Source organism: Aythya fuligula, chromosome 21 (genome assembly GCF_009819795.1).
Source record: "Aythya fuligula isolate bAytFul2 chromosome 21, bAytFul2.pri, whole genome shotgun sequence".
NCBI lineage: Eukaryota > Metazoa > Chordata > Aves > Anseriformes > Anatidae > Aythya > Aythya fuligula.
The window spans coordinates 3018355-3088686 of NC_045579.1; the positions used below are offsets into that span (position 1 = coordinate 3018355).

General features: G+C 42.9%; 5 protein-coding genes across 5 annotated transcripts; 2 read left to right on the forward strand and 3 right to left on the reverse strand.

Annotated features, from left to right (window-relative positions):
- Positions 1-2246: 2246 nt before the first annotated feature.
- Positions 2247-8790, reverse strand: MIIP (migration and invasion inhibitory protein). The gene is given in 11 exon segments (XM_032201708.1): positions 2247-2415; positions 2417-2508; positions 2770-2877; positions 3736-3832; positions 4184-4313; positions 4777-4841; positions 5046-5157; positions 5627-5729; positions 5960-6430; positions 6971-7158; positions 8746-8790. Coding segments are annotated over 10 exon segments (1398 nt in total). The 5' UTR covers positions 7142-7158; positions 8746-8790; the 3' UTR covers positions 2247-2366.
- Positions 8791-9405: 615 nt separating this feature from the next.
- MFN2 (mitofusin 2) lies at positions 9406-22164 on the reverse strand. The gene is made up of 19 exons (XM_032201333.1): positions 22116-22164; positions 21816-21963; positions 21368-21546; positions 20526-20661; positions 20010-20172; positions 19340-19464; positions 18932-19040; positions 18731-18838; positions 18232-18385; positions 17925-17992; positions 17665-17786; positions 17209-17335; positions 16443-16547; positions 15740-15842; positions 14952-15172; positions 14639-14788; positions 13750-13946; positions 13230-13364; positions 9406-12396 (listed from the first exon to the last, which is right to left on the reverse strand). Exons 3-19 carry the CDS (start codon positions 21540-21542, stop codon positions 12327-12329), a joined length of 2268 nt encoding a protein of 755 aa, XP_032057224.1. The 5' UTR covers positions 21543-21546; positions 21816-21963; positions 22116-22164; the 3' UTR covers positions 9406-12326.
- Positions 22165-22332: 168 nt separating this feature from the next.
- Positions 22333-40292, reverse strand: PLOD1 (procollagen-lysine,2-oxoglutarate 5-dioxygenase 1). The gene is made up of 19 exons (XM_032201407.1): positions 40064-40292; positions 35567-35658; positions 34885-35021; positions 33497-33660; positions 32898-33010; positions 31286-31349; positions 30419-30516; positions 29979-30080; positions 29746-29877; positions 29352-29473; positions 28484-28588; positions 27931-28056; positions 26998-27139; positions 26351-26464; positions 26016-26081; positions 25560-25664; positions 25020-25166; positions 24582-24707; positions 22333-24310 (listed from the first exon to the last, which is right to left on the reverse strand). Exons 1-19 carry the CDS (start codon positions 40143-40145, stop codon positions 24155-24157), a joined length of 2193 nt encoding a protein of 730 aa, XP_032057298.1. The 5' UTR covers positions 40146-40292; the 3' UTR covers positions 22333-24154.
- A 2921-nt stretch (positions 40293-43213) lies between these two features.
- Positions 43214-46785, forward strand: KIAA2013 (KIAA2013 ortholog). The gene is made up of 2 exons (XM_032201633.1): positions 43214-44294; positions 45058-46785. Exons 1-2 carry the CDS (start codon positions 43292-43294, stop codon positions 45915-45917), a joined length of 1863 nt encoding a protein of 620 aa, XP_032057524.1. The 5' UTR covers positions 43214-43291; the 3' UTR covers positions 45918-46785.
- A 6747-nt stretch (positions 46786-53532) lies between these two features.
- LOC116497749 (chymotrypsin-like elastase family member 2A) lies at positions 53533-58697 on the forward strand. The gene is made up of 8 exons (XM_032201679.1): positions 53533-53575; positions 54140-54228; positions 54797-54894; positions 55930-56058; positions 56840-56976; positions 57595-57740; positions 57874-58026; positions 58680-58697. Exons 1-8 carry the CDS (start codon positions 53533-53535, stop codon positions 58695-58697), a joined length of 813 nt encoding a protein of 270 aa, XP_032057570.1.
- The last annotated feature ends 11635 nt before the right edge of the window (positions 58698-70332 follow it).

The window sequence follows — 70332 nt, forward strand, 5'->3', positions numbered from 1 at the left end:
AAGACAATGCTGCACAGACTGAGCAAGCATGTTCCAAGTGCTATGAAAAAAAATATATATATATCTATATAAAAAATCAGATGAAGACAAGAATGGTCTCACTGTGTCTATCCCAGCTTCTAGAAGTGTGAGCAACACCGTAGCTTCCAGTTTTGCCAAATGCTTACATTATTCTCCAAGCAAATTCTTCCACTGCTATCACACAGAGTGGAGGATCCCTGCCTTCTACCTAATGGATCTTTTATGCCTGTTGCAGGAGACATTTAGGAATAGATTGCTACCTTTCTATGGGCATATTTGAGCTCTTCAAATCAGTTACAGATCCTTCCTTACCAACCGTGGTGGAGAATTCTGTCTCCTTGTGAATTACTGTGCACCTCCGACATGTGGGGTTGCCCCTTTCTTGTTTACCATATGAGGGCAAATCTCCTTAAATCTTGGCCAGAGGCCACACAATAAGCAAGACTGCCTCTAGGAATGGGAGACAAGCTATCCCAGAACCCTGTGCCTGCACAACAGTTTAGTATTTGCATTATTTTGTGCATAAGGACATGATCCTGGAACTACTGGTGCACTATCGTGAACTCTATTGCTTACCATATCATGTTGATCTGCAGATCTGCAAAGGTCTCCCCCCATCCCGTATCTTACATTCCTGCTTTCCCAATCCAGCCCCCATCTCCACACTGCCAGTATTTCACAACCTCTGCATCCTACCACCCTTCCTACCACTCTGGCTTCCTACCATATATTCCCATAGTCTCGGCTCTGCTTAGCCTTCTCTCCAGAAATCCCTGGCCTCTCAACCTCCCATTTTCCTAACCCCAAACCCCAGCATCCCAAGCACACTACTCCCACCCTCTGCTCTCCTGCTGAAGTGCAGATTCCAGCACTGATTTCATCACAGTTCAGGCTACTGCAGAGTCCATGATCGAAGTAGAGAAGCTGCTTTAACACTGAATGAAATAAATACAAATTTTCAGCCTGCAGATAGATGTACTCCTTTACAACCACCCTCAGGTGCCATCTCAGCCACCTTCCTTCATGAAAGGGTATAGTATCTTGGAATGCAGGACAAAGCCACTGGATGAAACCTTCTTACTACACTATAATTCATTAATGTATTCACACCCAAACTACTCATAGCACATTTCCATTTTATTTTAAAATTAATACTTTTTAAAAACTAAAAGAATGTGACCAATTCTATTTGTTTTGCCCTACACATACAACCCAAAGCTAAACTGATCAGTCACACTGTTCACGTTCCATTCCAACAGTCTCACATTGTTTTCATAAACTTGCAAAATTCCTTCCTTGCTTAAAAAAGTCTAATCACACATTTAATTTATAAATAAAGTATTGAACGTATAAGTAAATAACACTGAATAGCAAGAAGCCAAAAACATCACTGGTGTAAACCCAAGAACTTCTGTCATGTTAGCTCCCAGAAATAAATTTAAACCAAGGCTTCTGAATGCAATTACTAGTAAAGTTTTCACAGTAACTCACATAATTCTTAAGGCAGGAATTTCTGTTTCAGGCTTATTGAAGACAAAATAAGACACCCATCTAATCATTTTTAGATAAGGAAAGTCAGATCATTTTGTGAAGTTCAAACAAATCATACCACGTCATACACTTTGTTTTGGTATAGTTTTTAAAACTCCACAAAGTTTTTTGGCTGATCTCCAAAAAACTTGCAAAAACAGAGGTAAGCAGAATTTGCAAACATCTTAAGGCATCTTCTGGCTTTCTGAGTAATAAAATCTTTTATTTTCGTGTCATTTTTCAGGTATATTTCACTGATGTGATACACCCTCCTACAGCTATAGAGATTGAACTGAAAATTGACTGGATTTTTTTATTTTAACTAAATTGTTGAGTAACTCAAGTCTAAGGCACTAGGAAATTGTGTGCCATGTTTCAAGTGTTTGGAAATAAACATATTTGTATGCATCCCACTGAACCAGGCCATTCATAGACTAATTCCTTGCATTCAAAGCTAAACTTACATTTCTGGTTTACTTAATCGAGGTGGCAGGTGAACTCTATACATATCTGTTGCTATTGCTCTCCTAGTTTTCCTGTTCTCAGCTCTCTATGCAGCCCCAGGGAGGAAAGCTCACACATCTGCTTAGAAGTAGCTGCAAAATTCACAAAAAGAAAAGTGAAAAGACATATATGAGGGTTTGTACATTGAGATATGTGTATTGGATGCTCACAGAGACACGGGACTATGAAAATTAGAAAAAAAAAATCTCTCGCTCAAGATTTATTTTTAACCAAATTAAGTTGTCCACTCCCCACCTCCACCTCTTCCCCAAGGCAAACAAGTCAGTGGTTCACAGTTGAGGTAGTTGTATTTAAATTTGGAGCCACTCTGTAGTGTCCAGATTTGTTTTGCTCCCTCTGCTGAGAAGCCTTGCTAAATCTGAAGAGTGTTGAACGGGTCAGGTTTAGAAGCTGGTCAGTTCTGGTTCCTCCTGACACTCTGGACACCAAGTTCTGGAATCCAAATGAAGACGTCATTAATCAAAGAATGCCAGTGTGTTCCCATTTTGCTGAAGACCGGGGAGCAGAAGAGGTTTCTGCCTATGTGCTGCTGTTACTCAGTTCCGTTTTCTTTTTTGTTTTTCTTTTTTTTCTTCCAGACATTTTCTTTTGCTCAGCCGTCAATGATTATCATACTCCTGAGAGAGATGGAACTGCAGTCACCACCTGTATGATTCACAATGTCTCCATGGAGTGTTTAAAAGCTATTCTTACCACACGGGGATGGTGAGAAGACTTCTCTTCCAGTGAAGCTCGCAGATCCAAATTGCTGAGCATGGAGTTACTGGAAGGGATGATGTTTTCCCAGCCAACCAGGCAATGCTGTGAGAAGAGAGAGGAATGTTATATGGCAGTACTTTTTAGATAAATACTCCACAGGGAGGCACTGGCAAGCTAATTAATTAATTTTTGAAGAGTTTTGTATCACTAAAGAAAGAGAAGAAATACCTTCTACGCAAAACTGCATAGTTATCCCCTCTTCCATCTTCCGCTGGCTAAATTATTTCTAAACCGATCTCCTGCTTTGTGAACTCAAACACCTGACCTCTCTGAACTTGTCTCAACTGACTCATCCAGTGCCTCAAACCTCAAGCTAGGCTTTTTCCTACTTCTTATCTGTAGCTCTGCAGGGCAGTGCTGGGTCTGATAAGTAACACTGCCTGCAGCATTATTTAGTGGCTGGTATACAGGACCAACTCTGCAAAAACAGTTTTAGATCCAACCTTGCCACTATCGGTTATTCCTGAGCTCTACACCATGTGGATACTTCACATAAGCTTGTCTTTTTGACTCTTTAATGCCTTTTAACAGAGATGGGTGCTCTGAGGTATGGTTCTTCTAGTTGAAAGGTCGATACCTGAAATTGAGCAGCTGAATTATGTCCCAGCAGTATACAGCTTTACATGGCACTTTCTTTTCCTCAGCATAAAGCATTCACAGTTGTACCAGTTACATGAAGGTATGAACTCAGGAGCATGGGCAAATGGCTTTTCTTGGTACGTCAGCAACCCAGATCAGAACTTTACTCACCACCACACACAGTCCAGTGACCATTCAATTCAGAAATTTTAGTACAAACTATGAGAGGGAGGAGAGAGTCCTTAATTCTTTCCTTCTTGTATCGCAACAATGCTCAACCTGGGCTGTGCAATCAGTACCAGAAAGATGACAGTGACTTACCGAGGGTAATGCTAGACTGTCTGCTGGTTCAAAGCTTTTCCTGCGATGAGCTTTGTGTTTGTAGGCAGGCAGAAGAGTAGACCTGGGAATTCTGACCCTGCAACCACATACACAAAGTAATTGCCTACACCTTCCACAAGGCAGAGGAAATCTGCATGCTTTCTCCACTCAAAATCCAAAGTTAATCAAAAGAAGAATAAAGGCAAGCAGTTTTGGATTCAGGCATTTCTCACCAGCTTCATAAACATGCATTTCTCACCAGCTTCACAACTATTTCTGCTTGTGGAAAAGACTTGTAGGGAGTTTTTAAGCAAGAGATTTCTCTGCCTCGAGAACAGCATCCTTCTGTGGAGCTATTTTGATGCTCTTTTCTCCCTCACATGATCAGCTTTTTCTTCCCATTGTCTCCTTGAGTCCTGCACGTTACAAAAAAATGATGTTCATCTACCTGACATAGGCTGGCTCTTCCAGTGTCTCTGGGGGCTGGTGGGCACGTGGCATCTTACACACGGGACAGGCAGATTCTGAATCCACAGGGACAGTGAAGAGGCGCTGGTTTAATCGATAACAGTAAACACCTGCCACACAGAATAATGAAACCATCATAGCATTTCTAGTTTGTCAGAAGGTTCCTCAACACTTACAATATAAAGCGGTGTTTTACCGCAGTGCTACACGTGCATGCTATAGAAACAGAGCTGCTTTTCCTAAAATACCATTTACATTTCCTGTCCCCCAAATAAGTTCCTAAAAAGCAAAACCAAAACTCAACCCCCTCAAACAAAAAATAGAACTGGAGTCAATTACAATAAACCCTGACAAAGTAAGATGACACTGATTGAGAGAGGATGCTTAGAAGTCTCTTCAGAGGAGGAAGTCAAGTCTGGATTAGAAATTACAGGGAAAAACAACACATTTTTCCTTGTCTCACATGATGTGGGGCTTACTCAGAGTAACAGGTAAAGAATGCTTAGTTGTTTGTTCAAAGAAATTGGATTAGGAAGAAACCTGATCTTACACTTATGAGAAATCTGATCTTACACTTATGGGAACTGGTTATCAAATCTTGTTCTTGTTCAGGAATTATGTAATCCAGAGCCTTGGGCCTAAAGAAACACACAAACACATCAGTTAGTGACAGGGGTGTAGGCCCTCTGAACAGCCCCCATCCTTTCCAAGCATACATTCATGACTGGGAGTTAGAGGCCTGCAGAGCCACCCTTACAACTTCCCACTGCAGTTAGACCATACTTCTCATTACTCTGAGGGGATTCATAGCTGCTTTAGCCCTTCCCCTTGTACCCACTTACTCCAGGGGCTGCTCATGGATACATGCTTCTTTGTTGGCCTGTCGGAACTCATGCAGCTCAGCAAAATATTGATCGGATTTTTCTGCTACTGAAGAGTCTGTATCTAGGAGCCCTGAGAATGTGAAGGAAAGAAAAAAGTTCGAGGCTTTACTGATTTTGAGAAAGCACCAAAGCAAGCATTGAGCAAAATGATCAAGTCAGCCAAAGGTCTGGAGCATGGAAGTGGATAATGAGAAGAGCACCCCGTCATGTCACGTCAGACATTTCTGGTGTGATTTGGGTTCCTTGTTACGTTCACTCATTTTGGTTACTTGCTGTCTCCTCTGACCCCACTGAGCTTTGTCATTTGCTGCCTGGATTCTCGTACCATTGCCACTTCACCATTCTAGGGAAGCAGATATCACGTCTGTCACAGTGCAGCAACAGCTACTGACCAAACCACAGCTCCTCTGCTGAGACTGGCTCCATGGGCTTTATGTCTGTAGCTATGTCACACCAAAACTTAAAGGAAGGATAACCTGCGTTTTAACTCTTGATATTACACATCATGCCAAGTGCTTTGCTTCAGGTTTAAGATTCACCTGCAATCCAGTCATAGCCCAGGAATGGACGCACAGACCAGCTACTCACAGGCAGGGCATATTCTTCAGGCTCAGACTGAAAAGTCACATGAGCAGCTTCCTTCTGGGAAGAAAAACAATTCGTAAAGACCTCTTACACATCTAGCAGGACATTCAAAGGCACAGCTTGGTAGATAACTGGGAGGTATTTACATGGGACAACTGTGGTTTAGTTTACAGCTAGATCTATAGCTCTACTAGTAATCTGCTCAGAGTAAGCAGTATTCTCCCGACCCTTCCCCACATCCTTCTACTGATTTATGAAAAGGAGCAAGTATTGGTTTCACCATTTACCTTCCACTCTTTGGACTGAGATGTCAGCAGGATTGATTTAGGGGTTATGGGCCCCTTGCTGGTCTCTTCACTTTGTTTTTTGTTCAGTGGTAGGTCCAAGTGAGCCTTCAGTTGTTTTTTCTCATTGAGACCATGTGGAAGAGCGGACTGGTTTTTGTTCTCTCCATGTCCCAGAAGCGAAGTTTCATTCTCTGCACTTTCTTGATCATGGCCATACCTATCCACTCTGCAGGTTTCTCTACCACATGCAGTAATTGTGGACACAGGCATAACATTCTTCTCTTTATCAGGAAAGCTGGAATCCAAACTTCCTAATTCCTGCACCTTCATTTGTTGCTGCACTGCTCTGTCATTGCTGCTGCATTTGAGTGAAGAACAGAGGGCTGCTCTGGCTGCATAAGCTCTGGGTTCCGCAGACACCAACATTGCAGGATCATGTTGAGTAGACACAGCACCAACTTGATTTTCCTTCTGTATGAACATCACATGGCATCAGATTACAAACACTTTTTTTATGAGCACAGTGTACTCAACAAGAAAAATCAGCTTCTCAATCCAGCCTGTTCATCCCTTTAAATACCCAAGGGAAAAAACATAAAGTCTTAATATCATTCATGAGACATCTATCAAGTGTTTGAAGAAGAAAATAAAAGGATTGTTTACAGCTGGCTTACAGCTAAATGCAGCTTCTTCCCAAGCTGAGAAGCTACTAAACTTTCAGGCTTTATGCTTAGAAGAAACTAAAGGATTATGTCTCATGATAATCCTTCCTATCTTACATTAAGAAACCTACATTTATTAGGTGGCAGCTGATCTTTGAAGACTGCAACGAGAACATATTTGAGAGCACAGGATAAACAAAACCCAGAAGTCTAGCTACTTTTCCAACGAGCTCTATATTCCATGTTCTACCAGCTGTTCCATGTTCACACTGCTCTATAAGCAGAGCTACTGCCTACCAAACAAGGCCCATTTGCTTCCCAGCACTTTTAGCACAGACCCAGCACATACTCCTCTCTTGGGCAAGGGGACAGATCCTTCTGTAGTTGCTACATTATGAAGAGATGCTGGAATAAATGGCTTGCTGGGAAGATGTTTTCTCATCTCTTCCTGCTTCATTCTTAGCTTTTGTAGAAGGTCTTTGTTGGCCTGACGCAGCCTACTCAGGTGCTCTAACTCCATCCTATGGATGTGTTTTCCTGTAAAGCCAGAGAAGAGTGAACCACATGAATGGAAGCATTAAGCAAAGAACCAGGTACAGGAAAAAAAAAAATCAACAGGTAATTGTGCTTTCAGAAGACTTTTCATAAAAATCCCTTACAGGTGTTGGAATACTAGGAGTTTGCTCCTGAGAAATCAGCCAATGTTCAAAGATAAGTCTCAAAACTCTTTACGCTAGGAACAAGCATCACTGCATACCTCTCCAACCCTTGCGTGTAATGTCAAGTGTTTTCTACCCAGAAACCAGTAGCTGACTGAATAGAGGCAGGAAATTCTTACGGGGGAAACAGTAAACATGAAAAAGTCACTTCAAAAAGCCAAATAAGAGATATCTGATTCAGAGGCGGATATTTAGGACAACCATATATAAATCTCCTTTCATCATCTTCTTAAGCATCAAAATTCATATGAATGTGCAGTTAGTATCAATCACAACAACTTCACCATATGAATAGCAAATATGAATTTATTTACTACAGCCAAAAGAAATATTAAATCAAGTGTTTTCCACACTCCTCAGGCAGGAAGACTTCAAAAGGCTCAGTGATGACACAGTACTGGGGCTCTTACAATTCCAGTCCCACACACTAATCACTAAGGGTTATTGCCCTTTTATTGGAAGAGGCGTAAAAAAATGACTTTAAAACAAAACAAATAGAACTTATTTTGGTTGTTCCGTCATGCTGTTCAAGATGTTTACAATGTCATAAAGTCCTCTAAATTTGCAGAAAGTCTCTTACTAAAAAAATAAAAGAGACAGGGTCTTTGTCTAACATAATCAATTATGTTCTAAATTAGAACCACGTGTCTCTCTATGACCTTCTCTACGACCAAAGGATCCCTAAGTCTTCTAAAAGCTTGTCTGATTTGTTTTTGCATCTGCTTCCTTAGCAACTGAGCATAAGGAATCAAAAGCATCTACCATACAACAGTGCTGGGAGGAGCAACGAGCAGTGCTACCAACCAAACCCACCCACAACACAACTCTAAGTTACAAGAAAGGTGCACAACTGGACATAAAATAGAAATATCAGTCTCGAGGCACTGAATTTATTTGAGAGCATTTAAACAGAACAGTTCTCACAGCACTGACAGGGCAAAGCTAATGGCACCCTCTCACCATTGCTCACCAGAAATCGAATACTCAGAAATTAACATTAGTCAAGGGACTTTCTGGGAGGGTTTTACCAGATGAGATCCACTCTTAGCATAATCGACAAGAAGCTCTCGTTCGCTTTTTATGCTCTACCCCGAGGGCTCGAGCTTATGAAATTGCCTGAGCGAGATTCCTTTGCGAAAGGGAGCTCAGTTTGTCTAGGTAAAACACCAACAGATCCCTCGGGAACTAAGTAGCCGCATCTTGGAGACGTCCAACACCTCTGCAGAGCTTCCCAGGCCAGCTCCGGAGCAGGCTCGGCTCTCCCAGACCCACCGGGAGCGACAGAGGCAGCCCCGGGCGTTACAAACTCCCCTCCCGCCTCCCAGAGTCGAGGCGGGCACCGAAGCAGGGCCGGTCACTTCTCCCTGCTCCCCCCCCACAACCAGCTCCGCGTTTCGGGGCCCACCTGTGCCGCCTCTCGGGGGCGATCCCGCGGCCGGGGGATCCCCGGGCCCGGCTCCAGCCGCCGCCGGGCTTCCCCCGGGCAGCCCTGGCCCGGCCGTTCCCGCAGCCCCGCGGCCGCCACACGGGGCCGGGCCCAGCGCCTCAGCTCCCGGCATGCGCGGGGAGCTCGGCCCCGCCCCGGCCCCGGAGAGGGCCCTGAGGGCGCTCCCTGCGCACGGGGAGGCAGCCCCAGCCCTGCTCCTCTCGGATTCACGGCTCGGTGCCTGGGCAGCCCAACTCTTCCACGTCCCAGGGAAGATAGGAGGCAAAGCCTAGCGCTGGAAGCGGCTTTTTCAGTCTTAGCACAACCTAGCAGCTGAGAGTACTCACTCAGCACCGCCCTTTCACTCTATTCATGCAGTAGTTGCTGGCCACTACATCCTACGATATTCTCAGGAACTTAAGATTCAGTTTTGACATTTTTATATAACTTAGGGATCTCACAAGCTTTCTGTCAGCTCTTTCAGTACCATCCCTCTCAACTTCTCACAGTATGAATGCAAATAAAAGGCCGCTATCGAACACACAATTTACTACAACACAGTAGCACATCATCATCAGAACGTATCATACTTACACTTGAAGACTTTGTATCAAGTTATGCAGAACACAGCAGAAGAAATATTTTTCCAATTCATTTTTTATTTTGGTTTCCATTGCTTACAGCATTGATACAGGAATAATTCATGCAAATTTATCACCTTAAATACAGCAAAGAGAAAACTCACTGGTAAGAGTATTTTCCAAGAGCTCCATCAACATAACACAATCAGAAGATAAGTAGCAGCAATAAGATAAAGTGCATTTAGCTGACGTTCTTTAATAAGAGCTTGGGGGAAGAGTGCTTTTGGAATTACCTCTTCTAAAAATTAGTTTATCATTCCTTACGACAAGCAGAAGATAATCTCCTTGCTAATAGTGTTCTTTCATCCACCAACCTGAATTAAAGAAGTACAGCTGCATTTTGTTTAAGAGGAAACTAACTCATACGTCTTTCTGTTAAAAGTTTGATTCTTGATCATTCAGCTTCTAGTGTCAAGGGTTATGCACATACTTAAAAAATACTTCCCTCCCCTGTTAGCAGTTTTGCTTCTTAAAAAATTCAAGTGGTTCTTTCCCCGTTCTATAGGTTAGGTTTCACCCCTGCAGTGAGAATGCCTACATCACCAAAATCCGAACAGTGTCAGAAACACACTCATGGGCAGGACACCAGATTCTAAGAACCCATCAATCTCTTTCCGTTTACAAATCTGACCCTGGCTTTGAAGATCAGATCACTTATCAGATTTCCTCTAAAGGCCTGCTGTAGAGATAGTAGCAGCACATCTTCAAAGGCAAGATCAGCACTTCAGGTAGTCTAGAGCTGCTGAGTAGTTCTACCCTCTACCTCAAATTGACAATTTCCTGTTGTATCAGAGATCTGCTTAATGTTTTAACTCAAAAGCACGGTACATTGCCTATTAGAAATGCATATATAATAGCTTGGGAGACTAAAGATCTGAATTTATTCACCTAATACCTACAGCAGAATAACAGTGGATGATTCCACTTACTCTGGCATACATCACCTCAAGCCTAGAGAACACATTTCCAATGGCTAGGACTCAAATTTCTCTTCCCCATTCTCAGTTCTGATATTTGTGTACTGGCAGCTGCCCGAGGAAACTGAACAAGGCCAATAAGGAGCCCTCTGATGAAAACAGCTTTTCAGTTTGGGTTGCATTCAAAGCTGTCCCCAGGAAGTGAAAGGTTTGTTTGCCGTCTGCACTCCAGGGAACTAAGCAGAGTCTCACTGCCAGCTCCTACATAACCAAGATACTTCAAGTCTTACTGCTAATCTTTAAACAGCCTGAAGTACTTACTGACACTCTGCTATTTTTTCTCCCTCTAGTATCAGGCAGCTTCTTCTCTGGACCTTCACACGAAGTGGTGAACTTGTCACAGGCACATACATTCACACCTGAGCACAAATGAGAAGTCCTAAGGCTAGCTGATACCATTTTCAATTGAATAGTCTTACTTTCAATACAGCAATGACAACAAAAAACACTTTAATAGTTCTGAATTGAGCTGTGACCTGCTCACAGATAATTCATATTCTCTAATGTTTGATACTGAACGGATTTTGGTTGACCCTAACCTCAGAATTAATTACAGGATCTGATTCTGGATTCCTGAGGGACATTTTGTGGGGAATATACAGGTCATACCCAATACATGGTAAAATACAGATCCACCAAGTGGAGAAGAAGCTTTGCAACATAGGAGCCTGATCCTGGTACTAGTGAAATCAGTGGGAATGTCTCCTCTACCAATTTCAACACAAAGAGAATCACGTCCTTATAATTCTCAAATTTTATACTCAAAATTAATTTGCTTCAGGGCAGAACTCAATAATCAATTTGATCTGTTTGCAAATAAAAAATGTCTTAAAAAACTTAACCCATTCTTACCCTGGCATTAAATAGGAAGGACAGGTCTCCCACCTTCAGACTTTTAACAGAAGAGAAACAACGAATCATATTACTGCAAGGACTGTAACATCATATGGGAACTCTACATGAAGTATAATCTCTTACAGCTTGTAATCCCCATGCTGCCCTCATGGCCAAATAATGGTAATGGAATTCCAAAGGCCTGCTTCCAGAAACACAGCTGTGCAATGCCAAAAAACCCCCACATTCATCAACTTATTTCATAAAGCAGTTATTTACATTCTGTAAAGTGGCTCATTTTTTCATTCCTAATTTTCTTCCTCAACAAAATGCCAAATTATCAACACTAACTCCTTCCCAGGAGCTAGCTATGATGTTGCAAACTATTTACCTATGATGTGAAATGGGTCAGACTGCATTATTAAATAGCTTTGAAGAGGAAGAAAGTAACTCCAAAGACAATAAACGTACCAAAACAAAATCTTGGTCAGTCTTGCTCTGGAAGAGAACTAGGTTTTGTTCACAGGTTTAAACATGCTGACAGCAATAAACCTTTCTATGAAGAGAAACAGTGCAGCGGTTCTTTGCCATGTTCTACAATAACGGAAGGTTTACCTAGGAGATAGGCTTCCAGGGGCTATAAAAGTATTGTGAAATTGCTATTACTTGTGTGCATGAGATCACTGTTTAGAAAAACAGCTGCTTGTCACATACATAAACTTGGGGCTTTGAAGTCAAAAGCTCTTAGTGTAATAAAACGAATGACTCCATAAAGAATAACATTTAACCTGATAAACATTTGTTTTTAAACTTGACTGTTACTGTACCTCATTTTGATTTTAGCAGCCCCCTGTAAATGTATGAAGCACACATTGCTTCTGAAGTAGCCTGGTCTCCCAAGCAGGAAAAGGGAGTTATAAACAGCTAGTGTTTAGAGGTGGGACACAAAACAAGGATGCAGAATCCTACTGTTCACACAGCAACTGGAAACATAGCGACAGACTTCTGCTCACTCCCTTTAGGGATTCCATCACCCACCACGTTCTCTGCAGTAACTGAAAGAGCACTGAAGGGAAGAAATGGTGTTGTTTTTCCTCTTCTTCCCACACTATCTGCTTTGCTGCAAGTACTGATGTGTGAACATGTTAAGTTCACTGTCAAGCCAACCCGCTTTATTCCTGTGAAGACAAAAAATCTCTATTAGGCAAGTAAAGTTCTTCTCAAGCCAATCTGAAAGAAGCATGACTAAGATTAGTCAACAGCAAGGGGTGGAGAGGAGTGCCAAGGAGGTCCATTCCAAAATGCTACTAGCATTGCTCATCTCTTTCAGGTCAGGAACGCTAGCCAGCTAATAATCCCCAGTTTTGAGGTTCATAGTGATATCTTGGCCACAACTTCAAATTGATCTTAATATTTGTGTAGGTATGGTATGGTTGAAAAATTCTTCCAAACAGCTTTTGAAGGGTGAAGTCAAACGTCAGACTCAATTGTGTACAATGGTGAGGGAGAGACTTTACATGATTTTCATAACCTGAAGAGTTTGTAGAAGTAGAGGGCTGTATGGTCTGGTTAACAGAAAGGAATTTTAATTCCATACAAACCAGACGAAAGAAGGAGAAGGTGCTTTTGAGATAAAAGATTTAAATGACTGTTGACAGTACCTGAGCTTAGCATCTTTCCTTCTTCTATCAGGCAAAACAAAAAGCACTGCTCACCAATACCTCAAGAATATCCTCTCTCACCGAAGAATCTAAGTGACTTTCTATTTAGAGGCTGCAGAATATTGTTTTGATATCTCTGCCAGACATTTTAATATATTGTAGCAATTTTTTTAAATATAATACTAAAAGGGAACAACTTGTTATGGAAAGATGTTGATGTCTGCACATCAAAACCTATGACAGAAGAAGAACTACGCTCAGAGACACGTCCTAATCTGAACATCATGGGACAATCACGGGAAAATCAGCTGTATGCAGATGTCTGTATACATGTAATAAGAATATCTCACCTGAGCAGTTTTGCTTTGCTCTGCAGTGAATCCAGAACTTCAATTTTTTTATTCAGAGCAGAAATTTCCTGCTCAAGATTCTCCCGTGTGACATCCACTTGCTGACATAAATGAGCAAATGTTCCAGCAAGCTCTCTGTGAAACAGAAATAGTTGGACAGTGAAAAGTAAGATCAAGCACTGAATTTAAGGAATAAGCCCCTCTGATGGACAGTAATGACACTGACTCAGATGAAAACATCTTTCCGCTTTTGCACAAGAATACATTAGTCAGAGCCCTAACGTTTGAGAGACTGAAGTACATTAAGACTAAAGGTTAATATAGCACCCACATAATACATCAGGTTATTCAAAAAAAAACCACACCCCATAATGTTCTTTTAGAACATATCATACGTTTTTAGATTGAGTTCAATATGCAGACTTATCTTACTTTCAGAAGGAATATAATCCTACAAAAGCAAACAAACAAACCAACAAAAATGCAACAGAATTTAGTTAGGTGAATATAGGGAACTCACTGTTGGACTTGGTGGCTGCAGTTAGAACCTGTATAGCTGACAATGAGCTGCAATTTCTCTCCAGCATACTCCACAAACTGCCGTTTGAAAGCTCTCTCCTTTGCTTTTGTAGTCCAGGTGAGACGCTCATATACATAAAGAAGCCCATAAAGGCCAAAAGAGAGAGCAATCAGTCTCCAACCCACAGCCTTCCAGACCTAAAACAAGCACAGGGAAAAGCAAGTAACACAATCATTATCTAGGAATGGTGCTGCCTCCTAACAATGGTGCACAGAATACTGCACTTGTATTTTAGGCACATGAAAATAAGCCAGAAATCTCCAGAGACAACCCTGACTCGCAAGTAGTTTCATTGGTCAGATAGCTTACTACTGATTTCCTATCTACAACGTAAGAATACCAATGGGTTAACTTTTCCAGGACATTTAAATTGCAATTACACATGCAAATGATCTTTGCCTATTTCACAGATCCTTGTTTCTGAAGAAAAAGACATTTTTAGGAAACCATTTTCCCTTTGAGGAATTGTTCATCCCTAGACACTCTGGATTCAAAACATTCTCCCTCCCCCTCAACTTTAACCCCTGTTCCCATTCCTCTGTCAATGGGAAAAATACTAATTCTTCCTTTATTCTCACAGGAATATCAAAGATTATTTAATTTTTATAATTTTTAATTTTTTATAACATACTTGGAAAGCTTTTTATCTTCACAACTATGACTCCCAACAGAACTAATATGCAAAAAAGCTCAATATTTGCACTCAAATGGAAGATAAAGTATTTCATTATCTGTGAACTGGGAATATCTACAAGACTCAGTAGTGCAACTACTTTTCAAGTCAGTGCCAAGGTTATTTATATAAACGCTTCTCAGACTGTCAACCCACCACTCCACCAACCACGATGATCCCCATGGAAGTTCGGGAAGTTAACGAGGCCAGTCCAGTGACCATTGACACCATGAGCTCTTCCTGGGTCATAGAACCCTGAGGCAAAGGAGGCAGGCTAGGATTTGCTGGTGTCAAAGGGCGCTGAACCTAATTTGAAAAGCAAGGACAAAAACAAAATTAAAAAATAAAAGCAAAGTACAGGAAAAAAAGAATGCAAGACACTGCCCTTCCCACTAGAAAGGCAGCAACAACCAACCACTGGAGTTAGGAATATCACAACTACCTCTGATCACCCAGCAAGGTATCTCACCTGGTCATTATAGCCCATCAAGGCCCGACGACCATTCTTTGGTCCCAAAAATCTGTTCACCAGCATCGTCCACCCAAGAGAGAAATGGAATTCTATGTCTTCTTGGAAGTCAGCACAAAGTTTATCACAGTTCAGATCGTAGCTGAGCGTGAAGCACTGTCGAGGAATTAACATGTCTATCTGGCCTCGCAAAGACACTGGGAGAAGGGGTTTTAAGCCATCTGCAAGAACAGAATATAAACACATACAATAAATGGGTGATTGAGTTCACAGTAATTAAAAGGACTTGCATTCCATAATCAGAGCGCTTACTGGTTATTCAATCCTCTGCAGTTATTTTTGTTAGTATTTAAATTTCCGGAAGCCAAGCGCCTTGCAAAGCAAGAGCCACATCACAAAATATCATTCAATTCTTAGTTCTTTAGATCAACTCGGAAGTCCTTCCATGGATGCTTACAAATCCTTACAAGTAACTGCAGTTTACACTTTAGCAATAGCTTGGAAAACAGAATCTGAAGGCCAGTTCCTAAAGTGTTGCTCTCTCAGTCACAATGGATTAAGGTGATTGCTTTAGTAATTAATATAGTCACTGAACAAGTTCAGGCACACTGTGGGAAAAGCAGGAATACCTAGTCCTCTAAATATAACTGTTACTAATCACGTTGGAAACTAAGACAATGCTGCTGCACATCAGCCATCAGAGTAAAAAGAAAACCCGAACATCTACCTAATTATTGTGTATTACAGTAAAAGAAAAAAGAAAGGGAAACATTTCCTGCAGAACTGACCTATCATTTCTTGCTGCATTGTCTGCAGAGAAGCTGTGATTGCATTGGAGCAACGATCTGACATGTTACGGCCCAGACCTTCCTCAATGTGTTTATGTAGCTCCTGACAAACAAAAAAGGGTTACAAAAGTTATTGAGATTAAATAAACATAGGTAAGATGCAAGTTAGAGGCGCTAGAGCTTACCAGTTAAAAAAAAAACACAAAACAAAACAAAACTCAACAAAACTCCCAAAAGAGGAGCATGCATTCTGTCTGCCCAGTCTTCTAGCATCAGGGTTTTTTTTCCCCTCTTTCTTTAGTGAAGGAGAAAAAAAACAAACCATGAAAGCTCACATACTCTGCAGGCTAGGAAAGGTTTGATGTATACAATGCAATACATCATACATGTATTCACTTATCACTTAAGTTAGCTTAAAAAACAAACAACAACAACAAAAAACAACAACAACAACAAAAAACAGAAAAACACCAAAAGATTTCCTTCTTTAAACTTAAAAAAACAGAAAACTGTCCAAGTGCAGAAGAAATGCGAACAAATGACATTTTACAATATGAAAAGCTCAGTTCTTCTCAGTTGGAAGAATGTTAAACATTTCAAAGAGCTGACCTAAGTACTGACTCAGAGCCTGATGAGTAAAAAAAAAAAAAAAAAAAAAAAAAGGCCTGCTTCTTAAAGGTTGCTTAAGCCAACCACCACTTACGTTCTTGTAAACTTTCAGAACTACTTGAGATGGATGGAAATCTGCTTGGTATTCATCTACCAACACGGAAAGCCGTCTGATTTCTTCTGCCATTGCATTTGATACCTGCAGAAACAGCCATATGGGATGTTGTGCCCCAAAGAGAGTCTGAAAACCACCGCTGAATCACACATTTCCAAAAAAGCACTCTTGAACACTAGACACTATGATTTTGCAGCACCACATTGCCATTGTTTGCCAACTGCAATACCAATGACTAGCAAAGAAGATGGTGTAGAATATGCTTTGTGTAACAATTCAGAAAAAAAAGTCAAAATATGATGTGTGAAAAATGAATAGGCTTTTTCTATATATTCATAATTGAGCTAAAATGGTGTGTTATTATTGACAGCAAGAAAATTGACCTTGTTATTCAAGACTGAAATAAAGAAACTTGTCTGGAACGTTTTATCATTTTAGAAAGCATTCAATGCCAAAATGTAGTAGCAATAATTCAAACATTAATCTCACTGTTTGTTTAAAGCATCTTATGAGTCTCTCTGAAAGTTGTCCCCACGTATTATACTTTTCCTTTTATTATCTCTAGGAAAAAAAAGCAAAACAATAAACAAAAAAAATCCCCTTCTTCTGAAAGTATTCTCTCTCTTCCCATCTGTAACTCTCACTTCCATATTATTTCAAACCTTTGTCAGCACTGAGCGTATCTACAACCATGCTGGTGGCTGGTTCAGACCATCTTTTCTCTTCAGCAGTCACTCATCCTTACCTGCCTCTCCACTTCTTCTGTGATCTGTTTTATTTTCCGCTTGTAGTCTTGAGTAAGGAGCTCCAGCTGTTTGTCAATAAAACCTAAACGTTCCTGTCGCTCCTCTCGCATTTCCAGACAGTAAACTCTGATGGCAAGAAGGACACATCAAAAAGCCAGGTAAGTGCATTTCTTATCTGTAGATACCTTTCGAATTCCAGAGACAAAAGACATTCTCCTGCCCAAGAACAAAGTATGCCAGTATCTATAACATATTAGACACACATGGCATACAGGCCAAAAAGGATTTTCCTCTCTCCATACTTTCACAATTCACTAGAAGCAAGACTACTAGTTCACATCCTTCCTGCTCCCAAATCCTCTGTATCCCACTTTGTATTTTAAATGCTCACGTTCCCTTAAATCTCTCCCAGAACACAAGCTTCAGTCATGTATTAAGCATCAGCATCTCCTCACCGCTGTTCCTGGGCAGCGATATGCACAGAATCCATGATGAGACGAACATCTTCGGCAATCTGCTTTGCTCTCACTGTATGCTGCTCAAATTTTGTCTTTACTGCTGACTGGGAGATACATTCCTGTACGTAAGAAGTAGCCGAGATTAGCAGCAAGCAGAAAAAGACTAACACCATTTCTCCTTCTCATGTTTATAACCTCTAGTCCCCAGCCTTTCAGAAAAAAAGCCTAAACAGAAAGTTAGCACATGTAACACTAACCTCAAATCTTCTCTCAAAGTTCTGAAACTCAAACATTCTCACTTGAAACCCATCTGCCAGTGCTCCACCTGAGAGAAGAAAAGTACAAAACAACCACTTACATTTTGAGAAAGCAGTAAGATGTTTGACATCAGTAAATATTCCAGCCTAACCTTGGAGCCAACGCAAAAGAGTTGCTAAGTCATCTCTTTGGTTTTGGCTGCTCTTTTAATAATTTGACCCACCCCCGTTTTGTCTCGTTTTGGGACAAGGAATTCTACATTTCTTCCCTATAAGAAAACTGAAAGTCTCTGTTAGCTATTTTTACCTCCTTCCGGCATCCCTTGAGCCTTTTGAATCCTGGCATTCAGCACTTCTTTTGCAGACACAAAGAAAATTCGATCCCCTGCCTGTGCTCGATCCACCACACCCAGCTCATCTACCAGGAAACTGGTACACCGCTCCATGTGTTGTCGACGTACCTGAGGGATAAACAGGAAAAACTCTACATGCAGTTAAACCCACTCTATACTGCTTCTCCAAAGTTAGATCAGGTACACAGATGCCCTCTGCTGGTCTAAGCTACCAATGTAAAACAGTAATAATAATAACCCTTGCTGTTTATAAAATCCTCCAGAAGTTATCCAGGTCATCTAACATCAAAACGCCCCAGTGAAAGTTCTTTATTTCCTTCTTACAAATCTCAGGAGTCTTGTTCAGACTGCTGTGCTATACTCCCTCTAGTCTGCAAGCTATGGTAGTAAAAACCCAAACTGCAGACCCTATAATGTCCATGCAGCTAGGAGGAATTTAAATACACCACAAACCTCTTCCATGTATTCTGGTTCAGAGGCAGATGCATCCCAGCGGTTATTTAAAATAAATATATTGGGTCGAGACAGACGTTCGTTCACCTTGTGAAAGAATTGTTTCTCCTATGCAAAAAGGAACAAAAACACTTTAATATGTCTAAGCTTTTAAACTTTTAGACAAATTCACTTAAAACTAGCAAGTGGATTTGAACATACAGTTTGCATCAACGTTGATTCTGAATTTGCCACCAGGACAAACACATCAGCATCTAGACAGAACTTGTCAATCCAGCTGTCCAGCTCTGTGGTTACATCAATGCCAGGGCTAGCAGTAAAAAGAGAAGAGATGTTACTATGCTGTAGAAACACTAAACATATAATTTAAAAAGTTCATAAGAAATGTGCTCCAGCTATTCAGGGCATTCATTTCCCATGTCTGAGCTACAGTGTCCAGAGGTGATGCAGACTAATCAAGAGAAATTGTGGCTGTTAATTACAGGAAAGGACTTTGGTCACTGTCACAGAGAACAGGGTCACTTCCATTGATGTTTGCTAAATTTATATTTGAATACATCTATGTAATAAATCTATGATAAAGAGGAAAGGAAAGAAAGACATTCTCACCTGTCCATGAGCACCAGGTCATCCTTTAAGAGAGGGCATTTGGAATTGGGCCACATTACGCTGACTAGACTGCCAGCATTCAGAAGCTCGTCTTGATGAAGGGCGTGAGCCAGCTGATTCACTGTCTACTCGAAACAGGGAAAAAAAAAACGGATGCTAAAACTTTTTAACACAATTATCTTCCTTCAGGGTTGTTCACAATTCAAGATAAAACAATAAAACCCAACTTTGTATCTTTTTTCTCCCTGGGATTTTTTCCACATACAACTTGTTTGAGTCTCCCCAGTCAAAAAACAGCCATCTAATAAGAGTTTATGAGAAAGTTTCCTGTTAAGAAGGGCTGAGGAACTATCAGGAAGGCTGTAACCCTGGTCAGTTATACTGAGCTCAGAAGAATTTCCTGAATCATTTCAGCTCCCTGTTATCACTCACAATTACAGCACGTCATCTATCACATAAAATGTACAAGCCCTGTCTTATAGCTTCCTTCATTCCTCCCTTCCTACATCAAAAATCCTGCTCCTAATCTCTGCTACTTCAATAATTAAAATCCTTAACTGTGAAAAATGTATTCAGTGTGATTTAATTTTCTTGTTCTTTCCATTTTCTGGCACCTCTTAAAATAAGGACAGCGCTCTTCTCCTTTATTTTATGCTTAAGGGAAGTGTACCTTAACATTCTTCTTTTCCTCTGAGCCTTCAGTAAGCAGGAAAGCCTCATGTCCATCTGTCCCTTCTACACGCAGGAAACAATTAGTGGTGTGTCCAATTCCTGAAGGAAGGACTTTGTCCCACAGCATAGCATTTATCACCGTGCTTTTTCCATTGCTTGTCCTGGAGAGAGATCACAGGATGGTGTAGCTGGGCTTCTAAGATTCAGGTATACTCATTTTGATGTAACAAAAACCAATCTTTCTAAACCAAAGCAGTTCCAGAAATAACAATTTAGGTACCATAGGCAACTTACAGAAAAACTTTTCTATTTTTTATTTTAAAAATTCTTCCTAATAGATTACGTTCCACAATATTGGTGTCCAATTCACAAAGTACTAGCACCAGGGACATCTGCTACACGTTGCATGCAGAAGCGCTAGTGCTTCTATAAATATTTTTTACTGGCTTCGATCCCAAAAATGCAAATTGCATTACCAAGTAGGGAGCGTAGGCAACGTAAGCACGTGACTCACCTTCCAAAAAAAGCCACTTTCATGTGTCTCCTTGCCAGCACTTCACTAATGCCACTGACTTTTGACAGATAGCCTTTGACTTCCAGTACCTGCTCTTCTGTGGTGACAGGATCAAGCTCAACATTCTTGTGCGTTTCTAAAATCAAAATATATCATGCCTCTGAATTCCAGAAGTCATCTAAGTACAGGATGAAACATCTCCTCATAATGTAACACACACAACCAAATATTAATGTGTCCCACAGACCACATGGGTAATCTTAAACCATACAATTACACCCTGAGGCAATTTTGCATCAGCTGGTCTCTTTTACGTATCTAATAACCATTCTTATCCTTAGGACTGCCTTGAACAGAACACATCCAACACTTCAAACACCCCAGCACTCTTAAAAAATCTTCTGCATGTGAAGCTGGTAGAGCCAACTACTGGCATAAGTTCCACATGACTAGCAATGACATGTCCAGGCTAGAACACTGTAAAGATTATAGGCACAAAACCAAACAAGCCTTGCAAAGTTCATTAAAACAAACAAAAAAAACAACCCTGCCAAACAACAACAAAAAAGCAGCTTGCTATCTAGCTCAGTTTCATAACAGGTATGAACTACTTATGTCAGGTTTAAAATACGAACCCTGAACACTTCATCCACAGTCAGTAAGTTTTTTTTTTTGTCCTTCATATGAATATTGACATATAAAGAGATAGGCCTTTATAAATAAGAACAAAATCAGGTCTAGCAGAGCCATTTAACCAAATACGGGTTTTTTGGTGAGTGCTTGGGGGAATTATGTGTGGGCAAAAGACCATTACAGACTCGTGGTGGAAGGGTTCAGCTTACCTTCCAGGAACGAGGAGCTCTCATTGATGTATGCAGCCAACTGTTCAAAAATACCATTGATTTTCTTCTTTGCAGTGACAAAATGTTTAAGCGGAGAAGCATTTACCTCAGCCATGTGTCTTTTATCCTTCTTCACTGCAACTATTGACTTGGAACGACTAAACAATAGTGACATTGCGCTATAGGGAAAAAAAATGCAAAAAATAAAAGTAACTCACCCACAACTGACAGCTATGCAAGTGTCCAACATTCATGGAGTAGACACCTGACAAGAACTTGACAGCTAAACGTTTTTAGGACTAAATCTTCTTTTAAAGAAGGATTTTTTCAATTTTCCACAATTATAAATTATTCAAATATCGGGAACAAAAGGAGTCACCTTTCCTCCCTTCCAGCAGAGAGGCCCCAGCCCCCCCTGCAGAGCACCGCTCCTCCTGGCCCCGCTTACTTTCCGGATGAGGGTCCCGCCTCACACGCCAGGCATGGTCAGCTCCAGCCCTCCTGGAACACGAACGAGCGCAGCTCTCCCGCCTTCCCCTCGCCCTGGCCGGCCTCGATCCCGCAGCTCCTCCGGCGACGCGGAGCCCAGCCCGTCCCTGCGGCAGCGGACGAGGAGTTCAGCCCTGAGCAGCCGGGCTCCGCTCCCTGAGGCGACCGCCACCGGCCTCCCCTCAGCGCTGCCGCGGCAGCGGGCGGGAAGCGGCCCCTGACAGGAGGCGCCCCCCCGCAGCCCCGCCCCGCCTCTCACCTTCACCGCCGCTCGGCCGGTGCCGCCATCTTGCCCGCGCAGCCTCAGCCGCCGGGCGCGCCCCGCGCGTCATGGCCGCGACGGGCGGGCCCTGGCCCGGGTCGTGACGGGAGGTGTAGGCTGGAGGCGCGGCTCCCCCCACGGGCCTCGCCTGAGGTGCAGGCGGGCGGGCTCGCTCTGCGTCCCCTGAGGGAATGAAAAGCACGGGGAGACGCCAGCGTGTTGTAATGGTTTAATGCGAGTTCCCCTGGTTGAAATTGTACACCCTGTGTGAAACACCAGAGCGCACAGGCTCCTAATTCGTTCCAATCACAGAACCGGGCAGAGGAAAACGCGATAAAATAAGTGGGGGGAAAAAAAACAACCCTGCTAAATAAATACATACACCTACTCGACATCTCAATGATTGGCCTGTAAAGTCCCTTTATTTGGCAACATTGGGTCATTTGTTACGGATTTCAGTTAGCACATTTTGACCGTTTTACTCTTCAAGGTGATTGTCCGGCGCTTTTTTCTCCCTTCCGCTTGTGTGAGTGTGTAGCACTGAAACAGACATAAACAGCCCATGGAAACTGTGGGAAAGGACCTTTTGTACCTTCTGCAGGTCCACTCAAACTGTAGAGAGTGAGTTCTCTGCCAAAATGTACGTGACTAAAGCTATCCTGCCTGCATCTGTAGGTCCCGTCCTAGATGACATGGCTCTACACCTGAAAATTAGATAGCAGAGGCTGGGGACACACAGAAGATTAGTATTTTTCTAAGGACAATTCTGATGTGAATTTACTGCTTGTGAAACATTCTAGTCTGGCAGACTGAGAGAATATAGGTGTCTAAAAAGCAGAGCAGGTATCTCACGGGTAACAGCAGAAAGGTTTCTCCCTATTTGCTCCTACAACCTATCCTAGGCAGATTTTTACACCTGTTGGTTCACCACACTATCTTAGCACTTTCCAACCACTCATTTCTTTCAGTCTCAGCCCCACTGGAGAAGTGTCTGCAGTGGAGTACTTTGGCTTGGAATCTCAAATTAATAGGAATACTGAATAATGATTTCCTCTACGTACCAGAAAATAGTTCTTTTATAGTGATGGCCCATTCTAGCTAGATGCAAAGAAAATTATCCAAATAATCACTGAGGCCATCAAAGACCAGTGAGGCCTCAGGATTGTTACCCCATGATTAAGAGCTCTTGAAAATCTTAACATGGAATAGAGCTTAGCTAATTCAGCAATGAAGCCCTCCTCGCTGATCTAGTTGTTGCCAGCCTTCCCTTTCTTATATTTAATCTGCACATATTGACATGTTCTGAATTTGTCTGGATATACACGCTCCCTTTAAACTGCAGTAATGCAAGATAAGGAGGCTATTTTTTATGTCTTCAGACTAATCCCAGAGGTAAAGAATCATTAGCGGACCTTCCTTTAGCTAACAGGAAGCACCTATATTGCCACTGCTGCTGCTTTGAACTTTGTGATACGTTTCCCAAGACTGCAAAGAGGTAAGGAATCAGATGAACTTCAGGCTCTTACTACTGAGTTTCATCTGGTATGACATTTAACTGTTTTGACTCTTGGAGCCAGCTCCCTGATTGTTTGTGTTTAGAAAATCATTTCTGGATGCTATTCCAATGTCCAGTCCTGTATATGCTGTAGATAGAAAAGGGCTTCCAACTACTTGGAGAGAGAGAGCTTGTGACTTGCCTCCAAAAAGCTGGATTTCCAGTCCAAGAAAGCATTTCTGTAAAACTAACCAAGCAGTGAAGGTTCAAGTAAATCGCATTTCCAAGAAACAGCGGATGAGGACCAGAATCAGAAATGAAGGCACAAAATCTCCTTCCAATTCTACAGCAACATTCCTAGATATTGCCTGCAGTATCAGAGAGGGAGATCTTCCAGTAGTGGAGTCTTAAAATATCATTAAAAATCAGTATCCACATAGCTTTGATCAATGCCTTAGAGACTCTCAGCAGCGTTCCCTGTTTCCACTCAAAGTCAGCAGTGAGCGGGGCCAGGGAAGGGTCCTTCCTTGGAAGCATGGCTCTAGGGGTCAAGAAAGGACACTGCAATATAACGGGTTCCTTTGGTGGTTGGAAGGCCTTCATGATAGTGGGTCAGGCGTCCTGGATGCATAAGGGTCCACCCTTTCCGTGGAGCTCGAATTGAGCAGTTGTAGCGCAGGAACCGACAGCCTCCTCCCTGAGAGAAACAGACCAAGAAACACGTCAGCTTGGTACAAGCACCTCAGGGAATGGGTCTATTGCCTTCTCTTGGCAACGCTTCTAGAAGTGTGAAAAAGTGGTTGGGGAATCTAATGGTTGTAATGTTCTCAAAAATCTTCTAACCTAACCTAGTCATTAATTGCAATTTTTAGTGTGGAGAAGCCAGATATGGATAAGGAAAGGGTTTTCTTCCGCCTGGATTGCCTGAGAGCCTGTACTTCATTCCTGCCATACTGGCCAACACTTACCTCATAGTCTATTCCAACTCGGTTCAGAGCAATGTTAATGGTAAAGGTGGAAGCGTCGTGATGGGGCATTAGAGAGGGCTGCTCATCGGGTTTGTAGCGGACTACAAAGGCTAGCTCAAACTGAGTCTGCAAGAGAGAAGAACACAGTGCACATCAGGTACAGGGCTATAGCAGTCCATGGCTACTGAGCTGCAGGACAGGTTGCCATTTTTAAATTGCATCTCACTGCTAAGAGGGAAAAACAACATTAAGGCAGGAGAAGGTTATTGGGAAATTGTGTATTTCCTGATACATATAGTCAAGTCACAGACCATGATCAGTTCTCCACACTGGGAAACAGTATGCATGTTGCTAAAGGATTCTTGTAGTCTTTTCACGCAGTTGTGACTGTAGCAGATGCTGAGCTGACTGTGTGTTTCCATGCCAAGGTATACCTACCTTGGTATAGTATCCTGGGTACAGTTTCTCCGTGATGGGTGCAATATAGTCCAGAAGGAACTTGTACCATTCTCTTTCAAAGCCTATTTGGTTCATGTGGATATCAATAGTTGGGACATTTTCATAGCCTCCTTGTATTCTACTGTCCTGAAAATGAATCATGAAAATACCCATGAGGATGGGCACCTTGGACTTCCAAGAATGAAAAGCACTTGTTTCTGATAATTACATACGAGGTTTATTTATTGGGATTTTCAGGATGGAAACCTTATGTCAAACAACAAATAAACCCCAATGTAAACAGCATTACCATCAAAAGGGCAGATAGCTTCAGCAGATAGTAAAACTCAGAAAAAATAATTTACATTTAAGAACATGGGCAAAATCATTAAGTAAATCAGGAGGAAAATAAGAGTGTTGCATCCAGTTTCCTGGCTTAACTGCAGGTCCTAATGTCTTTCTAAACGAGGCACTATTGTCACCAAGTACACATGGAAAATGGTGTCACCTTGAAATCAAAGAGCTCTTTCTTTATCTTACCGTATTGTCACCCGTGGACCACTTGCCATAATGTTCCATTTCTTCCACCAGCTCATCACAGGCAGTGTCAGTGAATATAGGGAACCAGTAAACATCTGGGCAGGGCTGCAGAATGTGGACAGGTGAGAACAGCAGAAAAACAAGGGCAGGTGCTTTAGGCAAAAGGAATGAGACTAAACTGACTGTAGATAGGGTCAGATTAAGTGGAAAGTAACTAAAATATCAAGGATAGAAGTTTGTCTTCTGATTTGTGTGCCCTACTTCCAGTTAGGAGAGCTAGAGATGTACTTCTAGAATAACAATTTTGCTCTAAAAATACTTTCAAGGTCATGTGTCATTTGAAAGACTGCAAGGTCTTGCTGAACTGCTCGTTCCTGAGAATTACAACAGTGGTAATACAAGTGTTATCCTGATGCTAATATCCCATTTTGATGGATAAAAGCAATGTTTTCTTACCATTTCTACCAATTTCCCTTTCAGAGCTGCTGTATAGTTTTCATGGATGTACTTTTCTCTCCAGTCCTGCAATTAAAAGATAAGCAAACCAGTCATTTCTGCAGGGTCTTGTTAGAGATGCAATGAAAAGCAAGGGTACTGCAGTATTTCACACGTTTTGAAAATCCAAATGCTATGAATCAAACAGCCTCTCTTTATATTCTGTGACTAAATTCCTGATCCCAGCTGAGATATTGTATAACAGAGCCTGGACCTTCCTTGTTGGTGAAATTGGTCATCAAACCTTCACACCCCACATAGCCTGCTAAGCCTGCAGAGCATGTAGGTTATCTCACCTCAGGGTTGCTGAATATTTGCCAGAGGTCATTGTGGAGGTGATCTGTTTGATAATTCTCCAAGGACAGTATGTGTCCGAACTGATGTCGATTTGTCAAGTACATAAAGACTCCCTGCAGGACAGAAAGAAACGATCAAACTTTGTTTCCAGGCCTCATATTTCTGTGAGCAACTGTGAAATAAAAGCACTAGACAGCTTTCCAGTGATGATGGCCCTTCCCAAATGGTTCATCTATTCATTCTTTCTCCTGTGGACTTTTACTTTAATTTCTACCCTGGATATCAGAAATTTTGAAGTTATAGCAAGAGCCAGTAATTCTGTGCCTATCATCAGCTGAGGTTGGAAACAGAACAGAACAGCTGCTGTAAGATTAGGTTCTTCCTTCTTACCCAGTTGTACCCTTTTAGAACAGTCCTGAATAGGCCCAAGAACAAATATGTTATCTCCATTTATCGGTCCCTGGCTCTGGGTGGTTTCACAGCAAGACAGAAATCCTACACTGTTCCAAGCCTGCACAGGATTGAGTGATGCCAATTCATCCTGCCTGATACTCCAACAGAGCTGAATGCCTTGAAACCACTTAATCTTGTCACCTCCACGCTGGCATGCAGTTCTCCCCTGCCAGCCTCTCTCTGCTCAACTGACCTGATTCCGGACGTTGTGGCAGAAAGCCATGTCAGCATCCAGCTTGCCACTGTGGAAGAGATCTCCCTGGTCAAGCTCTGATCGCAGAGTGCTAGCTTTAACCATGTAAACACTGCTGATGTAGGGAACATTCCAAAGCCCACTGAAACACAGGGGTAGAAGAGTAAGACTTGAAATAGCAGTAGTACAGAAAATGCTAGACTTGGTGGGATGGCAGGCAGCACTGCTCTATCAGCCAGGCTTGTCTTAAATGAGCCAACTCAGAACAGTAAGGAGAAACCATACCAGCAGGAATTGTCATTCCAGGAAAAATCATTTATATTGCCCAGAGAAGGAATACAAATGCCAGGGCACTGTGAAAGCAATTAATTGATACTGTGTACTTCTGCTAGGGACACAGTTAATGGCTTGAATCTCTTCCCAGAGAGATCAGCTTTTTCTTTTCTACTGATTTTAAAAAAATGAACCAGCCGAAAGGGCATAAGCTGATTTCCAGCATTTACTGCCCCCCAGAAAGGCCACTCAAGAATACGAATAAACCAACAATTATATTTTGTGAGTATTCCATTCCATGGTCACCTGGTGTTTTATGAAGACTATCAGATAAAGATTACACAGCTCCTTATGGGATTTTATGGATCACACCAACTATAATTCATGGGAAAACCTGACACAACTAAGATGAAGTGATTTCAGCATAGTCGGGACTCTCAACAACTTACTCTGATCACAATAAAGTGCCTGAAGTGCATTATGGTCTCTGCTCAGGGAAGAACATAGAGCAACTTCCAACTATGAGAACAGACTTGTTTGCCTTTTCTATACCCAAAGACAACTGCATGCTCTGGTTCTTAGACATTAGTTGCTTTGATGATAATATGCAGCTTTGTATTTGAGGGATTGCATCAATAAGAAACTCTCCTGTGTACTCACACCCTCCGCCTTTGAACAATATCCACATAATCTTCTGAGCGGGCATAGTATCCATCAGGGCTCAGTGCTCCCCAGAAATTTGACCACAGCTTCTCATGTCGACTTACCAGTGGGGCAATCACCAGTCTGTGAGCACAAAAGAAAAGGGATGTTACCACAGGAAGTAAAGGGAAAGATTTACAAAGCAGGCAATCATAAGAGGCAGATTCTCTATCCCTTGCTGCTTCCGTTAACTATGTTGAAATAAAATTCCACATATGCAAGGGCAAATGTGGTTACAATCTCATCCCTAACTGCATCCAGAAGCAGGTCTCTTAGAATCCAGTTTGTTCTAGTGACTATATAAAGGCAAAATTACAGATGATTTACATCCATTGCCTAAAATTCAGGGATTCCAACTACAGTAAAATGGGACCAAATAAGAGGCATTCATGTAACATTCCACCCCCAACAAAGTCCAGCTACTGCCTTACTCATCTCATTGGTAAAAGAGCTCACTATATTCCCTGTGTGAAAGATGGCCAGTAATGACTGCTCAGCCCCGAGAACTTACTTATTCTGTTCAATGAGGATCCTTAGAGTCTCTGTGTTCTTCAGAACTATTTCAGCATCCAGGCTAAAATAATAGTCACAGTCAGGATCCTTTCTGCACAAATCCCTATAGCCAGAGAACAAGAAAAGTCACATCAAAATCCTCCTGGAACAGTTAGACAAGGGACAGAACGGCAGGAATTCATAGAATCATAGAATTGTTTGGATTGGAAGGGACCTTAGATCATCTAATTCCAACCAGCCTGCCATGGACAAGGTCATCTTTCACTACACAAGGTTGAATTCTCTCACCTAGTAGTCTAAGAGTCTTCCGCTGAGTGTTAGAAAAGTTAATTTACTGTAACAATCCACAGGGCTAGCTGAGTAAAGCACATCAGTTTCAGCAGCCAACAGCACATGCTGAGATGTGTGTATCACATGTACTAAACTGTTCCCCCGACACAGACTGAGAAAGTTCCCACTTACAGTTGGCTCAATTCCAGACCTGAGCTCAAACTCACACCTTCTGATCACAGATAACAATTCTGCCACTAACTCTCAGCTTTACTACACTCTTTTTCTTTGGAAATATGGATGTACATTCTTTGTGATGTAGGACTGGGCATACAGACTATTGAGGGTGGGAGGTAGAGGGCTATTATCCTAATGGAGCAAACAATCAGTGAGAATTTGGTTTCTGAAATTGAAGGAATAGGACTGATTTTTTCCCCAATGTATAATGGGCATGGAGAATTAACATTAGGAAAATTGAGAGTGACTGAAGGGAAAAAAAATCCGCTTGACCGTGATGATCATCAGAAAAAAAAAGACTGCCTTAGCTTGGACACAGGCTGACTCTGCTAGCTATCATGTCTGGCCTCTTCACTTACATGCCCAAGTTACGCGCCTCAGCATTCTCCATCTCATCATCTGGTCCGATCACTTTGATGGCGAGATATTCTTTGCCATGCTCCTTAACAAAAGAGTCCACCTGCATCGAGTGATGTTCCTCCTATGCCACAGGAAAAATAAGGAGAAACAGGTGAGCTGAATTCATCCCAGGCCGCTCAGCCTCCTGTTCTTGAGAATGCCAAAACCAGACAAGCAACAGCTCTTGCCACTTCCACATCTTTACAGCTGAATGCAGCTGTTGTATAGGTCCCATTGCAGATGAGTATTGGGATTATAAAGCCTGAAAGCTTTGAGGAGACTGCCAAAGGCAATTAGAGTACAGGAGGAGGTATACATTTTCCCAGCAGATCATCCCAGGCCAACTTTACTTACATGGTTGTGAATGAAGAGTTGGATTCGTTGCTTTGGGTAATGAAGTTTACGAAGCCGTGAGAAAAACTGGGAGAGGAACGGAGTGGGCTGCTCAATGAAAATGCCAATCAGAATCATTGGCAGTGCCTCATCCTATATTCAATGAGAAGAGAAGCATTAGCTCATCAGACACCTAAGATCCCACGGTAACTTTAACACCTGTCTTGAGAGCTTGGAATAGACATCAGCCTTACCTTAATACCTGTTAGGCTTCGCAGACCTTCATCACACACAGTGCAGCCAGTCTCAAATGTCCATATTTGAGGAATGTAGTTTCCCAGGTAGTTCAGCTGCAGCTGCAAAAGGGAACTTGCCACGTTATGCGTTACAGGGCAGAGGACTATCTTTGCCTCTATCACTCCCCAGTGTAAGATCATATTTCAACAGTATTTCATTTATGTTCTCCTTGGACTAATAAATCTGTAAAGCCCTACAGTCTGAGGGTCTAACTACACACTCATCTTTGAACCAGAGCCACCTTGCTGCTATGGACCTGGGACACTTACTGTGTCTCAGTGTAAATGTAGACAGGGAAAGTCAGTATAAGGGAAGGCAATAACCTGATACGTTCAAATCTAAAGGATTACTTTGCAACAAATGTGTATCAACCGTTTCTCTCAGGATGCCCTCTTACCTTGGTGGGTCCATTTCCATGAATCACCACAGGCAGAGTGTCATATAACAAGTTCCTTGCTCTCACTCGTGCGTTTTCAAACTTCAGAACCACCTCATCTGGAAATGACATTGCCATCATGTTATCAGAGGAAGGCCACTACTACAAATTAGCAGCACATTGCCCCATTTCTACTGAACAATTGTTGAAAGACAAATGCATGGATCTGGATAATCCTTTGGAAAACAGAGTAGTACAGATCCAAGCTCCAGTCTTTCATTGTTATAAAGAGCATAGGAACAAAAAAGCTACATCACCATTTTCAATTTTTACCTGACTGAAACAAAGATGGACTGGTGCAAGACTGAAAACATCAGGCACTAATATCAGGAGTAAGTGAATCAATTTAGCAAGGAAAAATCAATCAATCAGCTGGTCAGAAGCCTGGTATGGGTCAGCGAGTGCTCCAGGCAGTGTCTGGCTGCATCTCACCTCCTATGGCATTCCAGACACTGTTCTGAAGCGGAAAGACAAGGCAAGCCCTAGGCAGTGTTATGTGTTATTACTTGCAGTGAAGTGCCTCCCAGTTTCAATCCCTAAGGCTAATACAATCTGACATGCTTGGAGATCAAAGTGGCAAGGAGATGTAAGATGGAAAACCTGACCTGCATTCCCCCAAGTGAAAAGGGAATTGCAATGTGAACCTAGTTGGTCACAGTGGAATTGCAAACAAATCCCAGAACTCTGGCAGAGGCTTTTTGCTGGAGCTTGTTCTACAAGGACAGGAATTTCTGAAATTTAATCCCTTCAGCCACAGCACAACTTTATTTCTGGTGTGAGCATGCTGTTGCATTCCAAGGAGAAACTGGCTTCCTTCTGCCATCTCACCTAATGCTCCATTTAGGTTTTGGAAGATCCGGCTTCTATGATCTAGACTGATGTTGATATTTTCCTTTAAAAGAATGAAATAAATAATCTTAATTAGAATACAAGCAAGCATCCATTCTTCGCATGTGAAAGACTCTATGCTGAATAAAGATATATCATATTCCTATAATCATTTACACAATCTCCAGGCTCTGAAGCCTGAAACACTCCTAGATCTTCCTCATTTTCACCTGATTCTGGGAAAAGCCACCATTTTCTAAAACAATTTCAACGTATTATATTAGGCAAAACCATATGAATGAACGTTTTAAATATTGATCTGTGTGTACCAATTATAACATGCAACATATTAATGAAGTACAGCCCTGTCCACAGGGCTAGTGTCATCCCAGGTAAGGGCTCAGGTACCAGCATCAAACCAGAACATAGTAAGGGTGTAAGGCCAGCTGGAGCAATTGTTGCTTATATTTCCTGCTACAAGTCACGCTTGGACTAGATTTTTGTCAGACTAAAATCCAGTTCTGACTTAACAGATTTCAGTGACCCTCCAGGCATCTATTAAGATTGATTACTGGAAAGGACAGCGGGGTGCTAACATCCACTGTCTGAATGCCAAGTTAGTAGAATTACTCAGCCTTTGTGTGGCATAGGGCCAGAACTGCAGATGAGAACATTAAAGGAACTGTTTATGTTAAAATGTCATGAGCCATACTCAGATTTGGGGATATAAAAAAGCACAACTCCTCTAATTGATCTGAAAGCACTTTCCTGTTTCTCATAATTCCTCCTGACTTCTACTGTTACAGTTTCACTTCTTAATCCCCATTCATTTGTGACGTCCCTCAAGGACAGACTGCACTGCCTAATGCAGAGCTGGGCAGGCACAACAGAAGCAGAGTCACCCTGCGGGGTGGATGATTTGGCCATGGCAAATAGCCGTGGCTAATTTGGAATGACAGCGATACAGCCACGGCCCATTCCAAGCTTCTGTGTGATGTTGTGTGGCATGCTGCATAGGCTAATGCAGATTTTGTCAGTCAGGATCTGGAGGTGTTTGCTGAAGGCAGTGGTAGCCTCTTTGCTCCAGTAGTGGCTGCAAGACTGGGAACCTTTGTTCTTTTCATCCCCTCAGATCTGCTCAGGCCTTATCTGCACTTGTACCTACAATGTACTTTAGTGCTAAGTTGGATATCTCTAAGTGAGAGCTGCACAGGGAAGATACACGCTTAAAGTTTGGGTTTCACATCCCCTGGGAGAAGGCTGGTTAGTTCTGCCACATTCAATAGCTTTAAATATCAGCACACAGAGCTATTGGTATGTGTTACCAGTAAGAATTATTTTAAGACACCTATCTTCCCAGTCACATTGTAAGCTGAAAGATAAAATCTGCTAATAACAGAACAAAGGTGTAGTTGCTATAATGCAAACTTTCACAAGGTAAACAGATAACAGAACACACTATTACCCATGTAAGAATTCCAGAGCAGTAATTCTGGGGCCAAATATATCTGATTAACTTCTTTTATAGTCAACAGGGATACTGCACAGAGAAGGCTTAACTGTGATGCTTCTCAGACAACTCTTCCTAATCCCAAAATCTAGCTACACGTACTCTTTTTTCTGGATCCAAAAAGACATTTGTGTAGAAGAGCTGGTCACTGTCATCGTCCCGTCCTTTCCACTCCTCTACAAGTTTTTTCAGGTTTGGCGCATAACCTATAAAGCCTGCAGGAATAAGGACAAAGAGGTATTTCAACCCAGATAAACAGAAAACGTTAAATACTCCTATATACCAATACTCTCCCTTTTTGTCACACACAAAGTTTCATTCCACCCTATAGTGCAGCAGAGATACACCAGCTTTCTGTAAAAGCATGTATAGACCACCCTTCTTAGGTGGAATTACACCAAGATTGAACAGAAAAGTTCAGATATTCATTCCCTGAATAATAGGACTCACAGAAAAGAAGGGATAGGGAGGGGGCTCCTATCCTTTAGCTGTAATTCATAGCTATATCTCCTTCTTCAGGTAAAAGACAGCAGCACTGTTACTCTTTCCATTATGGACAGTTTTTCCCCAGATTTCAGTTCTCACTATGTTCTACAGAGATGCTTTCCACACTTGATTCCTTGATACTTCTCCCAAAGGCCTTATAATACGAGGACAAAGCTAAGAGTGGTTCTCAGCTGAAAGAAGGTTCTGCTTCTTACCTCCAGAACCCAGGAAGCGCTTTCCATCTCGCACCTGAGGGTACTTGGCTTCCAGCTTTCTGTCAGGATAGATGTAGTTCTCTGCTGAGAACACCACCTTGCTCTTGGCTTGTTTGAACTTCTTCAACAGTTCTGTGGGGCCCGAAGCAAAGAGTACATCATAGCTAGAGTAAAAGACAAACAAAAACAGGACAGGAAGGAATGGAGTCAGAAAAACGTGTCAGCACAAAAAGCTTATAGAAACAGCTCATTTGTTAGGAATCCCCTTCTTTCAGTTCTGCTTCACAGTATTATTTGCAGTATTTTTTGTCTTAAATACAGCCAATTAAAGTGAAGTCTTATTCATGGAGTGGAAGATGTTACTTTCCACTGCAGACGATTCTACAATGTCTTGGGGTAACTTAGGTCCATTCTCACTTCTACAAAGTTTTCACTGATAGTAAAACCAAAACTTCCAAGCTGCAAAACATGCTGATCTTTTCTTCTTTTCCCTGCTTTGCAGCTGTGAAGCCCTGGTGTCCTCACTCATTAAGACTTACTCTGCCATTCCTTTATACCCATGCTCCTTTCTAAACTAAACAAACCCATAGGTCATGCCGTTCAAATGTTCTGGCATCCTGCCACTCTCCATAGAGTGCAAATCTTCATGAGGGATCTATACTAGAAAATAGTCTCTATAGTCTCTCCAGCCGCTGTCTCTTCAGTACTGGGTGGAACTAATTCCCAAGCAACACCCCCAGAATGAGACTTGCATTTTTTCCAAGAGGATTTGCATACTACAGACCCGCTTGTGGTGAGTAAAAAGTTGTTCATTCCAGAGATGAATCATTCCCAACCTCTAAATGCACGTAGACACTCAGAGCTGCAAAAGAAGATCTCCCTGCCATGAGAGCTAGAGACAATACCAGTATCCCAGCCCTGCCTGTTGCTGGGCACAGGAAAAGACATTGAGACTCGGAACCATCCTTCTCCCTCTCCATATATTTCTGGCAGACTATTTCTTGGCTCTCAGGATTGTGTTGCTGCCTGCCTCACCTTATGAAAAAATAATTCCACTAAGGAAGGCCTGCCTGGGTCCACAGAAATTGCCTGCTCATTCTCTGGAGATAGGAGCAGCCAAATTCCAGGCTGGCAAAAACAGGTACAACGCTATCAACTTTTGTATTATATAAGAGCTGGAATTAGCCCATTCTGGTCAGAGCTTCCCAACTGCCACGGATGCAGCTCTGAGCAACTCTCAAGTTACTGCAAGGAATTCAGGGGGAAAAAACACAGGTCTGTACACACCTCCCAGAAGGAATCCATCTCACAGTTAATTTCTTCTTAATAAGAATCTTTCCAAACAACTTTCTGATTCAGTCCATGACAAATCCTTTCCAATTCATTACCTTTCTATGAAAAGGATGATCAAGTCTGCATCATCTGCATATTGCTTCAAAGCTTTCTTCAAGAGACGGACCTTCTGCCCACCTCCAGCTGGCTTCTTGTCATCTCCACCCTTCCATTCCTCATCAAGTCCAAGTACCTAAAAGATGACAGGCAGAGGGTCTACTGAACAGATCGTTTTCCCAGCAAGTCTCACAGGAAAGAACCAGAATGCACAGCCTCACTACCCCTGTTAACTCCCAGTGCAAATCAAAGAGTATCTAGACAGGAAAATTATGCATATACATGTATGCCAGCCTTCAAGCTGCTCTCTGGGATGGACAGTCAGAGCAACACTTAGCACAGTAACAAAGCACTTACAGCATCAGGGACTGGAGCATCCTAATCTGTACTGTATGTTTCAAAGTAACGGAAAAGTGCCATGGGACTCCCCTGAGCAGGAGTTATGGAACTCATCTCAAGCCAGCACTTGGGATGGAATAAGAAAGACTACTGCAGAAATGCCCTCAGTCACAGTATTTTTCAGCTGGCTGAATGGGCACGTCCCATTCATTCTAAGATTCTTAAGACCCTTAAGATTCTGTTTAATCATTCTGTGGGTGAGTCTTATCTATTCTGTACTCTTAGGAGCGCCCATTTCAAAATTCCCTTTGACCAACCATCACTGAGACTGCTAGTCGTCACCTGGACTTTGTAGTTGAAGAATTGGGCTGATCTTCTAAAGCGTCGGAATCCCTCAGTCTGCTTGGTGGCAACAGTAAGAACCAGCAGGTTTTCTGCAAACAGGAGAAAACACAAGAGACACATGATCAACTTGCCTTGTTGCAAACTCTGCTGTTCCACAACTAATGAAGAGGCTTTACTCTCAAGACATTGAACCAAGGTAGGGATCATTCATCTTAAAAGTATTTGACAGATTTGACAAAGTAAAGTCATTAGGAATAAAATCCAACCCCTGGACTTTCTCAGTATCATGCTCTTAGTTGGTCATGAATCCAGCAATAGAATCCAGGAGTTCCAATTTATGCTCAGTCACTGCTGTTGATGGACACAGGTTATGACTGCTGCATATAAAATGGACAGCTGTCCAGTTTCATTTTAAAACAGGCACAGGAGGTAGTCTAGCTGTGGAGTTTCCATATCCCACTGAGAAGCACACAGTTTGCTTACACCTCACCCAATTATCTCTACCCTGTACGATGTTAAGCACTATAGGTGTTTGTCAGAAAGAAAACCAGCTTCAAACCCTACTTATTTTCTACCTGCATTTTATTGGCAGCAACTCCTCAGAGACTCATAGAGAGAAAAAAAAAAAAAAAAAAAAAAGAAAGCATGGACATAGCTATTGTTTTACTGGAGGAACAAACTGTGGTAGGGGACAGAACATGGCAAAGGTGCCCAGAAATGTCAGCATTTGATTGAACAACCCCAAACTAGCTGCAGTGCAAGCAAAACTGTTCCTTTGCCTTTGCATTTGCACAGCTGAGATTAGAACTTGGTCCGGGGTATAAAATGGTAGACTGTAAAAAGATACAATTTAGTTGCCTGAGTTATAAGCTGAAAAAAGAAAATACAATTTACTGAATGTTTTTTTTCTTGCCCTCCTATTGAAAGCTACCATTCTCTTCTCTCACAGACAGTTTGAAGGAAATTAAACTTGAAGATGAAAAATAGAACTACTACAAAATGCCCACTTGGAAGTCGCCAATTTAATGCAACTGGCATTCTGTTCCCCGAAGAGTTGCTTTTCTGTCATTCAGCATTGACTGGGTGTAGGGAAAACCATCGCTTTCATTTACATTCTCCTAAACTGCTTTTCATTTTCAGTCCCTTAGAAATGGCAAAGCTAAATCCTGAAGTTCTCTTTCGAAAGTTTCTCTAGACTATCACTGGAATAAGATTTTTATGTGGAGGCCCTGGCTTCTTCACTGTAGTGTTAAATGCTATACTTCATCTTAATACTTTTACTTAAATAGGAATTTGTATAGGCTCTGGCAACAGTGTTTAAATGTGAATCCTGACCATCTGATTTTAACATCAGAAAATACCAGGAAAACCTGAAAGGATGCTTTCTTGGCTGGAGCAGACTTCTCCTGGAACAGTGATTTTTTTCAATGGATATACCAGATTGAATCTTCCCAGTGTACCCAAGCTGACATTGTCTGACCTTAGAGAGGAAGGATCTAAGAGCTGGGGTCCTAGATAGACCTGACAAAGATAGCAGAAGTAAAAAACAAGGTTAAGTTAGGAAGAAGGAGGATGCTCCCAAGGAAATCTGCATCAGAACACAGACTGGAGACACTGACAACAGTCTATATAAGGTCAGCTTTAATTGCATTTTGTTAGACATTTATGCAAATGGACAGACAAAGAGAGTGACAAACAAAGGAATATGAATTCTGCATAAGTGCAACCTTTAAAGGCAGAATTATGCCTTTAAATTATGAGGTGCATTCCTAATTCAGCTCCTTCAGCACACTCCAGTTCCCTGTGCCCTGTCTAGTCTGAGGGTGTAGAAAAATGAGTAAAATATTCATTTCCTTGGGGAATATGTTAAAGCCATTAATGTTTCCAGCCATATGATGGCATGCAGAAAACCATGGCAGCATTACTAGATAGCTCTGAGCTGTTGGTTTCTGAGAAACTGGAGATCATACTGCCAATGAAGAGGGGGGCAAATGCAGGCTTGCCAGCAAGGAACGTAAAGATAAACATTAAATTCTGGTACCTGAAAGGAGAAGAGAAAACATATCCTGAGGACAAAAGAAAAGAGCCTGACTGCAATGTAATTATTACAGCCTGAATGCTCAGGTATCTCTCATCAGATAAATCAACAATCTGTTTATACGTCCTTTGATACAATTGCCAAAAGTTTGCTGGACCAGATGAGAGAGCAAAAAGCTCCAGTGGATGAACAGGAAGCGGTGTCAGATTTCTAAGGCATAAAAGGTTTGACTGTGTAGCATGTGAGCCCACTGGAGCAAGGAACTGCCAGCACACAGACTTCTGTCCTCCGCAGCTGAATTCCTAGTTACAGATTCCCTTCTCCTTACTGGTCTGCGGGGGTAGGACTCCAAGACGCATAAGCTCAGTTTCTGTTCTGAGAAATCTCTGCAGTAGCAAGAGTTTTCCATCCCAAGAGACATTCCTTCAGCCCAGTATTTGAAGCGCTGTGCTGAGCTATGCTGCCTCCGCTCCTACTCCTTTAACCCTTTTTTCTCTTTCTCAGTGGTTTTCCTGGTGCAGCTGATAGGTATTTCCAGAAACGGAGCAGTAAGCCCCTTTAATTTCAGTATCACATGGATGGCGTGGAGGTTTTTCAAACCTCCAAAAGCAGATTTATCCTTTCCTATTTTCCAAATAACACTTACTTTTCATATCTAGAAACAGGAGCCTATTTTATTAAGCTGGACTCAAAGACTCCTTGGGCCATGCTGACAATTAGAAATGTTAGAAATACATTTAATAATGGTATGACTGCAAAACACAAGCACGGCGTGGCTCAATGAAGCAAGTGCTGGACTAGCAACCAGAGAAGCTGAACGGTACTGTTAGCTCTGCTCTGCAACAAGGAGCCAATCTTGCAATCCCTCTGCACTGACATCTGTAAAAAGATAGCAAGGGGCATTTAACAGTTCTGTGAAGTTCTTTGAGCGCTAGCAATGACAAGGATTCTGTAGAGACAAAGTATTAGGTCAGGAACTTTGATATCAACATCACAGTGGAATGATTGGGTAGACTTCTGAGTTTTTACAGGGAGGTTAGTAAAAATCAGTGATGAGTTCACTAACAACAAATTTCAGAGTTATTTACTTCTGTCCTGACTCAACAGGAAAAGCACAGCTGCAGCTGCATTTTAGGACATGGAATGAATTTATCCCCAGGCTATGCTTTGGGAAATCTTATTGTGTAGCTTCCTGTTAAGTTAGTGTCCAAGAAAATACCACTACTATCAGGATCAAATAGAAAAATCAAGCGCACAACTCAATGAAATTAAATTTACATTTACCCAAGTTTTTAGGTAACAACTCAACTACAAATTGCATGTAACTATGCTTAAAGCTTCTGAAGAAATTTAAAAGAACTTATAAAGGAGAAGATGGGTATCATTATTCTCATATTACTCTGGGGAAGCAGATGCACAGATATGGCAGGGCATTTTTTCTGAGCCATGATAGAAGTGACAGGTTCAGAAAACAGTTAATTCCAGTACCCTATTCTTAAACATACCTGATTGTCTATCCCAGCACCCCATTTTATATCTCCAGTGTACTCTAAAAATTTGCTGAAAGCATAGATGATTGGGGTGTGTAAGGCAGGATGACACTGAGACTCATTTCTTACTTGTATTTATCTAATAGGAATCCTAAATGTGGAAATAGCACTGCTTTAGCAACACCAGTATAGCTAAATAACTCCCCTTCCAACACCCCTAGGATACATGTTAACTTTATTAAATAATATACATAGTGAAAGTAATTAAAACAGAATCACTCAGTGTCAAGGGAAATATTCTAGATAACAAGATGAGCTTTCTTCTTCATTGCCACTTCCCTAATGAAGACAAAGATAATTATTCAAACATCTTGGCAGAGTGACAGTGTGTGAACCTCTTTGTCAGCTTGGTTGATGTTCAATAGCTTCCCTAATCCTCCACTGTTCTACCAATTACTCTTCACAGCATGTACCAACTGTACATGTGAGGATACAATGATGTTGGTTGAGGAGCATTTTGGATCCCAGGTAACAGCGTGACCAGGCTACAGATCAAAAGTTCTCTTTTACCTAGTTCTTGAACTGTGTAAGTTCAAAAGCAGGAAGGGCTGTCCCTGGTGGGATGTAGCCCAAGGGACTTTGCCAGCACAAAATGTTGTCCAAGGCTCTTCTCACACAACTAAGTGGCGTGTGCCTGTCTGGTAACTGCGGCACTCCAGAAGCATGTGCAGAGAGCACCCACACCAGCCTGTGGGTGCACCTCCGAGCTCAGCAGCAGGCTCTGGATGCCAACCAGCAGCTCAGACTCTGCAGTGGGCACCGGTCCCAGGTCGGGCAATGCCTCTGAGCTTGACTGGAGAACTAAGAGCACTAAGAGCACTAACTGCAGAGGTGCCCCACCATTAGCCCGGCCACCAGCTCCCCATGAAATCGGTCCCCTACCCAGCGTCCCGGAGCAGTCCTTACCTTCCTGCTTGGAGGCACTGCCACCGTCCACCCCGAGCAGCGCCAGCACCACCCAGGGCAGCAGCACCGCCGGGGGCACCATGGAGGCGACTTCCCCGCTTGGATCCCGGTCCGGGAGCCGACACCGACCGGGGACGCTGCCTACGGGACGGCCCCGGGCGCTGCCCCGCTTCGCAAGGAGCCGGCAGAGAGCGGCTCTAGAAAGCTCCGGGGCTGCTGGAGCCTGTGCCACGCACCAGACCCGCCCGGCGGGGACGGGCGGAGGAAGAGGGGAGGCGGCGGCTCCTCCTCCCGGGCCGCCCCGGCTCCGGCCCCCGCAAGAGGCGGGGAGGCAGCTGGCCCGGAGCCGGGAGAGGGAGCAGGAAGCGCTGGGGCCGGGGCTTGAGCAAAAAGCAAGGGAACATCTGCTTTTTGCAGGCGTTGAGAGAGGGGAGGATCCTGTGGCTGCAGCAACTTTACCTGGGCTGCGGGGCCCGGCAAGTCCTGCTGCAGGCGGGGTGCGCAGGGCGCTGGATGCAGCAGAAGCAGCAGCACACGATAATAAAGCGTGAGCCTCTGTCGGAGCGGGGCTTTCTCCTTTCTGGCCAGCTTCAGTTAGTGCCAAACTGCATCTGCTTGACACAGTCATTAAGTGGGAAAAAGGCACTAGAGAAATGGATTATGCACAGCTCCCGATACTAAATACCGTACTTGGATACTAAACAACTTACTCTGGATACTAAATACTATTAGTAAATACCGTCTTTTCACCTGTCCTCTCATCTCATACTTTTCCTTCTGGAATACAAAATCTGCAGTACTTTCCTATGCTGTTTTTTTCCAGCTACATGTGCTTCTTACTGCCTTACATTTAACTCTGTTCTTGTGCTGGATTTTCTTGCACTAGCATGACGATTCTTTTTCTAGCTTATTTTGCCTAACTTTGAGGACAAAATAAACATAGTTTATAAAATTACAGTCTTTTAATTGGTTTCAAGGTCATTTTTATATTGCAATGAATTTATGACTCAGATGCAGAGAAACATTAAAGCCTGAAGAACAACTAACAAGTAGCTACCGCTGACACACACGTTACATGAGGCCTCAAGCAACACATTTTTTCTACTGTAGCAAATGCCTAGAAATGATAGAACCCTGTTTTTAGGCACTGTATTCAGATAAAACCAATTTTGCTTCCATTACTGAAAGAAACATTAAGAGATTACTTATTTTCTATCTTGTAGTGTGCGATCAATAATATTTAGTTGACATTAAGTAGATGGAAAGTGACAGGTTGCGGTATATTATTGAAGCCATAACAGGAGATGTACTGACTCAGCCATACTCAAGGTTGTCCCATGTATCAAAAAAAAAAAAAAAAAAAAAAAAAAAAATTACAATAGAAAAGTAAGGTGTTGGGGAGAACGCACCAGTGGTAGGTGGTTTAGCAGAGGTATAAAAAGTGAAGGATGCATGCTGACAGTTGGTGAACAAATTGAGATAGAAAATAAATGCAATACATAGCCCTAGGGCTATGGAATATGCAGCCAGGTACACACCTATGGAAACATAAGAGGATTGGGATAATATGCAAGTTTCCCTAACTAAAATGAACAGAAAGCACACATCTTTTAGGATTCAAAATTTCAGAATAAGCACAAGAAGGTAGAATCCTGGAAAAAAAAAATAAGCACCTGCTAGAAGGACCACAATGTAGCTAATGTTCTCCATGTTTCATAACAGCATCCTCCCAAAGAACAACCCTTCTTATTAATTTGTTCTCTGAGAATACTCTTGATTCTTTTCAAAGCATTCTTGTTTCCACTCCCTCCTTCCAAAGCAGGAATTCCCTCATAATTACCAGGCAAACAGAACAGTCCTCATGCTCAAATGACATACTGCAGGCAACACTCCAAGGAAATGTTAGTTGTCCCTAAGATGGTGACTTCAGGAAACTTCCTTTTTCAATGCTGCCAGTTTCACCAAATGAAAAAAAAAAAAAAAAAAAAAAAAAAAAAAGAACACACTTTCACTTTAGATTTCTTCTGTACTTTGGAAGCCCTGAAAAAGCCCTTGCTACATCTTTAGCAGCCTCTACAATTTGAGCTGGGAGCCTCAGTAAAGGCATCCCCTCATCTTCAAGGCACAGACCAAGGTCTGCGACTCAGTCTAGAGTTTTAGAAACGTTAAGTTTCTCATTTTAAGGGCGTTAAATCTCTCCACTCTAAAATGAGAGCAGTTTTGCACACTAGAAATCATGAATGCATCATTGTTCATAGTGCCACACTCAGCCTGTCCCTATGTGACAGCTCTGTTTGCGTTCTGTAGCTATGCCAACCCAGTGAGCAGATTTTTTTTCCTGTTTATGCTGCTTTGTGCGCTCTGGCTGGAGTCGGCTGCCTGTCTTTTTAACCAGAGGCAGCTGCCAGTGCAGATGTGCCTGTGAGTACGTGCAACACGTGCTCCGAGCAGGGCTGAAACTTCCTAAAAACTGAACGGGGCAGAGCTCAGTGAGGCAGCCTCGGTACACACCCCACCTTCTGGGGAAAACACTGGTACCACTGAAGTGTGCGAGAGGCAAGATCTCACCCTTTTGAGTCCAATGTCCCCCTCCAAAATCAATCAATCAATCAAAAAGCCTTAAAAAATCAAACGTCTCCTTAACAGGACGAAGTCAGGAAAGCCTCGTCTGCTCCTGTTCCCTGAGCTGCCTCCCTGGCTCTGGCTGGGCAGGAATTTCACACTTCATCCTAACCCACAGGCTTTCCGTGGGGTTTGCTACTGTTTTTTGCGAGCGGCCCGCAGCGCAAAGTTTTCCTTGGCGCGACGCGCACGCCCTGGCCCTGCCACAAAGCTCGCCCTGCTGCTCACTACGCAGCGGGGCGCACGTCGGAGGGACCGATTTTCCCAAATGAGGCCGTGCTGCGGGAACGCGACCAATTATTCCCTGAAACGAGGGAAAACGCCAAGCTTTTCCTGTCAGAAAAGCCACTTGGGGGTGGTCTTTGGGGCAGGACGGGGCCATTTTCCCCTCACAGAGCACGGGGTGGGGGGGGGCGCAGGGTGGCGGCCAAGCGCCTCCCGTGAGGGGGTGGAGGCGGGAGGCGCGGCTCCGCTGTCGCAAAGCGCCGCTCGGCGCGGAGCTTCCGGGCGATGGCGGCCTGAGGGGCGCTGCGAGGCGGCGGGGAACGGGGAGCGCTGCGAGGGGAGGGGTCCGCACCGGGCCGGGCCCTCCCCGCCCCGCCGCCCATGTGGCTGCAGCAGCGGCTGAAGGGGCTGCCGGGGCTGCTGTCGAGCAGCTGGGCGAGGCGGCTGCTGCTGCTGCTGCTGCTCCTCCTCGTCGCCTTCTGGTACCTGGGGGCGCGGCGCGGCGGGCGGCGAGGGGCCGAGCCCCGGGGAGCCGCCGCCCTCTGCCTGCAGGCGGCCACGGGGGCCTGGCGGGGCCAGGCGGAGCGCGGCGATGCGCTGCCGCTGCCGGCCGGCGGGGAGGAGGAGGACGAGGACGAGGACGACGAGGAAGGCGGAGGGCCGAAAGCGGGCCTGGCGCTGGCCGGGAACGGCTTCCTGCTGCTGGACGTGGCCGCCGGGCGCCTCTGGGTGTGGGCGGCGGGTAACGGCGGCGGCCCGGCGCTGCCCACCGAGTACCCGGCGCTGGTGAGGCTCCGAGCGCTGGGGGGTCGAGGCGAAGCTCGGGCGGCGCAGGCGGCGCTGCGGGACGGCGCCGTGCGGAGGGTGCGCTGCGTGCAGACGGGCCCCGGGCCGAGCGGTGGCCCCGGGGAGTGCGTGACGGTGCGGGAGGAGGTGGTGGCCCACCGCAGCCGGCCGCACCTCTACCTGCAGCGCATCCGCATCGCCAACCCCAGCGACAGAGTGGTCAGCTTTGAGGCATCAGGCCCGGCTTCCACGCCCGCTTTGGGCAGCCGGTTCGCTACCAGCGTGGAGAAGGTGGAGGAGCGGCAGTTCTTGCTCTCCTCCGGTCGCCTGCTGCTGGCCGGGAGCTCCAAGGTGGTTCTCATGGTGGTGGCCGCCAAGAAGCTCGTGAGCCGGGTGCAGGTGGCACCCAAATCTCACTTTGATGAAACTGTTCTCTCTGTGGTGTACACCTCGGAGCCCATCGACGTCTCCAGGCTGGAGGAGACCTTCAGCAAGTTGAGGGAGTCGGCCAAGAAAGAGATGCTGGAGGTGATGCAGATGGGGGTGGAAGATCTTTTCCAGGAGCATCAGCAGACCTGGTCAGACCTGTTCATTTCAGGTAAGGAAAGCGATGCTTGACTTCCAAACAATTACTGTGGGTGAGATCAGAAAGCTCAGTGACCTGGTTCCTGTAAGGTTGCTAGAGGCCCCACTCTTTTTGACAGGTTTCTTTCAGGAGCCAGAAGAGATGCTGTGGGATAAGAAAACAGTGTTCCAACTTTGGAACATAGAGTACTTAAAAAGCAGAGTCAACCTTACTGAATAAATAAAATGATAGAAGGACATTTCTAATCACAGTTCTGGATGCACTGGCTTTCATGCCCAGCAAGCCAGCTCTAAGTTGGGAATAGAGCTGGCCTCCAGTTACAGGATAAAGGACTGTCTTTAAACTCCTCCATGGAAGTTGGGGATTGTCCTGCTGATACTTCAGGGATGCTTTTTCTTGAGATAAAATTTTCATGGCCCTGCATAAAAGAGTAGCTGCCCAAGTGATGTAGGGCTTGGTATTTTACAGCTAGTAAAAAAAATAAATGGTCCTTTGACAGACGATTCTTGCAGAGTCACGGTAACAGCTCTGCAGGGCATCTGTAGATATATCAAAGTAGCTTTGCCTTCAGTGCGAGCTTGGCTTTCAGTCTCAAAGCAGAAAGGGCAGCCAAAAAAATACAAGGGGGCGTTTCACTGAAGTTTTCTTTGATGTTAATAAAGAACATCTGTATATTGAACAACATCATGTAGCATGCACATTTGAACTTTCTTTCTCCTAGTTAATGTCATTCGTGTGCGGTCCTCTGACTCTTGGTTGTTGTCATTTATTACAGGCATTGAAATGAGAAAGATCACAGATTCACATACACCATCGAGTGAGACTGTTAACATGACCCTCTACTATATGCTGTCCAGCATGCCAGCTCCTCTGCTAGATCCAGTCATTAGCAGTGAGGACAGAGAAAAAATGGAAGCCAGCTTGAACTATGCTGACCATTGCTTCAGTGGCCATGCAACCATGCACGCAGAGAACCTGTGGCCGGCAAAGCTGACCAGTGTCCCCCAGATCCTGCAGCTCTCGGATCTGTGGAAGCTAACTCTCCAGAAACGGGGATGTAAGGGTCTCGTGGCAGCTGGGGTCCATGGACTTATGCAGGGCATGGTGCTGAGTTTTGGAGGTCTGCAGTTCACTGAAAACCATCTTCAGTTTCAGGCTGACCCAGATGTACTTCATAACAGCTATTCCTTACGTGGGATCCATTACAACAAGGATCTGATTAACCTCGCTGTTCTGCTGGATGCTGAAGGAAAGCCCTTCTTGCATGTGTCTGTGAAATTCCAAGACAAGCCAGTTAGACTCTATGCGTGTGAGGCAGGCTGTATGAATGAGCCGGTGGAGTTGACCTCAGAGGCACGAGGTCATACGTTCCCTGTCATGGTGACTCAGCCCATCACACCACTGCTTTATATATCGACAGATTTGGTCCATTTGCAGGACCTGAGACACACACTCCATCTAAAAGCTATTCTGGCTCATGAGGAACACATGGCCAAGCAATACCCGGGCTTACCCTTCCTGTTCTGGTTCAGCGTGGCCTCCTTGATCACACTGTTTCACCTGTTTCTGTTCAAGCTCATCTACAATGAATATTGTGGGCCAGGAGCCAAGCCGCTCTTCAGGAGTAAGGTGTAAGGCTGCTACTTCTGGCTGCTCTCTTCTGAATGTCACCAGTCTATTCTTGTCAACTGTGCCTAGGGAGGTTCTCTCTGAGAGGCTTTTCAGTCTCTCTTAGAACAAGTGATCTGTGACCTCTTCTTGCAAGAAGTAGGGTTAGGGCAGGGATTGGAGCGGTAGGGCTCACAAATATTAAAAAAGATAAATTAATTGTCAGTCCTTAAACATTCATAAGGCTGCAGATTAAGGCAGATGCAACTTTTCTGTCATTTTTCCACACACTGGTGTAGGACATAGCCTGTGTTTAAGCAAACAGTTGCAGCTGTGTCCCTCGAGAATGTTTCTTAAGCTGTATGGGAGTGCTTTTGAGAGCGCTGCTACGCATCTCTTTTACTGCTGTATGGGAGATGTGCACAATTGTCTGCCTGGTTTGAATGTGTGTCCTGACACGTGAGAACACAAATGCAAACTAGTGTTCTTATGTCACGGTGCTGAAAAAAAACCTGTTGGGACTACTGGTTAATGTTTATGCAGACACTGTAATCCTCCATCATGCCACATCACCAACATCATTTTGGGAAAGTGTGGCTAGTGTGGCTTTGAGAAAAGCACTGAGTGCATTTACTGCGAGTTGGAGGTTCTGACTTCACGCATCTCTCACTTTGGTGCAAAAGATTTAAAGTGCTTGTTTTGAGGAGCCTAGAAAACTTGGTTGCTAGTAAAAACTTAGTACAGAACAGACACTAGACAAGCAGTTTCTGCTCTCAGTACTGGTCCTGTCTGGTCATGCGTTGATACAGAGCAGAAATGAAGAACAAGACTAGATTTGTTATGTGAGCAGGCAATCTTGTTCAGAGGGATCTTTCTTTAGGGTTGGACAGCTAACTCTGGCTTTTTTTTTTTCTTTTTTTTTTTTTTTTTTTTTAAGACAGTTAAATAGAGCTGTCAGAGGAAAAGTTCAGTGTTTGGAATGCTCTGTTTATCCAAATCAAAAAAGCAAATAAAATATTGCCTAAGGCTGGGCAAAAAGTGCTGGGTGACAGTCAGTGCTTAAGTGGTGTCTAGGATGAGCTGGCCATTTTCCTGTCAGCTCACTGGCTTTGTAATGTTGAGCACCGCAAACCAGGCCTGATCCCAGCAGGTCTGAATACCTGTTATCCATTGAAAGAATGAGATTGAAGGTGCTTGTGGGTAGACAAACTAACTTAGGAAGAGGTAGAAAACATGTATATCAAAGGCAACTGAAGTTGCAAGCCTATGATGATGAAACCTTAGTGCAAAAGGAAGTGGTAAGGAAGTAATTTGAATTACTGTGTGTACAGCTGCATCCTGAAATGTTCCCTTGAAATTATAAAATTTTGTCCTTTTTTTCACTGCTGTCTGGTTGCCTTTGTCATTTACAAGTTTTGCCTTCTGCCTTTTACAAAATAACTTGTTAACCATGACTACAGGTAACCATCCCTGACATTATTTTCTGAAATGGTAAGAAACTTCATAGCTGCATGCCAGGGCTGACTTAACTCTTTACTCTTCCTTCTTGGAATTGCAAAAAGCCTTGCAGTGTACAGCAAGCAATTCTGCTGCCTGGTTTTAATTAAAATGAAGATGTTGCAGAATTCAATTTCAAAACCAGGGATGAAGTGGAAGCCAGCTGAAGCTCAGAATCTCCACAGCAGTAAGCAAGATTAATGGTGTTGAAATAGCACCTTGTTTTATTAATTGAATGGGAATATCCCAGTGTCTGAGTGAACTTAGTCCTACTTTCAGCCTCCATTTGCACAACACATCTGACAATTTTGCAGCTGAGAACAAGGACTTTTTGAAAGCAACAATCCTTTTGTGCCTTGTTAAGAAAGGAATCTGAAACTTGGAACATGTGGTTATTCAAGAGTTTATCCCAGAAGCTTGTATAACAGATGTTTCTTTTTCCTTGTAAGCTGTTGTGTTCCCTAAGAGTAATCCATTTGGTGAAAATACTTGAAGATATACCGAATCCTTTGATATTTTGATTTTTTTTTTAATCCCACAGGAAAATAAAGAATGATGATTCCCATCAGAGAGTTAACTTAACTAGAAAACTTCAGTGTAACTTCCTTTCTGGTATACATTTTTTAATTTATTGCTTGGGGGGGTTGGGGGAGAATGTTAATAATTTTGCCTCCAGTTCAGTAACAAGTCAGTCAATTGAACTGTAGATATCTAAGTGCAGGTAACATTTTTCAGCCTTTATGATTGTAGAGTGCAAAATCAGTTTAAGGAAATTGTTTTCTGGACTTACACTTGGAAATGCTAATTTGCAGGTTTCCTATTCTGAGCATATTGAGACTTTGTGCATTGATTTGTTTTGGCTATGGGGGGAGACATCTCACTTTCTAGTGATTTAAAGGTTGTTTGGTTTTCAAATACCAAAGCTGTTGTTTCTAAATAAATACATTTTAGTCTACCTGATCACTAAAGTGTGTTTTTTGTTTGTGTTTTGATTTGTTATCTCTTTTCCTTTCTTTCAGCCCAGTTAGAACAAGCAGAGCCTTATGTTAACACCTCTGTCCAATGTCAGCTACAGAAGTGTTTGGATATAAAAAAAAGTACAGCGTAAAAACCAATATATAAACATGGCTAAGCAGGAAACATTTTTGAAGTCAGAAGCTGGAAGGTAACATGGTTACATCTTGAAGCATGCAGGCCAAGTTTAACTTTTAAGAACACACAAAAATAGACCCAGAGAAAACCAAGCAACAGACTTAATGGCCATCCAGTGAGAAATGGATATAGCACATATGGTGCTCCCAGTGAAAAGCTGGGGCAGGATTTAACTTCAGATTTTTAAATAGGTTATCGTCTAGTCTCAGATGAAAAACCTCCCTCAGAAAAGTAGATTTTTATATCTGTTAGTTGTGTGCAGACTGTTCCAATTACTAATTGGTCTAGCATGTTTACTACCCTACAAGGGAACAGATTAAAAGAAGTGAAGCAACAGCGTACATAAGTAATTGTATATCAAGTATATATTTAACACATACATTAGCTATTTTGCTTTAACAGAATATACCAGAAGTTCCTGGGCTCTCTCTTCCTGAAGTCCCAGTAACTGCTGAATTTCTGTGAAATAACTGACATGGAGATAAGAGCTTCTAGGGAGCTGTTTCAAAGCCATACGGTATCAGCTGGAGGATGAGGTTTCTGATGTACTTCTGCCAATGATGTCCACTGAGTCCAAGAAAGATACTTCAACCTATTTAGACTAGGCCTGCAAAAGATGGATAAGCAATTGTTACATAAAGCAATAATGGAACAACCACAACAAAAAAGGTTTGAGGGGGTTTTACATTAAAACTACTATCATTCTTATTAACCTCCCTACCATGTAATAAAACAACTGTTTTGGAATACCTTTACAATGACGAAAAGGAACAGAAAGACAAGATGGGGTTTTCCTTTCTCTCTAATATGTAAGATAGCAGGTTACTTAAGAAATGATTGCAGAAATGCTTAAACTACTTAACACAACTCCATGTTTAAGACCATACCCACAAAACAGGAAAATTGAGATAGCGACTGAACATCCAAAATTCATACTTTTTAATTAGTATTCAGTGAAAAGAGTGAAAATATAGGATACAGAAAGCCACATGGAAATTAAAACTGGAAAGCACAGTACATTGTTTCATGGGTAAGTTCAGATGTTACGAAGATAACCAACTAATTCCTGATTTTTTTTTTTTTTTTTAGAATCTCATTTCTATGCTTGTCAATCCTGATTTTTATTTTTGTCACATAATAAATACAAGATGCCAGAGCAGAGTTTGGTTGATTCCATTGAAATTCAGAATGCAGCTTTCTCAAGCACTATTGTTTGGGTAGGATAATACATTCCTGAGAGGCAGACAAAACAGCAAAGCATTATACATGTATATTTCTGCCTTCCCCATATGTGCTCCAGGCAACTTTCATCCAAATCAGTACCTACTGCTGAATGGAAGTTATGAAAATCATGCATTTTGCTGCTTGTTAACATTAACATTAAATAATAGGTTCATTTCAGCTTTTTGGAAACCTTTAGTTTTGTCTATATGTAGAGGAAAAAAATCCAACTGTGGTTATTGAACTGACATTAAGTATTTGTTTCTCTTCCAATAAGTTTGCCCTTTACACAGGCTTATGGGATAGAGATGTTTGGTTTTTAACCAGTAACATATTTTCAGGTGAAGGGTAGCTGGTTGTAACTGTGACAGATAATGGAAAATTCTCCTTGTAGAAGGAAGAAAGAGTGATAAATGTTGATGTCAAGTCATAGATCTCAAAAGTCCGGTAATGAATTTACAACACAGTAAGTATTTCTTTTGTGGCAGCTCCTCTAAATGCTTCCTCTTACTAGTTTGTCCTTTTGGTGAAAATAGGTGGTTTACCGTCTTTTCATTGACAAGTTCACATGGCATTCTAACATAGGTCAACATGCTGATTGGGGATATGAAAATGCTCATTTGCAATGCTATGGAATCCTTGTCCTCTTCCAGGGAAGTGCTACCGATCTATCAGTTAAAGGAAAATAGGAAAGAAATGATGTCTGGCTTACCATGCACCGGTGTGTTTCTCTGTCATCATGGACTGATGGTTCTTTGTGTTCCTTGTAATACCTTCCTGGTGTGCCCTAGATACCCCTGAGAGGCCTCCAGGTGGCAGCAGATTACAGTAAGGGTCTCTGGGAGGCCTCGGGGGTGCAATAGGAGGCTCCTAGGGCACCCGAGAATACAATGGAGGGCCCAGGGAGGGGGCTCTACACAGAGCACACTAGAGAGACCTAGAGGCCTCCCAGTGCTCCCTAAAGGGCTCCCAGGGCCCTCCAGTGCATTCTCAGGTGCCCTAGGGCCCTCTTGCTGCACCCTAAGAGGCATCCCAGGGACACTTACTGTAATCTACTGCCCTCTGGAGGCCTCACAGGGCTCTCTAGCATGCTCTAGGGCACGCTCAAGTCCTCTCAGGGCCCGACAGTGTGCTCTAGTGCCAGCTAGATGCCTTGCAAGGCTCTCCAGGGTCCACTAGGGTGCTGTATTGGCTTTCCAGTGCTCACTAAACGCCTCATGAATTTCCAGTCCACTCAAAAGCCTGTGCTTCTCTACCAGGGCCTCCCAATGTGCTCTAGCTATCCCTGAAAGCCTCACAGTGGCCCCTAGTGTCCTTCAGGATGTCCTAGAGGCTTCCCAGTGCAGCCTCGAGTCTTGTTGTGGCCCTGCAGTACACTCTAGTGTCCCCTGGAGGCCTCCCAGGGTCTTCCAGTGCCTTCTATCACTTCCCAAAAGCCTCCCAGTTTGCTCTAGGATGCCGTATAGGAATCTCAGCCCCTCCTGGCACTCTAGAGAACACTACAGGCCTCCCAGTGCTCCCTAGACCCTACAAGGGACTCCCAGTGCAGTCTAGAACCCTCTGGATCACAGCCAGGTCTCTGCTGTTGTGCCATAAGTCCCTCTGGAGGCCTTGTAGGTCCCTCCAGTGTGCTCTAACACCCCCTGGAGACACAGGGCTCTCCAGTGAGCTCTAGCACCCCCTTGGAGGCTCCCAGTGCAGACTACAGGCCTCCCATGGCCCTCCAGCCTGCTCTAGAGCCTTTGCAGGTCTACAACAGCCCCCCAGTGTACTCAAACTCCCCCTGAAATCCTCCCAGTGCCCCTGGGTGTGCACTGAGATCCCCTGGAGACCCCGAAGGGCTCTCCATTGCACTCCAGAGACCACTAGAGGCTTTATTATGCACCCTAGAGGTTTGCAGGTCCTATCCCTTTTTATCTACTGCCCCCTGGAAAGCTGTAGGCACCCCCACTCCCTCCACCCCACCCTTGTGTGCTCTAGAGCCCCCTGGAGCACTCGTGGGGCTCTACAGTGTGTCAGTGTGCTCTGGAGTTCCATAGAAGATTCCAAGGGCACTCTAGAGGCATTCCAGCCCCCCCCCCCCCAGTGCATTCTATGGCACCCTAGAGGTCTCCTAGTGCACCCTAGAGGTTACCCAGTGCTCTCTAGTATACTCTACAGCATGCTAGAAGTCTCCTAGGGACACCCAATGTATTAAGAGCCACCTAAAGGCCTGGCAGGGCTCTCCACTGTCCTCTAGGGTTCCATGAATGCCTCCCAGTTCACACAAGAGGCCTCCAGTGGCCCTCCAGTCTGCCCTAGAGCTTCTGCCTATCTATCAGGGCTCCTCAGGACACTTTAGCTCCCTCTGAAAGCCTCCCAGTTACCCCCAGTGTCCTCTAGGATGCCTTGGCAGCCCCCCAGTGCAACCTTGAGGCCTCCTGTGGCCCTCCAGCACTCTAGGGCCTTTTGGAGGCCTTGCAAGGTCTTGTAGCATACTCTAGCACCCCCTGAAGGCCTCTTTAGTGCTCTCTAGGGTAATCTACAGCCATCCCACTGTGCCCCCTGATATGCTCTAGGGCCCCCTAGAGGCCTCCCAAGCCTCCCAGTGCACTCCAGTGGCCCCTGGATACCTTCTGAGGCCTCCCAGTGAACTCTACCACTTCCCAAAGGCCTCCCAGGCCCCACATGTAGTTCTAGGATGCCCATGAGGAATTCCAGGGCTCCCAGTTGCACTCTAGTGAGCATTAGAGGCTTTCAAGTGTACACTAGAATCTGCAAGGGCCTCCCAGTGTAGTAGTATAGTATTTCCTGGAAGGTGCCCAGGGCACCCCAGTGCATTCTAATACCCTTTGTAGACCTTGCAGTGCTCTCACATCCCCTAGAAGCCTTCCAGAGCTCTCTAGAGGCCTCCCAGGGCCACCCAGTAAAATCTTTGGTGCCCTAGGTATCTCCAAGTACACCCTAGAAACCTCTCAGTGCTCACCAGTGCACCCTAGAGAGAGCTAGAGGCCTCCCAGTGCACACTAGAGGACTTCCAGGGCCCTTGTAAGACCTTTCAGAGCTCTCCAGTGTGCTCTAGCACCCATTAGAACCTTTCTGGGGCACTCTAGAGACTTCCTATGGTCCCCAGTGCCCTCTAGTTTCCCCTCCAAAGTGCTTACAGTTTGTTTCATTGAAGAAGTATGACACGCTAAAACACACGCAACTTGGACTAGAAAAGAAAACATGGGTTTTCCAGTTAGTACAATGTGGTAGTTGCTATTCAGTCACCAAAAAAAATAAATAAATCAGAATAAAATAAAATTTCAAGTAATCACATAATCATATAATAATTAAGCCCGGAAGGGCCTCAGGAGATCATTCAATACAACCCCACTGACGTGTCTGAATATATCACTTCCTGAAATGTCAGATAGTGTTATTGCATCAAGAGTTAGAATAATTCATTTAACATTTTCCTTCTAGAAACACCTTTGTGATGAAATTTCAAGGCAATGGGAAAGCAAACAGCTGCTACAGATTACATGCCATTTATCTGAAGTTTTTTTTAAACCAAAGTTGTATGTTTAGCCTGGATTCAAGGTCCATCTAAACATGGTTCCTGTTTTTTCTTTTTCTTTTGTTTGATTTTTTCTTAAGCATTTGTGCATATAAAAAATTATCCCACAGTCACACAAGTTTTCCGTTAGTATCAGCATAACACCGCATTTTAAGTCATATGCTAGAGATAAATGGTAACGTATAAAATAGCTTGCAAAGCAGAGCCTGCAGCATAAAGCCAACTTGCATCATGCTTGGAATTCTCTTTGCCGTGTTGACTCTGGCAGCTGCAGGTCTGTACTCAATTTCAGTATTAGTTCTAAGGGAATAATGAATTAAAATCTAATAGCAACTTTCCCTTTCTTGGTGGGGGGATGGGACGGGATACTAGACATTCTGCAACAAAGCAGTATAGGTTTTAATTAAAAGGTTTTCTGAAAACAGCAACTAGGTGCTACGCTGTTCTTCTCATATTGCAGGAACTTACTTAGGATTACTGCTCTCATACGACAACAAATTAAAAGCTAATTTACATAGCTTGAATACACTGAAATACAGTTAATTCACATCAAATTGCTTTGCATTTGTTAGGAGCTGCATCTCAATTGACTCTCAAGAATTTGGTTAAGCCAACATGATTTGGTTACTGTCAGAAAACACAGACTTTATATAACATTGGTCAGTTTTGACTGATGGCTGTATCTTGACCAGTATCACAACAAATTATAGCCTATATTTGTGCCGTGCAATGTTCTGTGCAAACACAGTTATTAAAAACAAAAACAACCTCTCTTACAGATTTTGTTTTTTAAACTTCCTACTTATAAATCACACATCCTATTTTGTATGTCTTCTAGCCCTTGGCTGTGGGGTACCTGCCTACGCACCTGCTGTGAGTAGAGTTGTTGGAGGGGAAAATGCAATACCGTACAGCTGGCCCTGGCAGGTTAGTCATTTTGTGCTTCCCTGGAACAATTAGAGCTGCGATGCCCTCACACAACATGGCTGAACAAAGCCAGGTCTTTTGTTTCATTTGATCATTGCATCTTATCTGTCATGTCTTAGGTTTTGAATATTACCTTCTAATCAACCTCAGAATTTCCAGTTTTTAAGAAAGCTCTGAATGTGCCACCTCTTGCTGGTTAGAAAGGCTTTCATGTTCTTGTGTTAGGCTAGGGCACTCTGCCATATTTAAGCAAGAAGACTAAAATTCAGTGGAAAGTGCAATACCTACTGGAATGTAGTTGTACATGGTTAACAAATAGCTTTTTGAAGCAAATAAAATGCTCTATTTGGACCAGACTTAGTGAGGGCTTTGGAAAAACAAAACAAAACAAACAAACAAACAAACAAAAAACACATTATAAAAATCAAATTTTTGGATGATAGGGATGGTAGTTTAAAAACTCTCACCATTTTCAACTGGTAAATTGTGTTATGGGTGCAGGAAGAAAGTGCAACAAGAAAAAATGAGCAAGCAAAAACTGAAACCTTACTTGATATGTTGATCCTAGGTCTCCCTTCAATATCAATCAGGCAGCAAATGGTATCATACTTGTGGAGGAACCCTCATTGCAACCAACTGGGTATTGACAGCTGCACACTGCATCAGGTAAATCATTGAGTTAGTCTGTACTCAGAAGTAGCGCATGACCAGAGACAGATGAAGCAAAATAGTATTAAGGGCAGTTCTTCCTTTCCCAATTAAGAACTTCAAGTTTAATATCCTTTATTATAACTAATAGGCCACAAGAAGGAGCACATTTTTTAATTTTCTTAAAATAAAAGTAGAGGGGAAGAAAAAATCTCATACAATGACCTGAATTATATATCCCTAATTTCCTGTAGATACCTAAAGAATCATTACATTTTCAAGTTGCTATTAAAATTCAGCTATGTTGCCTATTTCTACTATATACATGGCAGTGAGAGCTACAGAGAAACGACTCAATCCACTCCCTGAAAAAGTAACCACAAATGGTTTGAATTTCCCAGTTGTTTTCAGAATGCTCTTCATACTATGGGAGAGTAAAACAAATAAATGATCAGATACAAATATGTCCCTTCATCATCAAAATTGTCTCCATGGAGCCAACTCCATTGTGTTTTGGTAGTATATGTCCTTGAATACATATAATAACGAATACATTACATGTTGGTTATTGTAACACTAGGTTGTAGAAAACATCATCATATGAAATAAGGACTGGCTGCATGTTATTATCATTAATTTTGTATATTATGTGTGTCCTGCAGCTGTTTACCAGTGAAGATGCTTATGAGCAAATACTATCATTTTGTCAAAAAGGCAGTCCAAATTGTTTATTACATTGGGAATACCATCTGTATCCTGTGAAAATTGAAAGCATATTCATTTGATAATGAATCCTAAAGCAGGAGTCGACAGGATGGCTTGGAGATTAAATGAGTATTAAGCCCATCATACAATGCCTTGTCCTTAGTAAATAAGTCAGACATTGGCTCAGCTCCAGCCAAATCATGCGTGTGATGTGAGACTACAGTCTTAAGATAATCAGTCTTAACAGTCTTACTGATAATAACCTTACTGATATCTCAGGTGGATAAGATGCAGATGACTAAGCAGCAAGCTGGTAACTGCATAACTGTTAGTCCTTTTCTTGTCCAGTTCTAGCTTGCAGTATCGGGTACTTCTTGGAAAATATAACTTAGCAGAAGAGGAAAAAGGATCTGTCACAGCTTTTCCAGAAAAATTTGTTGTCCATGAAAAATGGAATTCATACAATGTTGCAAATGGGTAAGTTGCTGGAAAGTATTTTTTCACATACTAGATGGAAGACAAAAATCAAATTGACTGAATCCCACCTACCCTGAGCTGTAGCAGCCAAATGGATGTTTAGAATCTCCTGTTACAGCTTACAATGGTATTTCTAAATGTTTTCTCATAGAGGAGAGCTGAGACTCCACTATGTACCATTCTCCCTCAAGAGAAGAGAAAGAACTGGCAGTATTAATTGATTATTGACTAATTGCGTTTTTGGCTGCCATTGTGCATGTTTATGTTTAGCTGAGATACTGTTGTTCTATGCAATAATTTCTTTCATACAGTGAAAGGGAATGAATTGATCAATCAATTTAAACAACACTTTGAAGTTCTCATATGAATAGCATAAACACAGAGAAATACTGATAAATTGAATTAATACATTTGTTGATGAAGGACTCCTATGCATTCCTGCAGGACGAGTGCATTAGCAAAGCAACTGCCTCACTTTCTGAGTGCTTGGAGTTAGTCCTCACACATGTGCCTGTTTTTGGTGAAGAGAACTATAAAAGTTCAGAAAACTGCCAAGCAGCAAAGTGGACAGTTTTGTAGGGAAGTCTTCCAGTGTATGGATTTCCCTACCACTTTAAGGATGGAGGAATCTTAACTGTTCACACAGTGGCCTCCTCGCATCTCTTTTAAATAGGTGAAGTGTTGAACAACAGCTACGTATTTGTGCTGCTATGTCTTAACTATTTGTAATCCTCTTCACCCCTTGCCTTCCCCATTCTCATATATGTGCATATGACCACAGGTACGACATTGCTTTGATCAAACTCACTAAACACGTCACCCTGAGTGATCAAATTCAGCTGGCCTGCCTCCCTGCTGCAGGAAAAATCCTGTCATCCAACACCGCCTGCTATGTGACAGGATGGGGAAGACTGCAGAGTAAGTGGAGATTTGCAAAACTGAAACAAAATCTTTCTGTACTGCCATCTCCTTTGGAATTGACTGGTAAAAGGTGGGTTAGTGGTGCTCAACATCCCCTTGACACCAAGCCGATCAGGCCCCACTTCACTCACACACTGATTTTTCCCTGCATTTATTTTGCTTGTAATTGAGATAGTAATGCACTAGAGGGCCCTATACTTGGCTTTCAGAAACTATTCTAATAAACATTAATAGCGTGATTTTGCTAATCCTAATATGCCTTGCTGAATAACTGAAAAGGCAAATAAATGAGCAGAAAGAACATAAAGAAAAATCTCAGAGACTTCAGCAGAAGTGTCAGCTCGACTCAAGAGGCAATTCCTACAAAGAGAAGTAAATTGCAAACTTCCAAAGAACAGCCCTGTATTTCTCTATCAAAGAGGTATTTTTAACTCATTAGTAAATTACAGCATTTTTTTTGGTGAAAGAATGCATATAAGGAATGGATTATACAGCTCATATGGAGTTTTTACCTGGAGGAATAGTGTCCATATCCTGAGAGAAACTTAACGATGCACTTTTGTTCTTCCTTCAGTGCTATGGTATCGTGACTCCTTTGTTTCTATCCCCTCACAGCAAACGGAGCTCTTCCAGATGAACTGCAGCAAGGTCTTTTGCTGGTGGTGTCTTATGCAACTTGTTCCAGCCCTTCCTGGTGGGGAAGCACAGTGAAAACCAGCATGGTTTGCGCTGGTGGGGATGGAATCACCTCCAGCTGTAATGTGAGTCCAGAGAATGTCATTCTTTGGGGCTGGTTTTAGACACAAACAGGCCTGATGGGAAGGAAAGCTTAAAACACAAGGAAGAACTACTCACACTATGACTACAATTAACTATTATCCCCCTTCCTCTCAGGGGGACTCTGGTGGCCCACTGAACTGTCGAGGTGCTAATGGCAAATGGGAAGTGCACGGTATTGTCAGCTTTGGCTCTTCTCTTGGCTGCAACTATTATCGGAAACCTTCTGTCTTCACTCGGGTCTCTGCTTACAACAGCTGGATCAAGCAAGTAAGGTTCTATGCACTTCTACAGGGGAATACAGACTCTTAGCTATTGCTAAGGTCATTATTGGAGGACCTTGGGGGGAGAAAAAGATGTTTTAAACAGATGTGTCTTCTAGAGGAAAAGCACCAGAAAAATTATTCAAGTAATCTCTGATTGACGTTTCTGTCACCTACTCAGGGAACTGTTTCAATTTTAATTCAAATGATACTTTACATACAAGTATCCTGTCTCTGTAGGCAAGCCCTCACCAACACAAAAGCAATTCCCTGAGCAAAAATACATAAACCTCTTTGAAATTAGTTATCCAAATTATTTTCACTTTTAAACAATTCTCTATGTTTAGGAATTCATTTTGCCTTTAGACTACAGATGTATTTATAGTTAGTAAATGATTTATTGTTGTGACTTCAGAAGTGATTACTTACATTTGTATTATGAATAATAATGATTGTAACAATTGCACCCTAGAAGGTAGACCATGCTACTCAAGTCTGGAGCAACAATTTTTTAATATACTATAGACCTTAATTTAAAGAGTGAATGAGGAGCAAAAATCTTGTTTCAGTTGTTCAAATCCTGCATCCTGGAAGCAACATACACTATTCACAAATTCACAAATTGTGATCTGATTTTTGCTTTGTTTTACATTTTTGTAGGTTATGGCAAGCAACTAAGCCAGAGAACTGGATGACACATCAGATCGGTGCCAAGAAGGAGAACAGTTTGAATAAAGACGTAATCATGGCACCTTTGATCACAAATAGCTGGGAAATTACTCTTTTAACTCTGTAATAAACACTATTTTTGCAACATGAAAGAAAGACACGTGTCCCTGTCAATTCTTCTTGTGTATTGTCAAGACCAGAGCCTGTTTTTAGCGATAATGCTGGAGACCTTTTAAAGCTTTTCCCCTGCCTTGGGCTAGAGCTTGATGCTCATCTGGGGCAGATGCCAGCCTGCTGTGAAGAAGATGGGCACCAGGAAGAGTAGAAAGCCATGGGGTGAACTCTAGGGGTAGAGCGGTGAGAAAGCAAGGAACTAGCAGGGCAGGAGGAGGCGGGCAGGCAGGAGACAGGACCATCAAGCCTGCGAGCAGGACTCACCAGGACAAGCAGTGGCAATGCCCAGCAGGAAGGCAGCACGGGCGCAAGCAGGTCAATGCAGGTGAGTGTGGGAGTGCTGCAAAGTGCCTGCTTTTAAAGAGGTTTTTAACACCCTGGGATCTTGGGGTTTAGCAACAGGAATGTTAAAATGCAGCAGCAAGTGCTGGCAGCTGCCCCGGCAGCATCATTGCAGACCCCTCTCCCTTGTGTCCACATTGCTCTTTTTCAATTAATTCAGATGCCAGGTGAAGACCTCTGAATTGTTGCTGTCAGCCAACACTCAGTTGGACACAAATGGGTTTTGTTTTTGTTTTTTCAAAGCGCAAGCAGAATCACATTTTAACCTGGGACAAAATTAAAGCCCCTCTTTATCTTTCTCTGATCACAATAAAAGTTAGGCAGTGTAAAATCAAGGCAGATTTTGTTGCTTTTCTTCTGCCTCCCGGCACATTTTTAGGCAGATTCAAAAGTATAAATCAATTATATCGATTTTATCGATTATAAAAGGAGGGTGAGTGATTCAAAGGTTAGCAGTGGAAAGAATAAGGAAAAGAATGGAAGTTGATTCTGAGGCTAGAAATGCATCTGAGTTCAGAGACAAACTCTTCCGGGCTTGCAGTTTCTTTCAATCAGACATTTGGTTTTTCTTACCTTTGGATTAAACACGTTTATGTTTTATTCAGGATAAATTGTACTGAATATAGATAAGAGAAAATATGGAGGGCTACCCTCAGTCACCACTACTATGCAGAGAAAGAGAAAAAGAAAATAAAAAGAAGATTGATCAGAAACCCAGTTTCTTGGTTTGTTCTTTTCAGTGAGAAAAAAGGGTTGCATGGGTACTCAGGAGTCACCAGCTTCATCATAACATCAGTTGTTTTCACGATTATGATTAACGAAAGATTATAAGTGAATAATAGACCTGAAAATTGAAACCGTTAGAGGTTACTTAGCTGTGCAGAGGATGGATATCAGTTAGGTGCAGAATGAAAGAGAAGGAGAAAAGGTAATCATGAAGCACAAATAGTGATAATTGGGTATACGTATGCCTCTGTAAAAACTAAAACAAAACTGAAATTTGATTAATTTTTCTTTTGAAATATTTAGACAACATAGTGGAAACATCTAAGCTTAATTTTAAAATATCAGCACAAACTAATCTTCTGGAAATTCCTATTAAGAACAAATTCTACAAGTTTTGGTATCTCCTTTGATTAAAAAACATCAACAATTACAATTCATGATTATTGAAACCATGAGCCCATTTTTTATGGTCTGCATAGAAGTTACACAGGGAATAAAACCTGTGGCAAATTATTTCATCAGTGTTAATACTTGCAGTAAAATTGATTTAATTCCTGTGTTTTTGCAGCTCTGAGACTGTCGTGAGAACTGTCTCTTTACTACACCTTTTCTTTTAAAACAAAATGTCAGATGGAAAAATAGAACAAAAGATGTCTTTCTATAAATTTCAGCTAACTCCCTGGTACTTCGGTACTTTGTTTCAGGATGCATGCACATTGTTAAATATCACTACCTGCTCCAGCTATATTTTCAGGAGCTTCAAGAAATACCTCAGTGATCAGACTTCACCACCACCCCCATCCCACCCATTTTCTTTCTCTCTCTTTTTTTTTTTTTTTTTTTTTTTTTTTAAGATGTTCTCACTCCTCCAATGCTGGTGGTAGAAAAACAGTTCAAAGGATTTTGACAGCATGCACGATCTCCCTCTGCAGCCTTCTCGGAGCCATTTCTTTTGATTTGAGCAACAACTTGGAAATATGGAGAGACACGGGAAAGGCCATTCAGGAACTTGCCTCTTGTGAAAACCTTTGGGCTGTTCGCTTCATCTCTCTCCTGCAGGAAGAAAGGCACGGTTGGCTGGTCCCAGAAGCAAGTAAGAGGAACACCCCATTTCATGCTGATCAGCTCCTGGAGAATTTAAACTCCCTCTGTAAGGCAAGCGAAGCAGAACTGTACTGTGAGAATTGTCAATGCAAGAAGGAGAAAATCTCCATCTGTAGGTTTTACATCACTGACATGAGACAAAAAATCAATAGCACAGGTGATACTGAGGCTACCCAGGTGCTATCCAGAGTGATCTCTGAACTGCTGGAGCTTTTTAGTAGTCCCCATGAAAACCTCAAAGCTATGAGAAACAATCCTGACTGGGCAGACATAGTAGCTTTTAAACTCATCCTTCTAATAAGAGAAGCCCTGCTTAAAGCTCACTTAATGCCAGTATCTACAGGTTTTCAAACCACCTGGCATCAACTTTCCACCATTCTGAACTATGCTATTTTCTCGTCAGAGAATGTACGTAAGTGCTGGATGGATAACGTCAATCTCTCATCTCATTTCACTCACTACGAAGGGATCTCTTTTTCCATTCCATTCCTGCGCTTAGACGAATTTGTCTCTGCTGAAGACTTGTTAAATGGACTTCATTACATGCAGAGCTGCCTGCTGCAGAAGGGACAGGAAAAGCTCGTCAAGAAATCTAAAGAAATCCTGTTCACAATGAGCCTTAAGATCAGTCTGCTAGCGATAGCCTGCCTTGTTTACCCCATAATCCTTATATCCTTCAAGCAAATGATGGAATGGATACACAATTACACCAGGAACCTCAAGGAAAGGACACAGGACTTGAAACGGGAGAGGCAGCTAGCTGAGGACCTCTTGCACCAGATGCTGCCAAAATCTGTGGCCAAGCAGTTAAGGAAAAGGCAAAAAGTTGAGGCAGAAAACTATGATCAGGTAAATCCAGAGTCTGTATGTTACCAAACGGAAAGGATGCAATTGCCTCGGGTAGAAGAATATTTGTTAAAAAGAGCACTCACCTTGCCTCTGTTTTGAGGAACCTGCTTTTGTACCCACAGTTGAAAGTGAATGTAAATCCTAATATTCACTACGGGGTTTTGAAAGAGCTGTGTGAATTAGCTGTGCGATACAGGGGTTGGACCCGATGATCTTTCGAGGTCCCTTCCAACCCCTACAGTTCTGTGATTCTGTGATAGCTGAGATATCAAAGGCCTATACTTACAAGTTGTCTTACTTGGGTTTCAGAGACTACACATGAGAGCCAGCCAGCATCATTAGATCATGTGTACACAGCACGCCTGCAGTCACCAATGCTCGACATAGCCCCCAGCCAAAATCCTGATGCTACAACCATTGCAATTCTCTTCACTCTTTTCCACCTGGACACTGCTACTTTCAGCTCTGAAATACAACAATAACTGTTTGCATTTAATTTGTAGGTGTCGTTATTAAAACAGTGACATGCAGTTGCACAGTTAATTATAATTCACAATAGTTATGACACTGAAAGTAGCTAAGCCAATGCAGGGAGTGAAAAGGTTGCTTTTCTAAATTAATTAGTATTACCAATGACAAATCAAAGAACAATTTTAGTTTAAACACACAGTTCAGGCAGCACAAAGAAGAAACGCTTATTGTTTTTGCCAACTATCGCACATTTTCCTTCCTCAATTCAATTATGGTTTCTGTTGTACTTTGTTTTATAAGCTTGATTTAAAAAAAAATATAATAAATTTCTCTGTAAATTATTTGATCATGACAAAGATAAACATCATTTGAGGAGAAACAAAATCCAGTGAATATTTCCTGATTCAACAAGAAATCAGGTAGCAATTGAGTTTTAATTTCTCGGTCTGTTCAGATACCCAGTCTTGATCAGCACAATTCAAATTACTTTAAAAGAAAAATCAGGCTCTACTTCTACTGTAAGAAGTCTGTTGATGACTGCTTACAAGGTGCAAAGCATTTGACTTTCAGTCTCCCATCTCATGCAAAGTATTCAAAGAAGTGCATATGATAAACTTAGGAAATAAACATATTTTATGCAGCAAAGTAATGGAAACAATTCAGAGCCAGAGCTTGCTAATTTAGGTTTGTATCTATCCAGTTTTGCAAAACTGGTTCTATATGCAGCCTGTGCTTTAGGCTCTTCCCAGAATTTCACAAATCCCGAAGCTCATCAGAGACTCTGTCTCTACTGCCTGGAGATGTTAACTTCACACTTTCCTTCTCCCTGTGACAGGTGACTATCTTTTTCTCAGACATCGTGGGGTTCACAAGCATTGCTGCCTCCTGCACCCCCTTGCAAGTTGTTGAGATGCTCAACAATCTCTATGTCTGCTTTGACAGCAGGATTGAGTCTTACGATGTTTACAAGGTGGGTGCAAACTTGCAGGCAAGGAACCTCGAAGTAGCTGAAATCCTACTTACTATTTTCCCTGATGAATGTTAAATACAGCTGTCCAGAAGCCATGAAATCCAAGATCCCCCATCACCCAGGGCCCACATCACAGCTTAGCAAGGGCTGGGCAGTTGAGATGCATTTTATTCTGATTTCATTTTGAAAGAAAAGCTTAGTGCCTGCCACTTGGTGACAGGTGTCCCTTCTCTCCAGGTGGAAACCATTGGTGATGCCTACATGGTGGTGAGTGGCCTGCCAGAGAGGAATGGCACTAAACACGCTGATGAGATTGCCAAAATGTCTCTGGATCTGGTGGCAGCAGTTCGTCAAGTCGTGATCCCTCATATGCCAACTGGCAGGCTGCAGCTGCGGGCTGGGATACACACAGGTACATGGGCTGAGGTGGGGGCTTGAAAAAAACTAATTATGTGAGAAGAAAAAACTACATTTCTGTAGTAGCCATTGACTCCCTACAGGACCCCAAGATGAGTATCTCCAGGTTCCAGCAGTAATAGTTGGGCAAAATGATTTTTGCTTGCATTAGTGTGGAAAGGGCTGTGACAGAGTTCAGCAGTGGCAAAGTGCACCTTCCCCTGCCATCAGGGCCAATTATCTACAGCTAATCAAATGATCCCTTCTGTCCTTAAGTAAATAGTGTGCAGCTGGGTGCTAGGTGCAGGGAGAATTCCCAATTCCCTTTGTTCTTTGAGGATCCAGAATTTGCCTAGCAAAAGTGTCTACATTTGGCATCTCCCTGCACTTTTTCCACTTGTTTCTTATTAGGATCTCTACGCCTTATGTTTTCTCAGGACCCTGTGTAGCTGGAGTTGTGGGGTACAAAATGCCTCGCTATTGCCTGTTTGGGGACACGGTAAACACAGCCTCCCGCATGGAGTCCACCAGCTTGCGTAAGTGACTTGGGCACACTCCACACATTTCTCATGCACCAGCCAGGCTCCCACCTGCACTCCGTGTCTCTTAGGCACCGCAGTGAAAGGAAACCCCCTAACACCCCTTTGCACTGACCACGGGCAATTGTGAAATAAGATTCATACAGGAGGAGGAGCATGGAATACGTCTGTGGAATATGCCAGGCTAGAGAACCAATTCCCATGGATCTAAAGAAGCATATGTGTGACCCGCAGCTCCCACTATCCTGTATATATACTGATCAAACAAGCAAGAGAAACTCTTGTGCATTCATGTGGCAAATAAAGTTCTCTCTCTTTTGCTATTTCTTGGAAGTTTGGAAATAAGAAAGAGTGTAAAAAGGCAACAAAAGCTGAATAGTGTTAGGCAAGCTGAGTTTCATTTTAAGGACTTGAATAACAAAGGCATTAGGTAGAAACACTGTGGCTACACAGAAGAGAACAGCATATTTTTCTTGGACCAGCTTTTTGGGCTACCTTTGCTACCAATACCACATACGTGTACTGTGCTGTTGTACAGATACCCCACACAGCACTGTGTAGTCATGTCAGTGGTTCTGTTAACCGACATCTGCATGCAGTGTCCTGGAGACAAAACAGTCATCCTCCATTTAGGGCATCTTCACCCCCTTTGTACTTCTTCCTCAACCTGACATTTTCCAAAGAGGAAGTAGAAACGCTGGGCTGGTAATGTAGGAGGAGTAGTGTGTGCTCTTCAGAAACAGGGGAATCCTTCCCTTCTAATGCTCTGTTCTGAATCCTAGCACAGAAGATCCACATCAGTTCTGCTACGTACAATGCCCTTCTCACAGATGACGCATATGAAATTGAACTGAGAGGAGAAATTGATGTCAAGGTAACTGTTTTTGTTTTTTTTTTTTTTTTTTTTCTGTAACTTCCCAAAAGTAAAGGAGTTTAAAAGAACGGGATGAATTTGACCATTGCTCTTCTCTGTGTTGCAAGCTGGTTTTTAGCCATGGCACCAAGGTTCTCTTGCTAATTCAGCTGGAAATGGCTATACGTTACTTCTCCTAACCAAAGCAAAAATGGTATTGTGTCATTTGAAATACAGCTGGCGTGCCTGCCCCTGTATGGAACCACATGAATATGGGTGAAAGCGTTGGGATTCAGTTACAAAGACACATAGATACAAGGCTGATTTTAAACCCTTAGAAATATCACCAGTGACCAGCAAGGCCTTTTTCTGCACTGGAAGAACTACCAGCACCCAAAGTGCATACAAATTGCAGTCCTTTTCCTAAGCAGCAGCCTCTCATGATAGCAGGAGACAGATGCAGTACAATGCAGTATAAATAGGAGCCCCAGGCATAGTGATTCTCTGCTCTGCCTCACATCCCACAGAAAAAGCCACTCCCTGCTCTCTCCTTATTCTTGTCCCAGGGCAAAGGGAAAATGAAAACCTACTGGCTTCTTGGTAACAAGAACTATAGTGTCCAAAATGACAGCCTGGTGTGTCACTGGAATCCAGCAATTTCCAAGAAAAAGAAGATGGAAAGTAGCCGTGGATCTGTCCAACAAGTAAGGAGGTGAACGTTGAGCATTCACTAATGGCTGAGATACGTAGAGCTTGCATCTTTGTCCTGTAAGTAGAGGGATCTGCTGTGTGCAAATACAAGCTCTAATATGTGTTTCTCTCCGTTATAGCTTAGTACAGGCACTGTGGGAGCAGTACTGTCCAACCACAGCCCTGCAATGTCCTGGGATGAGCAGAGCCCTGACAGTCACCCTCAAGGGAGTTCCAGACCAGCCTGGACCCCTGAGAGTACCACCCACGGCACAAGCTGGAAGCAGAGGAACGGCTTTCACCAAAGCTCCAACCAGAACCTACAGGGGAATCTTGCTTCATTGAGCTCTCCTATCTTGGGGGAAGGTGGCAAAGGTGCCAGGGTAGAACAAAGGACACAGCTTGGAGACGACAGTATTAAAGCAACAGGAAAAAAAGATTTTCTCCCAGGCTTTGTAGCTGAGACATGACAGGGTAAGAAATGACTTATGCTGGGGAAATCAACTGCCCCAGGCAGACAAGTTTGTTTTAAATATTATCTTTTGTTCTTAGCTATAATTCACATTTTTAACTAGATTGTTTACTTAAGAATCTAAGACACCAGTAGAAATATAGCAAGATATTGCCTTCAAAAGCACAGGAGCAGAAATGGTAGATAAAACATCAAAAAGCAATGTGACACCTTTCATTCCAGTACAGCTATTCCAGATTTGTATTTGTAGGTGTCACAGAATCTAACCATCAAAGTTCAGACATAGCGAGGACACTTCCAGAACCTGAACCAGCTTATTTCAAGCTGGCTTGTACATCTCTCTTGTAACCTACCGCTTGTAAGGCGTGTGTAACTATAGGTAGAAGAAGAGGGAGTACTGTGACCCTGATGGAGAAGAGGACAGGTAAATTACTCCTTTTGATCATTGCTTCAGAGAACAAAAAGAAGTGAGAACAATATTAAATAACTTCTATTACATCTCTGAGTTACTGTCTTTCCAGCTCTTCTTCATTACAGAGGAATATCCAGGAATATCCCTGGATAAGGGAGTATTTTTTCCCTTACCCAGTCACCAAAGGACTTAATGGTGAGACAAAGATGCAGTCTGGCTGTATGGAAGACAATAGGAGAAGCTATTTCTCCTATCAAATTGTAGTTTGCTTTTCTTCTTGGAGGAAAAGATGCCTCTGCAGTGATGAGCAGTGCATAGTAAATTCCTCTTCTATGTATGACTTGACTCACAAAAATCAAAGAAAATTGAATTACTTGCTGATCAGTACAATCAGTAAACTCCACACAGAGTTAAATTGAATTTTTAGTGGGCTGCATGTATTTGTTATAATTAACCCTATCCTGTTATCCACCTGCTTTGAGCAATTCCCAAGTGAGGGAATCATTCTGAAGGGAACAGAAGCAGAAGTGTGCAGGAGAGGGTTTGGCCTGTCTCCTCTCCCAGCTGACAGGCTTGTGTAGGGCACTACTGTGTTAAGAGAAAGATATTAGCAGATTAAACCTTTCCTGGTGGAGGGCAAGGCAGTGCTTAAGGGTTGCAAAAGGCAACAAAAATAAAGGTGTGTATTTAAAAGGAAGCCAAGCTTGCAAAGCTACATTATTTTTTTCACTCTCTAAAATATAAGTAGTTTTATGAGCTTCAGAGGAAGCTGGTCTGGGCATCTCTGGGCTCATCTGGACACTCACTTGGCTAATAAGAAAGACTATAATACCTTATCTAGGTTGATGGCCAGTATGGATACTGAAAGACTTGAATCCTTTCATCTGCTTCCTGTCAGCACTCAGCAAGTGGGATCAAATACGGATAAAACGGGGACTGGGAACAGAGATAAACGTCAAAGTCAGCGAAGGAAAATGCCTCAGGTGCACATATGCCCTCCCAAGCAGGCATGAAAGGAACCCCACCAGAAGAGAAGGAGAGGGACAGCTGGGTACCGCAGGGCAGCTCGGAGCCACAGGAGCCCCACACTGGCTCCAATTGTTATGAAAATTCTGGGTCAAGATCAGAAGCAAATTATTTGCATGGAAAATTGAGCCTGTTCTGATCTTCATCTCTTCAGAGGCTTCTGTGTGGATTTTTAATTTAGAAAATAGCAGAAAATGGCCCTGTGTTCTTGATGATAGACGGCAATTAGTGTTATTAATGAAACATGCTTTGGTTCAACGCTGAACAATCCCTCTCCAGAGGTGAAGTGGGAAGTGATGAGCTACTTTATATGCATATTGTTGATGCTTTGATATGGTGCCTTGGTTTCCAAAGATTTTGGAAGATTGGCTGGTTTACCTGTGAGACTGACTTTTGGTAAGATGAAACATTTTCTGGACTGAAAAGCCTGGGTCTGAATCAGTGTTGGTCCTGGTACTGACCCCTGAGGAACACCACTCGTCACTGATCTCCACCTGGACATTGAGCCATTGACCACAGCTCTCTGAGTGTCACCATCCAGCCAATTCCTTCCCCACTGAGTGGCCCTTCTGTCAAATCCATGTCTTTCCAATTTTGGGATAAGGATATAACAGGGGACAGTGTCAAATCCCTTGCACAAGTCCAGGTAGATGATATCAGTAGCTCTTCTCCTATTCAGCAATTCTGTAACCCCATCATAGAAGGCCACCAGATTTGTATGGCACGATCTGCCCTTAGTGAAGCTTGTGTCGGCTGTCACCAGTCACCTCCTTAATGTCCATGCACCTTAGCATAATTTCCAGGAGGATCTGCTCCATCATCTTGCCAGACACAGAGGCGAGACTGACTGGCCTGTAGTTCCCTTTGTCTTCCTTTTTTCCCTTTTTGAAAATGGGGGTTATGTTTCCCCTCTTTCAGCCAGCTATATGAAGCCAGTTTATCTATAACTTTCCTCCAGTACCACTCACAGGCTACACCTCGTTCCCATAAAGATCAAACGGATTATTTTAGCCATCCTGCCGAGTTACATGAGATGCAGAGTATGAATAAGAAGCTGTTGTGGTCCTCCTAGAACATCTAGAAACAAGAATCTCTGCTTCCCCCTTCAGCCAGCCTGCTGACATCTGGATTTTCACAACACCAGAACAGGGAGAGGCAATAATCAGCATTTTCATAGGTTGAACGCCAGATGTCATTACAGACCTGCCTGATGTATGCTGCATTCACAGTCCTTAAGGCATCCTTTTGGGGACATTAAGAGGCCAGACTACTCGAGCACCACAAACTTTGTCACAAGGAAAGCTTCTGAAAGCAGTGAAAGGAGAAGAAGGGAATGTTGTTGACCTGCCACAGCATTTTTCTCTTGAGATGGAGAAGGTCAGAGAAGCAAGAAGGGCAAAACAGGCCTTTTAAGACAAGCATTAAAAGGAAACATGCACTTGAAACTGGAGAGCAGGTAAAAAGGGAGACGAAAGAATATGATGAGATAGAAAAGAGCATATACCCTGGAGTACTTGCTGGCTCCTAGCAAAGCAGCAAGTCCTGACTCCCAAGCCTGCTTTGGTGGTGACTGTTTCCTACTTTTACAACTTCCAGAACAGTCAGGATGGTGTCTATTATAGCCCAGACTCAGAAGTGGAAGCAAAAAAAAAAAAAAAATCAAGGCTGACTTCACTAACAGCTTGTTCAGTGACCTCCTGTAAGCTACTTAACCTTTGGGCTCTGAACTTCTTTTTGGGGTGTTAAGAAGTTTGCTATTGAAGAAATGTGTCAAAGTGAGAGAGGGGTGGGAAACTGGAAACAAAAACAATTTATGTAAATTAATCAGTTTGACCAAATTCTTGCCAGTGACATTTCCAAAATCCTATATGATACTACTAGAAAAACAGAGCAAAAGCTATTTTAGGCTGTACAATAGTTGGGGTGTTTCAGTTACATTCACCCAGAATGCAGAAGTCCTGTCCCTCAAGTCCCTTCTGTCCTTCCATTAACATGCTGGCATACTCCCACCTCCTAGGGGGACAGTCAGCAAATGAAACCCTCTTGTCACTTTTGTTCTCATCCATTAATGCCCAGCTGCAGCCTGGTGCCAAGGGTTTGGCCTTTAGAGTACTCAACAACTCCAGCCACTTTGCGCTCACCTTATGTGAGACACCAGTATTTTTAGGTCTCAGCTGAATGATGGCAAGCTGGGCAGCTCGGCTGGCTAATAGTCTCCCATCCTGTGGAGGCTAAGCCATATACCCAGGGACCCTGGCAAATACCAGGTAACAACCTCCAGGGCTTTTGTTCTTTCTGTTTCATGTGCTTGCTTTCAGTACTGCTCAGGAAGAGCCCCATGGGCAAAGCTAGCCCAGGACCCAGTTGGATCTCCAAGGGCCTTTTGCCTTTTCCTCTTTACCCTCCAGGACATGCTGCATCAGAGGCTGTGGGGAGTCCATTAGCTGATCAACTGACCTGCAGGTACAAGGAATTGCTTCATTAGCAGGTCTAAAGGAACATAAGGGATGGGGGGGGTCACTCCAAAGAGTGATATAAAAGCAACAGCTGCCTGAAAACCTTTTTTTCCTTTCCTATCCAGAGAAAGCTCTTTAACAACACGGCTTTTTCCTCTGCTAAT

Bases quoted from the DNA above. Each gene is read 5' to 3' on its own strand.
- MFN2 (XM_032201333.1), bottom strand. From the start codon at position 21,542: ATGTCACTATTGTTTAGTCGTTCCAAGTCAATAGTTGCAGTGAAGAAG. The intron at 15,173-15,739 runs GTCAGTTCTGCA...CTGTTCTTGCAG, and splicing joins AATGCAGCAAGAAATGATAG to ATGGCTTAAAACCCCTTCTC. The intron at 13,365-13,749 runs GTGAGTTCCCTA...TCTGTTTCACAG, and splicing joins TGCAGCCACCAAGTCCAACA to AGAGCTTGCTGGAACATTTG.
- PLOD1 (XM_032201407.1), bottom strand. From the start codon at position 40,145: ATGGTGCCCCCGGCGGTGCTGCTGCCCTGGGTGGTGCTGGCGCTGCTC. The intron at 33,661-34,884 runs GTAATGAATTGG...CTTTTACTCTAG, and splicing joins ATCATCCTTTTCATAGAAAG to CTATGATGTACTCTTTGCTT. The intron at 29,878-29,978 runs GTAAGGCTGATG...CATTGAATATAG, and splicing joins GAAGCCTAACAGGTATTAAG to GATGAGGCACTGCCAATGAT.
- KIAA2013 (XM_032201633.1), top strand. From the start codon at position 43,292: ATGTGGCTGCAGCAGCGGCTGAAGGGGCTGCCGGGGCTGCTGTCGAGC. The intron at 44,295-45,057 runs GTAAGGAAAGCG...CATTTATTACAG, and splicing joins GTCAGACCTGTTCATTTCAG to GCATTGAAATGAGAAAGATC.
- LOC116497749 (XM_032201679.1), top strand. From the start codon at position 53,533: ATGCTTGGAATTCTCTTTGCCGTGTTGACTCTGGCAGCTGCAG. The intron at 53,576-54,139 runs GTCTGTACTCAA...TATGTCTTCTAG, and splicing joins GTTGACTCTGGCAGCTGCAG to CCCTTGGCTGTGGGGTACCT. The intron at 57,741-57,873 runs GTGAGTCCAGAG...CCTTCCTCTCAG, and splicing joins GAATCACCTCCAGCTGTAAT to GGGGACTCTGGTGGCCCACT.